Source organism: Pipistrellus kuhlii, unplaced genomic scaffold, assembly GCF_014108245.1.
Source record: "Pipistrellus kuhlii isolate mPipKuh1 unplaced genomic scaffold, mPipKuh1.p scaffold_m20_p_5, whole genome shotgun sequence".
NCBI classification, from domain to species: Eukaryota; Metazoa; Chordata; class Mammalia; order Chiroptera; family Vespertilionidae; genus Pipistrellus; species Pipistrellus kuhlii.
This window is the reverse complement of record NW_023425551.1, coordinates 30,948,294-31,011,300: the sequence shown is the minus strand read 5'-3', so window position 1 is coordinate 31,011,300 and position 63,007 is coordinate 30,948,294. Positions and strand designations below refer to the sequence as shown.

Here is a 63,007-nt window from a genome sequence, read left to right as displayed (position 1 = left end):
TTTTTTAAAAACTTTCATTAAATGAACACAAAAAGAAATTGAAATGTGAATAATCATAATCTGTTAAAGTTATTGAATATGTAATTTAAAATCCTCCCATAAACAAAATCTCAGGCTGAGATTTTTCACAGGTGAATTAATTTAAACATTTAAGGAAGAAATAATACTAATCCTAAACTTTTTCAGGAAATAGAGAAGGGAGATCTTCACAACTTTTTAAAAGAGGGCAGTATAATCTTGATATCAAAACCTGACAAGAGCATCATAAGAAAATGCAGGCCAATTTTTCTCATGAACATAAATGCAAAAATTCTAAACAACATAATAGCAAATTGAGTCCACTTTCCTTTAAAAAGAGATAAATCGTGACCAAGTGGGGTTTGTTCCAAGAAAGCAGTTTTGGATTAACGATTAAAAAAAACAGAACATTAAATTCACCACATTAACAAATAGATGAGGAAAGTCACATTATCTCTATAGAAGCAGAAAAAGGATTTGACACTACTTATTACCCATTCAAGAAAATAAATGCAAACTCTCAGTTAACTAGAAGTACAACCAGGTTATTGAATTCAAACCAATCAAATCTGTGTCATGTGTCCCCAACCAAAGGTCATGACCTATAGCCACACTGGAGAGAAGACACTAATGTGTTTATCTGAACAATGCCTAAGAGTTGGAGGAGCCTCTTGGAAGGAACCTGGGTCCTTAAATGTCCAAGAGGAGCAGAGCTGCTCTGTTCACCTGGACCATTCACATCAGCATCATTCCGTTAGACACACCTAAACGTTTTATTCCTGCCCTACCTGGTTTGACTCAGTGGATAGAGTGTTGACCTGCAGACCAAAGGGTCCCTGGTTCGATTCCAGTCAAGGTCACATACCTGGGTTGCAGGCTCCTCCTCAGTCCAGGCCTTAGTGGAGGCATGTGCTAGAGGCAACCAATCGATGTATTTCTCTCACATTGATGTTTCTCTCTATCATTCCCTCTCTCTTCCACTCTCCCTAAAAATCAATGGAAAAATATCCTTAGGTGAGGACTAACAAAAAAAACAAACAAACAAAAAAGGGGGGGGGGGGAACACACACACACACAACATTTTGTTCCTTAAGCCACTGCTGACTGTGCTTTTTTGTTAAAACAGCTTGGGCTTATTCCTGTGAATCTAGAAATGGCGTGTAATGTGAAGTAGGAGAAATTTCACTTGTATACAGGAAGAACATTTGATGAACAAGGATGACCAAGCATGAAACATGTTTGCCCAAAGAGGTTATCGAGTGTTTATTCATGCAGCTCTTCCTGAGGAAGATTGGTGATGTGGGGCCAGCTTGCTCATTGGTTTAAATTCTGTTTTTTGCTAGAATAAAATTCATTGTGTTCTTTTTTGTGCACATCCCATTACCAAATTTTAGGGGCTTTAAAAATGTATGGAGTTATGTTGACTTGTGTGTTTGGTAGGTGGCTTAATCTATTTCCATTTATTACAATTGCTGATCTGTTTGAATTTATTTCTACATACTTCCTTTTGTTGCCCTTTTCTCTACTTTCCTACTTTCTATTAGATTTAAAAGATGCATTTCTACTTCTTATCCCCACATGTTTGGAAAGCTCCAGGTTGCATTTCTATTCTTCTAGGAGTCACTTTCCAGTTTTTGGCATGCATTAAACATGTTTCCGGCTGAGTCTAAAGTTACTCAGTATGTATTTCTCTTCTGAATATGTCTGCTCTAACCCACCAAAGCCCATTTTCACCACCCAATGAACAACCTCCAACCCTGCTCAAACTAATCTTCCTGTCTCTCTTAGAGCTTAGATTTTACCCCGTTTTAAACACATAAAAAGGTTTATTGATTGTTTACAATCAATATTTATTGAATGTACTTATTAAAAAAAACCACTATTGAGCAATTCTTGAGAATATCCTTGCAGAGACTTTAAGAGTTCAGCACAGAGTATGTGCTCAATATATAAAACCTATCCACCCTCCCAAAATAAACAGTTGTCTGTCTCTTTAGTGCTAGACATGAGTGCTCACAGGCATGGATTCCTCTGGGTTGGATCCATTTCATGCACAGTTGTCAACGCCTGACCCGTCCTGAGGTTAGTTTTGTGAATACTGTACTTGACTGTGTAGCAAGCCAAAGGGTGCAGGATTAATGTTCTCATTTCTGAGCTGTGAAGTGTTGAAACTGATCAGGAAATGAGGGCAGAATGTCCATCCTCTGGGAGAAGAATCAGCCAGTCTATGTTGCTGCTGCTCTTGGCTGCCGGTTGGAATGCAGCTGTTCAGGCAGCTGTTAAACTGTTTGCCCAACTTGAAAGAACACTGCCAAGTGGCAAATATTTTTCATAACAACGTTTCACTTTTGCTGAGAACAACAACTGTGCTCTTTATTGAGCTCCGGCAGTGTGCCCAGCAAGACGGACGTTACTCAGCAGGTTCACAGCCTAGGCTGAACGTGGCTGCTCTTTTCCTTTTTTTTTTTTTTTGTATTAACCGTGTATTTTATTTTCTGCTTTGACAGCAATGGCCTTGCTGACTATGAAGGGACTGCCCCCCCACAGGGTTGGCCAATTCCTAGAAATAGTAAACAAATTGCCCAAGAGCTTGCTTTTCCATGCACACCAACCATCCAGAGCCCACCCACACCCTCAGCCACATTCTTTTTTTTTTTTTTTAATTTGATGTGGGTGACATTACTCAACAAGAACATGTGTGGGTTACTAATGTACATAATCTGTATATAGGACTATGTGCCCACCACCCAAAGTCAAATCTTCTCCTGTCACCTCATATTAGGACCCCTCTCTTCCCCCACCCCCCTCCCTCTGGCAACCACCACACTGCTGATTGTGTTCATAAGTGTCAGTTTTATATCCCACAGATGAGTGAAATCATATAGTTCTTAGCTTTCTCTGTTTCATTTTTAATATTTATTGAAAGAACAAATATGCTCCCAAAGGAAGCCTCTACCAAAACATCTCTTCAGCTTGTTTGTTGAAAACAGCAGCACATTAACTTGAGAAAATATCTCTGAAAGGAAAACTAAAAATCCTAGAAATGTCAAAGGAAAAAGGAAGGTTTCAATATTTTAAACCTCTTAAATGTGGCCAGGAGTAGCTTTTACCCCTTCTCGTCTAGGACGGCGAATCCCTGCAGTCCGAATTCCATCCTGGGACATGCAGTTAATCTGTTGTTCAGTAGAATGTTGAAGCTAAGTACTTAGTAAGCAATTGTGTTGAATTTGACAGGCTGTGAATTAAGTGTGGTAAGATGTTCTCAACTATTTTACCTAATGGTAAAAACAGAGGGACAAATGTAAGCATTCATAATTAAAAAAACACATTCAAATGCATATGTTTGATTTTCTTTCAAACCGTAAAGTGCATGGATCATGATCATGTTAGACTAGAATCCCGGTGCACAAATTCGTGCATGGGATTGGGAGCGGGGGAGGGGAGGAAGAGGGGGGAGTGCATAGGAGGTTGGCTGACAGGGGGTGAGGAGAGGGACTGTGGGAGGTTGGCTGCTGTCCCCAAGAAGAGAGCCGGTCCTCGGCCCCCATGGGAAAGAGGCCGTTTTCGCAATCACCCACCCCCGGTTCCCTGTCCCAGCGGGGTTGTGAGAGGAGGTGATGGTTGCCAGGTCGGGCGTGGAAGGAACGGACACTGATGCCACCATCAGTGCCTCGCCACCTGCGGTTCCCCGCCTCCTCTCCTCCTTTCCTTGTTTCAAGCCAACACCGCAGCACGCAGGCAGCCCCTGGGAAGGGAGAGGATGGGAGCAAGACAAACCCTTGTGTCAAGGGCTGACTTTCAATAGATTGCAGTGAGGGAGCTGCTCTGCTACATAGGAAACCCCGACCCAGAAGCAGGTCTCTACGAATGGTTTAGCACTAAGGGCTGATGGGGCCACCAGGCGGGGGAGGGGCCATGGGGGGTTGGCTGTGGGAGTGCACTGAGTGTGCATCATAGCAACTGTTTGACTGGTTGTTCCAGTTGTTCTGGTCCACAGGTTGTAACAGCCGCTTAGGCACTTATATAGAGAGATAGTTCTCCATCTCAGTATATTCTCCCTGGTTAGAAGCTCATACTTCAAAGAAGACTTCTGGAGAACAGCTCTAGGCATGCAGAGGAATCCTGGACACACCTACATTTTGTTCCAATTGAGTGATATTATTTTAGAAGTCAGAAATAACCACCATTCATACCATTTAGTGTGTAATCCACACAGCCTTTCTGAAGACTACAGGGGCCAGACCAGGGGATGCATTTCCATTTGCTAAACCTCCATAGTGAACGCTGGAGCAGAGAGGTTTCTGAAGGTACACCGGGCTGAACAAAGCCATGGTCAATGGAGATTCCAACCTACATTTCCTCTACTGCTTACTAAACTGTAACTTCATCATAAGTGACAGCTACTTTTTCAAACTGCAAAAGCATGCATTTCCACAAAATTGACATGATTTCTTGAATAATGATGGTCAAAGTCCCACAAACTGGGTAATGATTCTGGAGGGAGTCAGCCACAAGCTTTGTGCTCTTCTTTTTCACAGGGAATCAGCAGGCACGAACCATGGATGAAATTTACAAGATCGCTTCCACAGAGAGGATCCAGATGTTGGAGAAAGAACTGGCTGTGCAGTTGACTGAACTGAAGTCTCAGATAGCAGAACAGGGGACTCTTCTGGGAACAGCTCATCGAGCTTACAGGTAAATAGTGGTGCCACAAAGCCATAGTCTTCAGGGCATTTAACCCCCACTATCACCCCATAATCTCCATTAGCCCCCCTTTTACGTGGACAACTGGCATTACCACAAGCTCAGACTGCTGTCCTTAAGGTTTTCCTGTATACTAGACTTGTCAAGGCTTTTAGAGGCAATGTCCTACCAAAGAAAATGGGAAAGTGCTCTTATATTTCATAAATACCATTGTCTTAACGTCCTCGAAGCTATTATACAAAATTTCATCTTCCTTAAAACGTTTCCATGGGGACCGATAGATCTATAAACATTAACCTACATACTACTGCCTACACTGCCCCTCAGGTCTCCATATAATGTCTCACGTGTGCTCTAGAACTGCCTGCCATGGCTCCCTGGCCAATGTTTGCAAAGTGCCATCCCAAGAAAGTGATAATGCATCTAAGTTGCTGTGCCCTGCTGTGCCCAAAGCTCCCAAGTCTTGGGCATATTTTACACCACATGGGGAGCACTCCTCTCTTCCTGACCCAGCTCCTCCCACCCCCACTCCCCACCCCATCACTAACCACCCTCCACCCCCAAGTGCTGCTTGTGCCCCCATGAGTCGCAGCTCACAGTGCAACTAACCCTCTCACGACGTGGCTTGCAGCAGTTCCCTAGGTTTAAAGAATTTTTAAAAGTTTGGTTAAAACAATTTCCAAACTATTTCATGTTTGATACTTAAGGGCTATTTTCACCTCCAGATATCTGAGCAAAAACCTAAAATTAAGAACATTTTGTTTAAATTATAAAATAATGGTTTGATCTGTCAACTAGGGCAGCGTTTTTCAACCGCTGTCCCGCGGCACACTAGTGTGCCGCGAGATGTTGCCTGGTGTGCCATAGGTGCAGACAAGGCAAGAATTTTATAATTTTTCACTATTTTGTTTACTTAATATTTCATAATAAAGTAATTATAAAATACTTTCTTTGTGTTTATTTGATTCCTATTCAAGAGAATTACTTTATATATAGTCAATATAGGCACAGAATTAAATTTTTTAACATTTTCTAATGGTGGTGTGCCTCGTGATTTTTTTCATGAAACAAGTGTGCCTTTGCCCAAAAAAGGTTGAAAAACACTGAACTAGGGTGAGATCTAGGCCTGAAACGCAGTGGTGTTGTTAGGGATTACGTTACTGGGAGAAATTTAGGCGGGAGAACAAAGACTCCCCACCTTTGTGCCTGTCTGCACTCAGGGGTTGGAAATAGGGGTAGAAGGAAAGGCTGTTGTGTGGGAAGAAGGAGAGAGAAACTGGCCTGGGAAAGGTTTAGTGCCTGAGGCATAGAGCAGAGAGATTCTGACTAAGACAGAAGCATGTGGCCTTCACTTGTCCCCAACAACCCAGTGTGATATAACATATTTATTTGAAAGAGTTGTGAGAAGTTACAGATCAGTCAGAGCCTATAACCTGATCTATTGCAGCTTCTATAGTTATGGCTCCTGCTGCATGAATCTTTCTGCAGCTCCGTGCCAATGCCGAAGGACATTTCTTACTATAGAAGAGAATGAGAACTGGCCCTAAAGAAAACTTTGCAGGTGAGTAGGAGAGTGGGCTGCTTCCATACAACAGGTTAGATTTTGCTGACTTGTGGGAAACTCTTCAGGAAAAGTTTATTTTTGCCAACAAAGAGCTGATGTTACTTTAGACAGAGGACAAAGCTCCTGCATCAGATCCGGCCTCTACTTCTCTGGGGGTACCTGATTTTTGTGATGGTTCCTTGATTTGTAATGTTAAACTTTGTCATTTGGAAACGTGGGTATAACAGCATAATGTGTTGCGTAAAAACTGTCTGAAACGGCAAGCTATTCTGTTATAAACACTGATAGTTTTGTTTCCTTCTTTCCCTTTGTCTGCTCTGTGGCCCGGGTTTCAGATGGCAGAGTCAAAGCCCCTTGTTATTCAAGCAGATGTCCTGCAGAGGGAGCTAGAGACCTGCCTAACAAGAGAGTACACGCCTGGAAATTTACCTTTGCTTCTCTTGCAGGTAAAAGTCCATTTGCAATTTGAAAAGGAGATCTGGAATTGAGTAGACATGGGTGAACAAAGCTGGCTTTCTGGTGTATCCAGAATTTTCCCTATGTGTGGTTTGCAGACGTTGGCTAGTACAAGCGCTCCTCTTTAACTGTTTCCCTGGGCTGATATTATGAGGCAATACAACATGGACTATGACAGTTTCAGTCCCCAGCAGGCTGTTCGCTAACCTACAGAAGATATTTCTGGAACTCTGCTTTAGGAAAATAACTCATAGTATGGGGTAAACCATTTTCCATGAAGATTATTATTGTAACATTATACTAATAAAAGTGGGGAAATGCCCACATGTATAATAACAGGAGAAAGAGTTAAGGAAAGCAGTGTGGTACTTGATAGAATATAGTTTTTCTTTATTATTAAGTTGTGACCCCTCTGATGTCTCCACTGAATGCCCCAGGTGTTCAATGAGGATTCTTCACACATCTGGTTGGCACTTGAACATTTCCTAGCCAAGTATGAACTCTGAAAACTGTTCCGTTTACAATCCCTAATCAGTTATTCATTGCACAGCCTCGTGGAGTTTCTTCCTTTGTATCCACAGCTTAATAGCAGAAAACTGAAAGAGATCTCTATGCAGATTTCTGGGACCTTTTCTCTGCCTAACTTCCTCTTCTCCGGTGCTCCCCCTGCAAATTCCAGCTGACTCAGCTTCCCAAGCTTTCATTTCTCACTTCTTAACTCAGAGAAAGCGTTGTGCTGTGCTTAGGATTCCTTTTCCTTCCCGAGCAGAAATCCAAGGTCACTGCAGGGCTTATCTCATTGTTTCTCTCAAGAACCGCAGTCCTGCATTGCTTGTTTCCCATGTCAGAGAGCAGTTGCCTTGTATATTTTATCCTATTTTCTAGTTGTTTATGATGAAAGGGTATGTCTGTCCTACTTATTCCATCATAGCTAGTATTATTTTTATTCTTAGAAATAAACATGAAAAAAAAAAAGAGTTGGCTGATTTAACTACTTTTAATTATAAATAAAATTTCTGGTGGAAGGTTAAAAGCTATAATTTTACCTGGAATGTACTTTGTATTTTAGACCCATAACTTCTGTTTTTAAGACATTTTGAGCTCAGCTTTAGGCAAATTTACAGGCTTTTATGTTACTGATAAACTTGTTCATGAACTGATAAATGAAACTATAATCTGTTGGATTGGCAACAGGTCATGTAGATTGAGAAATGCCTACTTGCTGTATTTAAATATGAATGGTATCTTGAGCTAAGTTTTTAAATTTTATGATCTGCATGTAGAAAAATTTCTCTTTCCAAAATAAACTGAAACCTATTTTTTAAAATATGTTTAATTGATTTTTACAGAGAGGAAGGGAGAAGGATAGAGAGTTAGAAACATTGATGAGAGAGAAACATCGATCAGTTGCCTCCTGCACACCTTCTACTGGGGATGTGCCCGCAACCAAGGTATATACCCTTGACTGGAATCAAACTGGAGACCTTTCAGTCTGCAGGTCAATGTTCAATCCACTAAGCCAAACCAGTTAGGGCTAAAACAGATTTTCTTATGTTAGCGTTCTCAAGATTTAATTTGGTCTTTCTATTATAATTGTATTTTGTGTTAATTTTTATTGGTTTTGTTCAAGCATTATACAGAGAGAATTACCCAGCTGGCCCTGAGTAAATATTTACACATGCTTAGGTGGAAGAGATTTTGTCAGCACAGTAAGATCATGGAGCAACTTTATCCTCTTTATAAGGTAGGAAATCCATGAATCGAACCTATGGGCTATTTTTCATATGAAACAAAATGGCTTGTCAATGCATTTTCATTAAGTATAGTCATCATGCCTGTACCTCAAATCTCTAGACTTATTCATCTATATAATTGCAAATTTGTACCCTTTGCCTACCATCTCCCCATTCCCTGCCTCCATCCCCAGTAACCACTGTTCTACTCTTCTATGAGTTCAACTTTTTTTTGTTTAGATTCCACATATAAGTGAGATCATACAGTGTTTGTTTTTCTCTGTTGTTGCAAATATTAGGGTTTCCTTTTTCATGGTTGAATAATCTGCATGGTTGAATAATACCTTTGAGATACTGATTTTGTTTTGTTTTTTTTGTTTTGTTTTTTTGAGGAATCTCCATACTGTTTTCCATAATAGCTGTACCAATTTACATTCACACCCACAGTGTAACTTGTCAATTTTTTAAAAATCATGGCTAAAGATGGGAAAGGAACTGATGGATGCCTGTTCTGCTTATGGCAGATGATAATGGTTCCTATTTTTATAAATAAGATCTGAAAGAACTTTATATAATAGAATATGAATTTTTCTTCATAAACTTATGCTCCTCTACTCTAGGGAAAAGGCTAATAAGCCAACTCCAGTTACCAAATATCCTTACGCACTGACTGTGTACTGGAGTTTCCCTCCTTCAAAGCCCTGAGAATGTGACCACAGCCCTTGTCATTCAAATTCAGAAAATGAAAGAGCCCCTTATTTGGCCTCCAAACTGTATTACCCTGTGCTCAGAAGCAAATGACACCAGAGAATAAGCTCAAAAATAACAAAGGTCTGTCTTTGCATCTCTCTTAAACAGAAACAAGTGGCCTACATTATGCAGGAGTACAGCGATGCCCTTCAGAGAGCTGATAGATTGTCTGTCGCACGAGAAAACTTTCTTCTGGGAAAAAGCAATCCTCCTAACTTAGTGACGCAGGAAGACCTGACTGTCTATACAAAGTGGTTAGTGTGTCACCTGCACTCGCTCAAGACTATTCACCACTACCTGCAGGTACATGAAGCATGGTCATGTGATGATGCAGTGCTCTCCCGGGATGGCCAGCGCAGGGTTTGGTCACATCTGTCACCTAACTTTGGATTGTCAGTTTTTGTATTTGACCTTCTCTACAAATGACAGGAAAATAATGGGTCACTAGTTCTTTTTTTTTTGAAATCTTTTTCTTTTGGGACCACTAAATGAGCTTTGTCTCTGTTGTACTATTTCATATTCACTCTGAAGTTCTTGTTTTCATCACCTTGTTTAGTTTTTATGCTCTTCATTGTAAATTTACTTTTTATTCAGTAATATCTAATGAGGGCCTAATATATGCCATGTACATGTCCTGGAACATGTAGAGAAAATAATAGTTTTTGTTGAAAAGGAATTGGACCCCAGGATGTTAGTAAAATAGACAAGAGAATAGCCAACTGAAATAGAATGTGATTTGAAAAATAGAATAAATATAAGTACAAGGTAAAGAGAGTCACAGAAGAGAGTCCCTATTCCAGGGTAGAAGCATCAAAAAGGAGTGACATGATTACACCCTCTAAATCTTTTCCTATTCCTCTACATTAGTGGTTCTCAACCTTTCTAATGCCATGACCCTCTAATACAGTTCCTCATGTTGTGGGGGCCCCCAATCATAAAATTATTTTAGTTGCTACTTCATAACTGTAATTTTGCTACTGTTATGAATCATAATGTAAATATCTGTGTTTTCCGATGGTCTTAGGTGACCCCTGTGAAAGGGTCGTTCGACCCCCAATGGGATCGCGACCCACAGGTTGAGAACCGCTGTTCTACACCTTATCTCAATGATACCATCAACTACAGAGTACTCAGACCAGAAACCTGACCATCACTTTGACGTTATTTCTTCCCAAGCAATCACTGTGGGGTCTACCTCTGAATTATCTCTCCCCAGTCACATGGTATAATAATGATCTGCTCATAAGTCTGGCTCCCCCACTGGAGTGTGAACTCTTTGAGGTTAGCCCAGGCCTTATTCATTTTTGTGTCCCTACCACCTCACACAGTATCTTGTCCATTATGGGTGCTTGATCAATGTAGAACTGCCTAGAGGTTAAGGTCACTTAGAGCTGGTGATAGCATGGGACCTCCCAGCTCTAGATTTTGCCTCTAATTTGGGCAGGTTACTGAGGCCCACCTCCACCTCCCTGTCCTCTGTCAAAGCGAAATGCTGCTCCTGAACCAAAATCTGGGAGCTTCTGTGAGAACTGAGTTGACATGCAGTCTCTTGGTTGTGCCCTCCTATAGGCCCTCCAGTATCTGCCCATCTCCAACGTGCTGAGTGTGGCTGCTGACGAAGTCTCTGAGGCTGGTCAGGAAAATGAAAAGGTCCACGCCAATGACACCAATCCTGACATCCAAGGGTCTGCATCTCCAGGCCCTAAGGATACCAGCGTTTCTGGTAAGAAATTAGTCTCCTTTCCCTGAGAGTAATGTGGAGGAAAGGAGACTGTGATTTTCCACGTGTGCTGTTCAGGTGCTGTTTTGTCAAATGATCTTGCTTGAAAATTTTCTATATACCAAAAAGTTATATCACCTCAATAAATAAGTGTTAACTTGTGGAAATAAAAATAACAAACACTTCTTTTAGACATTATTGTCTCCACCTTTATAACTAGCAAAGTAAGAGAGGGGGAGAAAAAAGTAATGAACTTGAAATCAGGAGTACTGAGCTCTAGATCTGTTTCTTCTGTGGTCTCATTGTGGGCCTGCAAGTTTAGGTCATTTCCTCTCCTTTGCCCTCAATTTACTCATCTCCAAAATAAACCTTTCATATTATGTGAAGTTTAAGATGTCTTTCATTTTTAAGGTTACATGATTTTAAAAGACTTTCCTTATTTGAATCAGGAAATCTTGCCCTTGCCTTGTATTCCAGATGGCTACGAAACCTGATCAGGGTTCTGTGAGTGATGTTTTGCTTTAGAGTATAGATAGACCTGGTGCTTCCAGAGAAGCAGCTAACCCACTGGGGAATCAGAGTTGGCGTGTCAAAGGAGGAGAGTCCAAACCGGGCACTTGTAGAGATGAGAAGGAGTAAGCAGGTGAAAGGAGGTGAAGACTTCCACCTTCTTCTAATTTTTTGGTTAACTCAGAAATCATACTCTTCATTTCCCATGAAGGCCCATAGGTAGTTCTGCTCCCACCTAGTCATTCCCAGAGGCTCTAATCTGCAGGCTGTGAGAGGGGAGGAGGAGCCTGGCTAGCTCATCTAGAAAGCCAGAACAGGGGATTGTCAAAGAGCCCTGCCCAGTGGGGTGCACTCTGTAAACTGTGGCAGAGAAGGGCAAGGAGCAGAGCGGCCTTCCCCACCGCTGAGGAGGCCCTGCCTCCAGCTACCTCAAAGGACCCTCTCCTTGGTCTTCCTGTCTGGTGTTCATTGGTCTTAATAGTACTGATTTTGGATTTTTTTTTTTTCCAGAGCCAATGAGATCTGATGATGCATTTGTCCTGCCCCAACACACAACAGAAACAGAAGAACTGAAACCTCAGCTCAGGCTCCTGCTCTCTCATTTCAGTATCTCATATGACCTAGAGGAGCTGAGGGGTGCTGCTAAGGAGACAGAACTGTTTTCCTTGGTACTTGATGGACTCTTTCTTAATTTGAATATTGGTATCCATGAAAGACAACACTAGCATTTGCCACGAAATTGCTGCCACAATTGTTTTTAGAGTGATGAAATATAATAGTAATAGGTGAGATTTAGATTAGCAGTTTAACTTGCTCTCAATAAGAGTAATGGCACCCTTGACGAACCAACCCGGACGGTTTGTAGGGTTTATTTTTCTGCAGAATTTAAAGTAAAAGGTAGGTTCTGGTCCATAGTAGATGATATAAATGTAGCCAAGATTTGACAAATTTGCATGGTGGAGTTGTCTAATGTCTAAAAGCCTGCAATCTCAGAGTGTGTTGCAAGAACTTTCCTATTGGCAAAATGCTTTATATTCAATAAAAAGAAAAAGTTTGTACCCCAGCCCTAGTCTAGCACCGTGTCATTGAACTTCCTACACTGAGGGATAAGATTGATATCTGGTCTTTTGAGTATATTAACCACTAGTCACAGGTAGCCATTGAGTACTTGAAATGTGGGTAGCATAAATGAGGAACTAAATTTTAGATTTTATTTAATTTTAATATATTTACATTTAAATGTTGAACAGCAGCACATGGCTAGGAGCAGCCATATTAGACAGCACAGCCTGGGAGGCACCAGCATTAACTGGATGAATCTTTAGCTCTGTGACTCATTGAACTTGCTCAGTTATTCCTACACCTTTATTGAGGCCCTAGTATGTGCTAGCACTGTGGTAGATTCTTTGTGTGTGAGGGGGGATGGGAGGGTAATGAAATATACATAGCATATGATTTTAACCATTTCTGAGTGTATAGTTCAGTGCCATTAAGTACATTCACATTGTTGTGTAACCATCACCATACGGTAGGTTCTTGAGATTCAAGAAGCTTATCGTGTAGTGAGGAAATCATGATACACTGTGGCCAGTGCAATGATGAAGGCACCACCACAGGCTCGGTGGGCCTTGGCCCACTCTGGAGAAGGGAGGAAGAAGGACTGGCATTTTGGCAATAAGAAATTATGTTACAGCAAGCACTGGCAGCCTCAGTCTGAAAGTGAGATGTGCAGGGTTTGGCTGAGGTGCCTGTAAGAATTTTATCAAGTTATAGTATCTGCACCTTTTTCTCTAGCAGCATCCTGGTCAGGCTCAGGCTAGTCCTGAGATTTTCTAGTTTACAGATGGCAATAGAAATAGTGAATATATTTTCAAATCTAGACACCTTTTGCGGTCTGCCTCAAAATACATACAAAGAAATATATTACATCCATCCCCAATCTTTGAAATAGATATTCAGAACAAAGAAAACACACACACAATTATAGTAATGAGCTGACTGAATACATGTGCCTCCTATATATATATATATATATATATATATATATATATATATATATATATATGGTCCTGCTATTGTCATGAGTCATGTTTTATCAATTAGTTTCAAAGACAGTAGCTATCTTTGAAATTGCCTACAATCTAACATACCCATCCCCGCCTCAGTTTCTACTCTCTCCTTAATTCTGTTTAGGTTTCCCAAAAATTTCAAAGCATCTTCAAGAGCAGCAGAGAATGCAAATGTTTCCCGACTATGATCTTGGGACAGCTAACGCAGAGAACTTGGGTTTGGTAGGACCTGGGATGGCTATGAAAAAGAGAGCAAACTGGATTTCCTTTATAAAGGTAAGTAGACCTTGGCGATGGTGACCTGCCTGTCAGTGATGTCAACAGTGTTGCCAAGTACCCTCCAAGCAGGCCAGGCAACCTGGCAGCACCAGGTCATCAGGTCCCTGTTGTCCCCTCTCCTCATTCCCTCAGAAAATTGTCCCTACGACATAGGGTCAGTGCTTTTGTCTCCTCAGGAGAGACAGCTCAGAGAATCTGGTCTTGTGCGCCAGGATCCCCCAGCTCCCTCCTGCCTCGGGTCTAGGGTGAAGCTAGCCACTCTGCTCTGCCTTCTCTGGAAGTTCCCCCTACCCTACCTCTCCCTGTTGGATAGCCTCCCTTCTTGTTGTTAGTCATCTTGCCTACTTGGCTACCACAAAGAATAACACTTGAGGGTATAATTAATTTGTGTAAATCCAGCTTTTTAAGCCAAAACTATTGACTAACTACATACTGTGTGTCAGCCATGGGCCTGGGTGCTGGAGATACACAATTCATAAACAATAAACAAGTTAGCAGATTAACTGAAATGATTTTAGGTAATGATAAGTACAGTCCATTCTTGTTATTTGGGGTAATTATGTTCTATAAAGTTGCCACAAATATTATAGAATTAAAACTGAACTATTGCTCATAGGGAAAATACAAGGGTAGGTTCATCAACTGATCAAGATATAACCTTATTTTACGTGCAGTTTTGTTTAAAGACACTGTTTAATATGTGTTGTTGAATCATTAACATTGAACTCGTGGCCAGCAACACTATAACTCATGCCTGAACGAAGCTTACCAAAGCTCACGTTTCTTCTATAAGACGTATCACTGCCTCCTACACCTAGGAACGCAGAGCTTCAGTACTGTGCTTGGGAGCTATTTTAAACAGAGCAGTCACCAACAAAAAGCAAAAAAGTATAAAAATGGGGCACTAAATAGACCACAAAATGACACTTATTATTTATAGTTTAAGGGCTGAAATAAGAAGAAAGAATATTGCCTTGTTTGACCTCAGATGGAAATGTGGAGTTGGGCAACTCAAATTTTCACCCTTCTGTGCACATCCCTGAAGGAGCAGGAAAGCTCTGCTGGTATTAACTTTGAGGGTTAAAATAAAATTTAATGAGTAGGCAAGTTTGCAAACATGAAGCCCATGAATAATGAGGAGTTGAACCTCATTATTCATGTATTATGCATTCATGTATTATGTATTGATATATTATGAAGGAAGGAAACATCTTAAGTGATAAAGATAGATGTAAGAAAAGGGGAGAAATCATTACTTCTTAGTCTGGGGCTTGAGCAAAGTGGTTGGTGTAGGGCCATGGTTGGCAAACTGTTGCTCGCGAGCCACATGCAACTCTTTGGCCCCTTGAGTGTGGCTCTTCCACAAAATATCACGGCCTGGGCAAGTCTATATTGAAGAAGTGGCATTAGAAGAAGTTTAAGTTTAAAAAATTTGACTCTCAAAAGAAATTTCAATCGTTGTACTGTTGATATTTGGCTCTGTTGACTAATGAGTTTGCCGACCACTGGTGTAGGGGAAGCCATACCTTTTGTTTTAGATTGTTATACAGGCCAACTAAGTATAGGTATCAAGGAGATAGTTAGATATAACTGGCTGGAACTTAAAACTAGATATAAATTTAGAGAGTTATCCACACATTGGTTTACTTATGTAGCCATAGAACTAATTTTTTAAAATATAGCTCATTAACATGAAAGTTGAAATTTTACATGTGGAGTCACAAGAAGTCTTTGTGAGTGGACTTCTCTTGACCCATAAATCAAGTAAAATGCCCAACACTGATGGATATGGGTCCCTCCTGTTCGTGGATGGTGCTCTGCCATCCCAGATGGAGCTACTACACCTCAGAGGCATGCACCAACAGTCTCCCTCCGCAGACTGGGGAGCCCACACAGACCCTTTCCAAGACTTCACACGCTCTAGGAAACTTTCTAGCGCTGAGGCCAGGTTCCTACTCAGAAGGTCCTTGAATCTCTCTGCTTGAAACTTTCATAGAGAACCATTGTGTCGTGTTGTAACTTTATGTGAACATGTTTATACACTAGATTAAGCCAAAATGTGATCCTTGGCAAAAGAAGCTTTTGACCAAACTAAAAGAACAGAGAAGAATAGATGTATTAATGCAACTCCAAGCAAAGTTTTTGAAGGTAAGAAAATAATTGTGTTCCCTTAATAGATAAAATTCTTACTAAAATTGTTCTCAGGAAAACTGAATTTTCTTTCCCTTTTAAAAATGTTAGCCATGAATTTACTGTGAAGGCTTTGTTTGGATCTTCATATCTAATTACCAAACTTTTATAATCTGTTAGCTTTCAGTAGAGAGTAACAGTTGTTAAAAGAGTGGGATCATAGTCCAACTTTAGATTCTGTGTGATATTGGTCTAGTCATATAACCTCCTCGAGCTTTAGTTTCTTCATCCGTGAAACAAAACTATTAGACTAAATTATTCCATTTTTTTTATTGTGTGAAAAACACTTAACAGAAAATTTATCATCTTAAGCATTCTATAGTTCAGTAGTATTTAGTATACTCACATTGTTGCAAAACATTTGTAGAATTTTTATTATTATTTTGTAAAACTGAACATCTGTACCTCCTATTAAACTAACTCTGGTATAGCCATACGATGGGATAGCAGTCAGTTATAAAAAGAAACAAACTAGTGATATGCCCAAAAACATGGATGAATCGTTAAAGAACTATAATCCTATAAAGACTGTATGAGTTCATTTACACAACACTCTTGGAATGTCAAAAGTATAGAAATGGAGAACAGATTCATGAATTCTACAGGTTAAGGAGAGATGATGGGGAAGGGAAAGGAGTGTAACTTCAAAAGAGTAATAGGAGAGATTCTTGTGGTGATGAGTCTGTTCTATATTTTGTTTGTATCAATGTCAATATCGAGGTTGTGATACTGTACAGTACTGTAATTTTGCAAGATGTTAATATTTTATTTTTCTACCTTCCGACGAGGAGAACGAACATTTATTCAGCACCTGCTACATGCCAGGCATTTTTGCAGCAATCTTGGGAGAGACATCCATAGTGATCTTGTTAGGTTGACTTGTCCTGCTTTGCGTTAAAAAGCCAGGACTCCAGCAGGGATGCAAGCCCAGGGCTGTGACCTTACAAAGCCTGTGCTTTCCTCAGACTACCCAGCTGCTTCCTCCTCATCCACCTCCTGGCAGCTTTCTAACTGCAGACAGTTTGTACCCCAAACAGATAGGTGTTTCATTGGTGCTTAGGGGGTTGTAACTATAATATGTGCTCTTATGTGTATTTGAATACTCATTTAAATGTGCTCTTAGGTGTATTTGAATATGTGTATTTGAATACTTACGGTGCTCTTATGTGTATTTGAATACTCATTTAAATGTGCTCTTATGTGTATTTGAATACTTACGGTGCTGAATGGATGAATATACCTAAGGGAATCATGATTTTTTTAAATTGAATCAAGTCTCACCTGGAGCTTCTTTCTTATTCATGTGTACATGACCAAATTCTTGTGAGAAGAAGGGAATAACCCTTCTCCCAACTATTCCTTCTCCTCTGTGTTCTCAAGATTTCCAGCCCTGAGCGAGTAACGCAAGTGCTCCAAGATCACGCTGCAAAGACAGTCACGCTGGCTCCATCTTATCCCACTTCTGTGGCTTCCCAGGGTTTGCATCAGTTCAACTATGACCGAATCTGGGAGAATATTTATAGTAACACCAACCTCTACCAGGTACCACAGGGGGAAATAACCAATAGGCCTTTCTGTGCAACTCACCATCTGTGCGTAGACCTTCGAAATTTATTCCTCCTTCAAAAGGTTTTTCTCATTAGAACCAACCCTGTGAGGACTGCTTTCTGTCTAAATACTCACAATATTTATCAACCATCCAACTCATTTGGTGTTTAGCTGGGTTTGAAGAAAGCGAGGGTTAAAGGAAGTGGTGGTGAAGAGAGGGAAGTAGGAGCACATTCGAGGAGGGAAGTATGAACAACAGTGCAGAGGACAGACTATACGTGGAGTGATCAAGTTTGGTGGAGTGGAAGACTCATGTGGAAATAGAGTGAAGAGAAGATTTTTAGTTGGGGGGAGAGGGCAGGTTGTAGTAGATGCACATAAGTTCCATAAGGAATGTGTGCAATATTATACACAAAGCTATATATTTTTTTAGGAAGATTAATATGGCAGCCCGGCGTTAATTGGACTGAAAGAGGGAGAAATTGAAGGCAGGGAGCTAGTTAGGTAGCTACTACATGGGATAGGCATGAATTTTGGCAAGGAAAGGGAGTTTCTACATGAACCCAGCATATATTTGTCTTTACAATTGTACTATAGCATTTTGAAGCTATAATCTGCTATTGTTTGTTACTCTGTAAGAGAAGAGTCTTGTTTCATTTGCTTGTTTAAGTTGAGAAAACTCAGCGTGTTTATTTATGCTCTGAAGGGAAGGAGCAGTAGAGAAGAAGAGATGGGAGATATGAAAAAGTAAATTTGAGACACAGATGATCCTGGGGAAAAGTGGGGGAAAGAGTAGGGTGGGGAAAAAACACAAGTGGAGGAGTGATTTTGAGAAAGGGACAATGGCATCACTTCCCTTGAGGTGAATGAGGTACATAGAATTATTCAGGAGCTTGTGGATGACCTGCTGCCTTGGAGAGTGAGAAGGAGAGGGAGAGGAAGAGGAAGATGTTCGGGTTAGTGAGTTAGAAGGGGATCATAGTGTGTGAGCAGGTTTCAATGTGGGAAAAGTCACCAATGAGAGGAAAGCATAAGGATGATCATATAGCTAAGAGGGCCCAGCTGACATAAGAGGACACGAATTTGCAGTGAGCCCACTCTGCACAATAATTCTATTACTTTTGTCCCTGAAGACAACTGTAGAGTGAATATAAATGACACAAAGTCGGAAGCATAGAGAAGTTTAGTAAAATTCTAGAAAGAGAAGCACTGTCATGGTCCACCATCCCAGGCTGTTTATGAGAGAAAGAGAAACCTGAAATGGGTTTAGTGAGTTACAGACTGTCTGGAAGCAAACACAGAGGCGCGCGTGCACACACACAGACACACACACACACACACACACACACACACACACACCACAACTTCTACAACTTCTTAATCTGCTTAGACGAGGATCTATAAAAGCTAATGAAACATTAGCCGCACAGATCAGGACCAGATGCTACATCACAGCACTGCTCTCCCTGGTCCCTGTTTTCCCAGATAGTGCGTGCACCCATCAGGGACGCTTTTCCCTCAGCTAGCATCCTGCCAGAGTGGAGAAAACAGCCAGATTATCCCTATCCTCCTGTCATTTCACCATCAGGTATGTGCCACAGTTCAGGAAGACCTTGTACTAACAAGGAGACACCTAACAACATCTGGCTCTTCTACTTCTTGAACCAAACTGAGGGGGAAGAGGGTTGGAAGGAGGGAATGGGGGTGGGGTGGGGGTAAAGAGCAAAAGCAGACTCAGCCCAGGTATCTCTGGGTAACACCTCTGCCCCCTGGCATCCTGGACAGACTGTTTCTTGATGCCAACGTAAACTTCCTTTATCTGGGAAGCTCTGGATTCACATCTGAGGGTCTTCATCACATATCTGTTTTTCTCCTTGGCTGAGAGGACATGGAGAATTAAACTCCTGTTGGCTCAATGAGGGGGAAGGGAGGTGAATGTGAGGGAGAGGCGGGAGGCAATGGAAGATGGAGTCAGAGAAGAGGAGCTTCATGTTTGAAATCATGGAAAAGTGCTGAGGTCCAGGCTGTGGTCGGACAGAGTGGTGGCAGTGCCGAGGGGTACTGAGGGGACAAAGGAGGTTACCTCTGTGGGGTCACTGTGTCCGTGGAAAGCGAAAGGTGCATAGTGAGAGCAGGATGTGATGGCTCAGGTAACTGTCGAAAGGCAGAAAGCACTAAGTTAGAGCAACAGTGTGAGGAGCTCAGCCATATAGTGGCAAGAACTTCTTATTCTCTGCGACTGTTTCCCTCCCTTTGCAGAGAAATGGAAAGCCAGGGTATTAATAAAAGGCAACCTGTGCTTTCACCAAATGTGTTTTGAATTCAGTTGTCCAAATGTTTAAAAAGGAGAAAGAAAGAAAACCACTTCCCCTGGCTATTTACTGAGTTATAAATGTTGCCCTTGGAATTGACCAAAGGAAAAAACAATGTGAGCGCTGTGTTTTCAAGTTGGTTCATGGCAACTAAAGAGATGTAGCATACCTATAGGTTCTACAAGTGGAGCAAGAGGGGAGACTTGTACACACACAAATTACCATACTTACTAGTGTCTGCAAGTTTTCCCCCAGTTTCTCATTCATTCATTCATTCATTCAGTGATCATTACATAATGTTAGCTTTGTGTCATGAATTGTGTTGGGCTCTGGAAACGGAACATGCAAATAAATGAGTGAACCAACAAGAAAATCTGCATCTCTAACTTGTGGGTGCCATGAAGAAATCCACGGAGAAGAGGGCAATGGGGCGGAGAGGAAGATGTGCCAAGATCTTTCAGAGTCAGGGGTATCTGAGCTGAAATTTGATGAATGAGAAGGAGTTAGCCTTGCAAACAGGCTGCAGAGGGGCTTCCAAGCAGGGAACAGAAAATAACACAGCACCCTGGCTGGTTTGGCTCAGTGGATAGAGCATCAGCCTGGGGACTGAAAGGTCCTGGGTTTCATTCTGGTCAAGGGCACATACCCATGTTGTGGGCTTGATCCCCTATAGGAGGTGTGCAAGAGGCAGCCAATCAATGATTATCTCTCATCATTAAAGTGTTTATCTATTCCTCTCCTTCTCTGAAATCAATAAAAATATACACGGAGTGGCCAGATTATTATGATCTCTGAATGCATAATAACCTGGCCACTCAGTGTATATCCTATATAATAAAATACTAATATGCAAATTGTCCCCTCGACCAGGAGTTCAACCAGCAGGCAGACTGGCCAACTGCCCATGTCCCCTCTCCCTGGCCAGGCTGGCCGAACCCCACCCATGCACAAATTCAAACACCGGGCCTCTGTTGCACTGGGTAGTGCTGCATAGATGGCAAGTAGTGGCATCGGCGGGATTGGGCCAGTTGCCTGCAGCCGGGCCAGTTGCCTGCATTCTCGGGAAGGGGGGGGGGGGGGTGTGTGTGGAAGTAGGCTAATAGCCTCTTTAAGGGCGTGACCCAGAAGTTTCATAAAATACTTCCCATTGGCAGTTACATGTCCCCACTTCCTTGCCCATTCCTGAAACAAAAGATGCCGAGGTTTTGCGCTTGGCAAAGCCAGACCAGATCTCACATACACACACACACACACACACACACACACACACACACACACACACACACACACACACACACACACACACACACACACACACTGTATGGCCAGATTATTATGTGTTCAGATCATAATAATCTGGCCACTCGGTGTATTTTAAGAAAATAACACATGTTTTAAGGAAGCAAATTCTAAGGCAATAACCGATAGTTTTCTCTTCACTTCGCATTTTCCTGAGGATGTTACTTGGTGGCCTCCTCAAGAATTACTTCCGCTTTGGCAGGGTCACTCTGTAGAGTATGAGAGCACCAGTGGTCACATGCTGCACTCTGAATGTTGAATGCTAGTCAGAGGAGGTGAGGCTTAAGTAAAAGGTGGCACCTGGGAGGGGTCACAGGAATGGGGTATGAATTTTAAAGCTCTGTTGCTATTTTGCAAGCACGTAGCAGTCAAGTACGAATTTTAGCATCTGTATGCTGGTGCGCATCCTGATTCTGAAGTTGTCAAGTGACAACCAATCCCTCATGAAAAATAACTTTCTTAAGGGACGTCTGCATGAAGGAAAGCAAACCTCATAGGACTGTCCATTTTGACAGTTCTATGTCCTACTTGGGAGACCCTAAGCACTAATTGTGGTGCAACTTCAGAATAGTTTCTGATCAATTCTCAGTGAAAACTGTTCACCAAAACCTTCCTTTAGGGAATTTTTAAAAATAAAAATAAATGTTTTATTTTAGAATAGTTTTAGGTTTGCAGAAAAGTTGCAAAGATAGGACAAAGAGTTCCCAGGTGTTCCTTTACCCCCTTTCTCCTATTATTGGCATCTTATATTACTACTAGAGGCCAGTGCACAAAAATGAGTGCACTCGGGGGGTGGGGGAGTGTCCCTCAGCCCAGCCTGCACCCCCTCACGATCCAGGACCCCTCGGGTAGGGTCCCGAGGCCTGCCCTGAGATCAGGGCCTATCAGAACTTCCCTTCCCCTGGCTGCAGGCAACTGGCCCACCCCACCGATGCCACTGCTTGCCAACTGTGCAGCACTATCCCCACTCCCCTGCCACCGCTGGCCTTCCTCTGCAGGTGACAGGCTGGCGCGCAATGGCTTGGCTGGCCAGGGCCTCCTTCTTTCTTTGCTGGTGGGGGGGGGGGGGTCCAGTCTTGCAAGGGGCCATCTGCCGATCTGATCTCCCCTAACTGCTGGCCTGCCTACCTGATCACCCCTAACTACTGGTCTGCCTACCTGATCATCCCTAACTGCTGGCCTGCCTACCTGATCACCCCTAACTACTGGTCTGCCTACCTGATCATCCCTAACTGCTGATCTGCCTATCTGATCAGGCCTATCCACTCTACCTACCTGCCTGCCTGATTGGCCCTAACTGCTTGCTTGGGGGTGGAGTCAGCCCAGCAAGGGGCCGTGGTGGTCTGGTCTCTGGTAGTTCCAGTCGTGACACCTGTGGCCTTTTATTTTATAGGATGGTACATTTGTCACACCTATGGAGCCAACATTGGTACATTACTATTAGCTAAACTCGACTTTTATTGGAATTCACTGTTTTCTCCATCAATGTCCTTTTTGTCCTCCGGGATCCTATCCAGGGTACCACACTGCACATAATTGTCACGTCTCCCCAGTCTCCTCAGGTCTGAGCCAGTTCCTCAGTTTTTCCGTGTTTATCATGACCCTCACAGTCTTTAGGAGTACTGGCTAGGCCACCTGTAGAATGTTCCTTAATTTGAGTTTGTCTGATTTTTTTCTCTGAGGTTATAGGTTTGGGGGAAGAACACGCCCAGAGGTGAAGTGCCCCTCTTGTCACATCACATCAGGGGCAGACACTGTCAACTCGACATCTCTGGGGATGTCAATCTTGATCACGTGGTTTTCCAGTTTTGTCCACTGTAGAGTTACTATTTTTCTCTTCAAGTAGTTTTTTTAAAATGAATTTTAAACTAGAGAAATAATAAATAAATGTCAAATAATTTTTCTCCATATAAAAATTGACTTCACTGAAAAGTTAATGCTTTAACTTTAATAGGGACTCAAATATTCCACTTCCTCAGAAGTAAACATTGTTATTGCTCTGAGCCTTTTCAATACATTTACATCCATATATATGTCCCCATAAAAAACAGAGAGAGTATGCCCTGGCTGGTGTTGCTCAGTGGTAGAACATAAGCCGGTGCTCTGAAGGATCATAGGCTCGTTTCCCATTCAAGGACACATACCTGGGTTGCAGGTTTCCTCAGGGGAGAGTGTAGGAGGCAACCAGAGGCTGTGTCTCTCTCACATCGATGTTTCTCTTTCTCTTTCTCTCTCTCCCCCGCCTCCCTTCCTCCCTCCCTTCCACTCCCTGAAAATCAATGGGGAAAATATCCTTGTGTAAGGACTAAAAAAATAAAATAAATATATAGTACAATCCAGTTTTCTATATCAACCTTCTGTCATACTCTATGGATATCTTTCTGTAACTTGCTTTTGCCACCCAACAATATGTTTTAGAGACCTGTCTCTCCTGTTCTTTAAATGCTGCATTATATTTTGTTGTATTCTACAGATCACATACTGGCTCCCTATAGATCCTTGTTGCCCTTTTCCCCTTTATTAGAAACCCTGCCTACTAAACTTTATTATACATGCCTCCTGTCTAACGTGTGTTTTATTAGAACAAATATTTAGAAATGGATTTTCTGATTCACAGAATGTGCACTTCAAAATTATTATAGGTCCTGTCAATGTGGTATACCATGTTCCCTAGCCAGCAACTTATGAGAGAACCTGTTTCCCACATCCATTTTAACCCAATGTTTATCTAAACATTAATAATGTTTGTGATGTTTCGCCGGGACTGGTTTGGCTCAATGGATAGAGCGTCAGCTTGGGGACTGAAGGGTCCCGGGTTCGATTCCAGTCAAGGGCATGTACCTTGGTTGTGGGCATATCCCCAGTAGGGGATGTGCAAGAGGCAGCTGATCGATGACTTTCTCTCATCGATGTTTCTAACTCTCTATCTCTCTCCCTTCCTCTCTGTATAAAATCAATAAAAAATATATAAAAAATAATAATAATAATAAATAATGTTTGTGATGTTTTTATGACAGTTTGAACTGGCCATTATTTACCATTTGCACCAAAGACTAGCCACTCTTTTCTTAACCACAGTTCTAATTCCAGACTTGTGTAAAAATCTGGGTTTGGATGATGAAGAAAAAACTATCAAATTTACTTATAATTGTTCGTTGAAAATAATGTGTAACTAGAAAGAGAGAATTCTGGTCCAAATGAACTGCATTTTTTGGGTATTCTTTTTTTTAGGGGGGGAAAGTAAGTAAAATAATTTCATTATAGTCCTGACCAAAGGAAATGGCCCAGCCAGCTCTGTGTGAAGCCTCCCAAATCTGTAAATCTGTTAATCTGTTATATTGGGTTTCTTGTGTCCAATGTCATTCACCAAGAAAACACATTTACTAAAATGTTTATTTAGTGTACAAACATTAAATGCTATTGACCATTGTATTTCTAAAGATATGGTTTAAAACCGTGATTTTTCTTTAACTTTATGGAGCAGTGAGGTGGCAGAAAATACTACACTCTTTGCTTCTTCTTTTGCTTTTTTTTCTCTGGCCACACCAAGGAGGGAGGGGATGAGCACCGTTTCCCCATCTATGCTATGCTCCCCTCCACCTCCAGAGGCAATGTGATGCAATGGGTATGTGATGTGCTCTCACAGAAGCGGTGTTGTCCAAAAGTAGCTCCCATGTGCAGGAAGTTCAGGGAAACACAAAACAACATTTTCCTGGTTTCCCTCCTCAAATTTAATAGAACATTTAAAAACAAACACATTTTTTCATGACAATAGTGCTATGAATTTATCATAGTAAATTTGTGGCATATAGAAAAGTTTAAGAAAGAAAATAAAAAACCACCCATTATTTTACCACCTAAATATTATAAAACAGTGGTGTTAACATTTGGTGTATGGCCTTCTAGCCTTTTTATTCTGTGGATATACCACAAGTAAGCTGCAGAGACATTGAGGAGAGGAACACATAAAAGAATTGCTTTTCCTCTAAGTATTGCTTCCACTCCACTACCACTGCCCATTTCCCAGAAGAAAATGAGATTTGCAATCAGTGGTAATCTCAGAACTGTCAACATATGTGAACTCAACCATGCTGACAAATACCCAGTTATGAGATCGAGCAGATGTCGAAGGGTTTACCTACCCAGGAAGACAGGATGCGCACAGGTGGTGCTGACGTTCTGGTTTCTGGTCAGCTGCGCTGCCAATCTGCACTGTGGTCCAGTTCTCTTGGGGGATGCACTCATGGGCTCTGGCCTTTCCTGAGCAGTTTCCGTCTGTGGGCTGTGGTTGGTTCTGTTTTCCTGGAAGATGCTGGCCTTACTCACCCCAGCCTGCTGTGGCTCCTTCCTCTCTTCCTGGCAATCTGCTGGCCCAGCAGTACTTTTGTGGTTTGTTCAGTCTTTCCTTCAAGTTCTTTCACTGCAATTTATGTCACTTTCTGTTCTTTCCTATATAATTCTGGGTAATTTTAGGAACAGCTGAAATTGTCACCGAGCCATCAGAGCAAGGCTGCGGCTCTGAGCTGGCCCTCTGGAGCCACACACATTGGGCAATGCCGAACTGCAACACCAGAGTGCCATAGGCGGGAGGCAAAGGGCTTCCTTAGAACGCCTCTCACCCCACACCCCAAATCCTGAGTCAAATAGCAACTGTCAAAGTTCATCTCCTTTCTTGGAGTATGTGCTTTCCTACAGATGAAAAAACACACAACGGATATTCTCTTTGTATTGGGATAATGATCCTGAGTTTCTAGATTAAGGAATTGGAGTGTACCACAACCATTTCCAAGGACTTTTCCAGTCCTAGGGTTATAGGACGTTTACACAAAAATACACTGATGTGTACACTAACTTGGAACAGATAGAACCTTCTACCCACAGGCAGAATGGGAAGCCATTAGTGACAACCCATTAGACAGCTTTCTCTCTCCCCTGCTCTTGCTAATATGCCTGTCCAAAATGTTCTTCCCCCTGCCGGTCAGAAAGGCTGGTAGTTTATCTTTGGTGTATTGGGGATTGTGTTACTTAAGATTAGGTTGGCTGTTGGTCATAGTTAGACACAAAATAACAGAAGATTAAAGGATATGAAAAGTCTTACTCTCCCTCTGTAGGAAGTACAGAGCTGGTGTGACGACTTTGCTCCATGGTGTCCTCAGGGGCCCATGCTCCTTCTCTCCTGGAGTTCCAACTAATGTAACTTCCATACCAAAGATCAACCCCTGGTCTGAGATGACGCTTCAGCTGTCACATTCATGTGCTAAGCAGCAGGATGGAGATTAGGGGTGAGGAAGCTGCCATTTCAGAAAAATTGCCAGAAGCTGCCATGTGGCATTTTCACATTCATTCCATTGGTCAGAACTTAGTCACATAGCTACACCTAGCTGCAAGAGAGGCTTGGAAACGTCATCTTTATTTTATTTTTATTTTTTTAATATACTTTATTGATTTTTTAAAATTGATTATGGTCTCACATAATTGTCCTTATTCCCCCATTCCCATCCCAAACCCCTCCCTAGAACCTCTATGCCCCCTCCCTTAACCCCCGTTGTCCATGGCCACTGGCTAGGCCCATATGTATACACACAAGTCCTTTGGTTGATCTCTTTCCCTTACCCCCATCCTCCCTTACTTTCCCTCTGAGGTTTGAGAGTCTGATCGCTGGTTCTCTTTCTCTGGGTCTGTTTATGTTGTTCATTATTTCCTCTAGATATGTGAGATCATGTGATCCAAGAAATACCCTTGTAAGAACCTAAACTGCAACAAGCTATAATGGTTATGCTGAGAGGCAAATTGGAAATGTCATCTTTATCTGGGTGGCCATGTGCCAAGATAGATATTACATTACTGTGGGAAAAGAGGACAATGGATCTCGGGGAACAACCAGTAGTTTCTACCATTGCTGGAATTTTAAGTTCCCAAAATTAGAATATAAGTAACCCAAAGGGCAGGGGACCAGGGATATGTGCTTCCAACCTCAGCCATTGCCACTCGGTGTTCTCAAGGGGATGGGTGTCACTATGAAAGATCACAGCTTCTGGGAATGGGGTTGTGTCCAGAGACAGGCAGAGAGGGCCACTAAGAAAGGGGCTTCTCAGAGAGCCAGGGGCTGAACCATACACCAATATCACCTTCTTCCCAGTTTTCCTAGAGGCCCTGGGTGTATGACCTCATCCGCCTCGACATTAGGAAAGATGAATGTGGAAATAAGTGTACGAGGACTCTTTCCCCCTCCCCGAGTGGGAGTCTGTACTTGTTCTTCAATACATTTCCACCTTTCCTATAAAAAAGAAGTAAGTGTACACAATGAATTCTGTGATAGATCCTACAGGGTTGACTGGCTATTGTAACCCAAGGCAGGAGAGAACCAGCATGTACTGAGCACCTATAAGGTGCCAAGCACTAAGCTTTTATCCATCCTGTCATTTAATTCTCATAGCAACTTATTTTCCATTGTCATGCCATCTTACAAATGTGAAAATAGGATGAAGACTTTAATGTTTAAATCATACACTAGCTAAAAAGTAGAAAGAAAAGTTAATTCACTGATGTCTCTTAGCCTAGAGCAAGACTAGATTAGAGGTTCAAGGTTCCAAACATCTAGTAGAGAAGTGTATCAACTCATCATAATCATGAAGATTTACATGGAAAAGGGGGGTAGGGATGGCTGATATTTATTTATTTTTTATTTTATTTTATTTATTATCTGTGTACATATCTTACCATTGCCGCCCCCCATCCTCCCATTCATACCTCCCTCCCCAGAGCATTGTGTCCATTGGTTGTACTTATATGCATGTATACAAGTCCTTAGATTGATCTCTTATCTCCCCCAGATCTCCCTACTCTCCCTGCTGTAATTTGACAGTCTGCTTGTTGCTTTACTGTCTCTGTATCTATCTTTTGGTTCATCAGTTTATAATGTTCTTTATTATCCATAAATGAGTGAGGTCATGTGGTGTTTCTCTTTCATTGACTGGCTTATTTCACTCAGCATGATGTTCTCCAATTCCATCCAGGTTGCTGCAAATGATGAGAATTTCTTCTTTTTTATGGCAGCATAGTATTCCATTGTGTAGATGTACCAAAGTTTTTTGATCCAATCATATGCTGATGGGCACCTAGGCTGTTTCCAGGTTCTAGCTATTGTAGATTGTGCTGCTATGAATAGAGAGGTGCATATATCCTTTCTGATTGGTGTTTCTACTTTTTTGGAATATAATCCTAGGAGTGGGATTACTGGGTCAAATGGGAGTTCCATTTTCAGTTTTTTGAGGAAACTCCACATTGTTCTCCTCAGTGGTTGCACCAGTCTGCATTCCCACCAGCAGTGCACGAGGGTTCCTTTTTCTCCGCAACCTCGCCAACACTTGTTGTTTGTTGATTTGTTGATGTTGGCCACTCTGACAGGTGTGAGATGGTACCGCATTGTTGTTTTGATTTGCATCTCTTGGATAATTAGTGGCTTTGAGCATGTTTTTATGTGCCTTTTGGCCTTTCTTCCATCTTCTTTTGAAAATATTCTATTTAGGTCCATTGCCCATTTTTTAATTGGATCATTCATCTTCCTTTTATTTAGTTGTATAAGCTGTCTGTAGATGTTGGAGATTAAACCTTTATCAGTGGTAACATTTGCAAATATGTTCTCCCATACAGTGGGCTTTCTTGTTGTTTTGTTGATGGTTTCTTTTGCTGTAAAAAAGCTTTTTATTTGGATGTAGTCCCATTTGTTTATTTTCTCTTTAGCTTCCATTGCCCTAGGGGCAGTATCAGTGAAGAAGTTCTTTTGGCATATGTCTGAAATTTTGCTGCCTGTGGATGCCTCTAGTATTTTTATGGTTTCCCGTCTTAAGTTTAAGTTCTGTATCCATTTTGAGTTTATTTTTTGTGTATGGTGTAAGTTGGTGATCTAGTTTCATTCTTTTGCATGTATCTGTCCAATTTTCCCAACATCATTTATTGAAGAGACTGTCTTGACTCCATTGTATATTCGTGTGGATGGCTGATATTTAAGAGCTGTGAATAGTTTTGTAAAACAAAGACTATGTAATACTAAAATAATGACCCCTAATGTATTTTAGAAATAGATTTTCATGTCAGGTTGAAATGGATCAAAATGCTTTTCTACTTTTCATCTAAATGTGTCTTGGGGGTCATCAGACTTAATTTTGTGATGACTTAACTCTGAATCTGTTAATAACATTGCAAGTGTTTTTGTAATCACACTAATGCTACTTTTTTGACAGAATGAAAACATGAAGAAAGATGACCTTTTGATGGAACAAAATGAAAATTGCCCAAGCCACCTTCTCCGTCAGTGTGCTGGGGAGCCTGTCAAGCAGGAAATGGAGGCCGGGTAATGCTAAACCATTTCACTATTGACTCACGGAGATGAGTTAAACACTGTGGGGAACACTGAGTGACTGACTGACACGGAGGTTATATGTTAACTCTAAAATATTTGAAGCTGAAATAAAAACAAGACTGTGAAAGCAGGTAAACAGCTAAATTAGTGTTTCACTTTAGGACTGGGTTTTTAACAAGAGGGATTGTTAAGAGAAATGTCTTTTTATATTTATACATATAATTACTTTATTTTCAGTGCAATTTTTAAAGAGTAGCTTTTATGAAAATCCCTTAAGTTAAATAAAGTGACTTCAATTTGGTATACATGAGTTTTCCAGACCACTTTGAGATGAGAGACATTTATTCTATATTCCTTGCCTGCTACAGGTACAGCCACGCCAGGGCCCTGCACCTGCTGGGCCTGGATGATGGGACGGGGCCTAGTGATGAGGATCCTGTCTTAAGGAGAGGGGCCTACCTGTCCTTTCTGTACCTGCGCCACCTGCGAATCAGGGAGCTGCAGGTCCGTGGACGCAGGTTTTAGGCGTCCAAAATGCTTGGTTGTCTGGAAATGGGGCTTTCCTTCTGTTCCAGTAGCAACACATTTTTGCACTTTGCTCTGATTTGTTCATGAAATCGAGCCTTTCTGGGGGTGGTATGTTCCTTTTCCAGCAGTAGGATGGACCTGCCAATCTCTGGGGCCCATTTGAAGTTTTGCTCTAGGCGTGGCCGGCAAAGGCCCAAGTCCTGAGGCTGTCCTTTGTTTCAGCGCACCTGCTTAGGGATCCTGAACTACTTCAGATCTGTTGAGCGAACTCTGACCATCAACACTTCAGGCCTCACCTGGGTTGCAGGGAGCCTGGTCCCCACCATAGAAGAGAGTTCCTGGGTAAACATGGCAAAAGGAGGCTCGGGCACCTTGCAAGGCCTGGGAGCTCGCCACTATGTCTACGGGACACCTGCCGAGCACAAGGTAAAGTGTTCTGCCACAATGTTTTCTTCCTCAGTTATCCTGTCTCCCAAACCACCTTCTTCCGGGCACCTGTAGTCAGTTAACTTGATAGAGTAACAGGTGGGGGTGTCTTACAGAAAGGGCTTTTTAAAAATGTATGAAAAGGGAAATGGCTTTTTAACTGCAATAGAATGCTGGGCCCACTTGAGAGCAGGACACAGGCAGAGAGCACTCTTAAAGCGGCCCTCGTGGCACCATGGGAAGGAAGGCCTTTCAGCTGCTGGTTCGTGGACTCTATGGTAAACAGAGCACGAAGGGCCCTTTCTGTTACCCTTGCCCCGGGCCACGTGTCCTTACACAAAAGCTCTTATAAGGCCCTCCCTGGCATTGCTAGGGGTACCATTTTGCCTATGGTCTGTTTTCCAAGCCCTACATGAAAAAAAAAAAAATAGATTAAAAAACTAAGGTAGAAAATTTTTTTATTTAAAGAGCTGAACAATAAAGAATCTCTTATCCTTCCAAAAACCTCTTTTCCTCTTGGTGCTTTTATGCGCTCTTGAGTGTATTTTATGGTGTCTACAAAGTTCGTATTCAATCCCTTCCTTTGGGAGCAAAGTTGAAGATGCCTGTTTTCTTGGACTATTGTAGATATTCTTGCATTACTCTCATCTCAATCTCTAAAAAGTGTATTTTTGAAGGTAGGATTAAATATGAATTTTATCTTCTTAAAGACACTAGGTTGACAAATGTGGAAAATTAAATCTAGCTACCAAACCAAGTCATGTTCTGAGCTTGTATGAGCCCTGACTTATACTTGACATGTCTGTAAGGGTGTGAAATCTTACAATCCCCTGTCATTAATATACAGAGTCTATGATAGAACTTCCAAAATAAATATAACACAAGCCACACATATAATTTAAATTTTGCTAGTAGAACCATTAAAAAGTATAGACATTAAATTAATTTTATTTTTTAACATGAAATTAATTTTAATAATATTATCTATTTAACCCACTGTATCAAAAATAGTACCGTAACATATAATCAATATAAAGAAGTTATTGGGCCGAAACCGGTTTGGCTCAGTGGTAGAGCGTCAGTCTGCGGACTGAAAGGTCCCGGATTCGATTCCAGTCAAGGGCATGTACATTGGTTGCGGGCACATCCCCAGTAGAGGGTGTGCAAGAGGCAGCTGGTCGATGTTTCTCTCCCATCGACGTTTCTAGCTCTCTATTTCTCTCCTTTCCTCTCTGTAAAAAATCAATAAAATATATTTAAAAAAAAAGAAGTTATTGGTAAGATATACATTTTTTGTACTAAGTCTTCAAAATCTGGTGTGTACCTTATATGTACAGCACACTCAACTCAGACAAGCCACATTTAAAGTGCTCAATAGCCACATGTGGATAGAGATAGATATTACAATACATTACTATCTATACAATATCTGTATTACATTACTATCAGTACAATACCTCTTGTATTGAACAGTTCAGCTCTAGATATTGAAAAACATTTTCTTAGAAAAAAAAAAAGAAAAGTACTTTTTAAATTTTTTTCATCCAGTCACCTAGAGTCCAACTTTAACTCAGTATCTAGGAGAATCCTCTTTTTGGTCTCCTTTGTTAACAAATACTCCCCTCCCAGCCCCCTCACAATACACAGGCTTCACTTCATAGAAATGAAGGAGAAAAGGAGAGACAAATCCTATCCTGCCCTGTTGATGTAGGAGGAGCTTCTCAAGGGTAATGCAATATTTCTTTCCTGTGCTGTCATAAATGGTAGAAACAACTGCATCCATAGAAGCTGCCAGCAGCTACTGTTTTAGCATGAGAATCTCAAGAAAGTAACCTTTACAGAGTCTTTAATAGGGTCATATGGTTTGGTTGAACTCCATATGTGTGGCATTGTCAGTTTTTAAACTAGAATGTCCAGATATAACTATGTGCTTCTTCCCCATGTAGGGGATGGGAGGCACAGATGCTAATTTGTTGGGTTGGTCTCACCAGGCCCAGGGCCGAGGCAACTGGGAGCAAAATCACTGGGCTCACCAGTCCAGGGAGCTGACATTCATTCATCCACTCATTTATTCATTTCTCAAAGGTTCTGACCAATTAAAATGCTAGGCATAGGGGACACAAACAAAACTAGCATAAATCCCTGCCATTATGGGACTACTGAGTGGAAAGAGATAGACATTAAATAAATAACACATACAAAATGTCAGATGGCTTGCCACCAATGCTTCCTACATATCCTGGTCCCTTACAGTTGGGTGAGACCTAGTGGTGAGCTTTGGCCAGGGGGCTGTGAGCAGTAATGACATGTGTCATTTCCAGTCCAGAGCATTTAGGAACTAGTCTATGACCTTCCCGCTGTATTCCCCTGCTGCAGCCAATGGAAGGCATGTGTCAGACTACAAAATAGAAACATCCTGGATCCCGGGGTCACTGCTGGAATAGACCTATCTATTATAAAAGAAACTGCAGTAGTAGGATTTGCATGAGTGAGAAATTAAATTTAATTGTAGGCCATTGAGCGTTGGGGTTACTTATCAGAGAATAACCTAGCCTTTCTGGACTAACACAAATGGTGTTAGATGCTACAAAAAAATTTTGATAAGAAAAGGGGGATAGAGAGTGGTGGAGGTTGGTGATGGGATGTTCCAGTTATAAGTAGGGTGATCATGGAAGGTCTTCTTGAGATGGTATTATTTGAGTAAAGACCTGAAGAAATCAGGAAGCAGACCACATGGCTCACTGGGAGAGGAGTGCCAGGTAGTGGAGAGGACAGTGCAAAGGCCCCGAGGCAGAACAGTGCCTGGCAGTGTTGTAGAAATAGCGATGAGTTAAGAGCAGCAGAGTGAATGAGGCAGAAATTGGCAGAAAATAGGGTTAGAGAGATTGGAGTGGTAGGGAACAAGTAATGGACCACTGTGAGGACTTTGACTTTAACTTGGGATGAGAAGTGGAGCCCTTTGTGATTTTTGAGTAGAAGAGGGATATGGTTTCACTTACATTTTTAAAAAATACATTTTTATTGATTTCAGAGAGGAAGGAAGAGGGAGAAAGAGATAGAAACATCAATAATGAGAGATAATCATTGATCGTTGCCTCTTGCACATGCACCAGACTGGGGATCAAATCCACAATCTGAGCATATGCCCTGACCTGGAGTCAAACCATATCTCCTGGTTCCTAGGTCGACACTCAACCACTAAGCCATTCCCATTTATTGTAAGTATTTGACAGTACTTGAGAGTGGAAACAGAGACTAGTGATAAGGTTATTATATTTATCAATCCAGAGACAGTGTCTGAGAAGACAGCATGATGAGAAATAGTCAGATTCTGGATATATTTGAAGGTACTGCCAGTATGATTTCCAAGAAGAAGAGAGTGAAATGGGAGAGAAAAAGAGAAGTCAAAATCGATTCAAATGTTTTGGCCTGAGCATCTGGAAGTTTGGAGTTGCCACCATCTGAGATGTGGTTGGAGCAGGTTTGTTGGAAATACCAGGTGCTGTGGGGAGCCAATGGATGCCTAGGAGGCATAGCTTTTGACACTGACTGGCATAGAAAACGACCAATGAGAACCAAATAAGGGTGCTGTGGGGAGCCAATGGCTATCTAGAAGGTGGAGCTTTTGACACTGGCATAGGAACTGACCGATCAGAACCAAATTAGCCAGCAGAAGAGGGCAGTTGGGGGCAACATCAGGCCTACAGGGGAGGGCCATTGGGAGCGAGATCAAGCCTTCAGGGTAGTGCAGTTGGGGCAACCAGGCCAGCAGGGGAGGACAGTTAGGGGCAATCAGGCTGGCAAGGAAGGTCAGTTAGGGGTGATCAGGTTGGCAGGCAGAGGCAGTTAGGGACAATCAGGCAGGCAAGCAGGTGAGCAGTTAGGAGCCAGTGGTCCCAGATTGTGAGAGGGATGTCCAATTTCCAGTTTAGGCCCGATCCTTGGAATTGGGCCTAAAATGGCAGTTGGACATCCCACAAGGGGTCCCCAGTTGGAGAGGGTGCAGGCTGAGCTGAGGGAACCCCCCTCCATGCATGAATTTCATGCACCAGGCCTCTAGTCCTATATAATAAAAGGCTAATATGCAAATTGTCTCCTCAACCTGGAGTTCAACTGGGAGTTCAACTAGGGGGCAGGGCCAGCTGGCCAACCATCTGAGGCCCTACCCCCGGCCAGCCCCACTCCCAATCGCCCCCCCCCCCCATTGGGGGCAGGGCTAGCCCTCCAACTGCCCACATCTCCTCCCCACACCTGGCCAGATGGGCCCCAATAGGGGCCAGCTGGCTGGACCCCACCCATGCATGAATTCATATACCAGGCCTATAGTGTATAATGAAACTAATTTACCACAGGCTAATTGACAAAAACAAGAGTTAAATTAAGCACCTCATCAATGTTATAACAAAACAATGTCACTTGAAGACATGCTATATATATTTCACATACTAGGTATCTGATTAATGTTTGTTGGACATTAAGAGACTGGTTGTGAGCTCACAAAAAGACAATATACATAAAAATGTCTTGTCAAGTGAAAAATAAAAAACAATTGGTTATGATAATATTATACTCTATAAGTAATAAAAGATGTTTTAAGTATTTGAGATTATAGCCAATGGATTGAGTCATTCACCTAACAATTTTTTATGAAATTCTTAAATTATTATTAGCTGAAATTAATGCAAAGATGATTTAGGAAAAGGTGAGGTAGTCAGCAAAATAGTGTCTGCATTATCAGAACCTGAAATTCATATTAACCAACAGAGTGAAAAGAATGAAGAATGAATGCTGGGCCGCTGCTTTTGCTATAGTTACTGTACTCAAATAGTTATCTTGACTCGAATAGTTATTTTGCAGACTTAAAACCTTATGAATCATTCCAAAGACCAGTTTACTTCTTGCCCAAACAGGTAATTATTGTCTTCCCCTTCCTGCCACTCCTCTAAGCATAATATTGAAGAATCAAATTTTCTTGACCACTGAAACTTTATAAGAAGGGTCCTTGACATGGCCAAGTAAGAAATTGAAGTCAAAAGGAAATATGATAACAACTGAGTCATAATCCTGTATGAAATAATTGGGCCATCTGGTCTTCAAGGTGTCTCTCCCTGGGCATAAGCATACATTTAAAAGACAGGAATTGCGGGAGGGAAGGAGAAGGAACATGCATGTCCATAAAAGGCTTGAGCAATGAGATAGGGTGAGGAGAGCAGAAAAGAAGACCATTTAAATAGGTGATAGTCAGTGTTTTAACACGTTTTGCTTTCCATCAGCTTCAGTACTTAATACAGTAGTCATTTCTTCACATCTTATAAAATTTCCCTGAAAAGAATTTGGGAAAGGTCTTTTCCAGTGAAGTGGATAAAGGAGAGCTCATTTCACATAACAAATGATAGGTGCTAAATGCCAACAGAAGCCAACATGATAGTTTATAAATCTAAACAAGCTGTTTAATTTTTGTATGTAGCATGTTATTTCACAGCATTTTTTGTGTTTTCATTGGTGCCTATCATTCTATAAAAAACAGAACTTTGGCCCTAATCTGTTTGGCTCAGTGGATAGAGCATCAGCCTGCAGACTGAAAGCTCCCAGGTTCAATTCCGTTCAAGGGCATGTGCCTTGGTTGTTGGTACATCCCCAGTGTGGAGGTGTGCAGGAGGCAGCTGATCGATGTTTCTAACTCTCTATCCCTCTCCTTCTCTGTAAAATATCAATAAAATATATTTGTTTAAAAATACTTTGACTTTTGGAACTCCTAGCCAAAGTAAGTTCCAAATTTTTTAAAAGTTTCATATCTATAGACTAGCCAAAAACAAAGTAAACAAAAATAACAACCTACTAGAGGAATGCTTAACTATGAAATATCCTTTTAATGGAACATGAACCACAGCTCCCCTGGGGGCCACCATCTTGAAATGGCAAAGGCCAACCCCTCCCTTTGAATTAGCCAATCTCAAAAGGCTATGCACCTGAGCTCCAATCAAGAGTGAGGGACAGGTCATATGCATCAAGATTAAAAGGCCGAGCAGACTGCCTGCTCAGTGCGCACGTGTTTCCAGACCATGTGCTGCGCATCCTCCTGCAGGAGGAAAGATACTTGCCTTACTGCTTGGCTCTTGAATATGTTTTGTGTTCTACCAGGACCCCTGAATTTGGAGGATCACCTTATTTCTTACAGTATACCGTATTTTCTGGCGTATAAGACGACCCCCTAATATATATATATATATATATATATATATATATATATATATATATATATTTTACAGTTAAAACTAGGTCTATATTCACTGTATAAGACTACCCCCCACTTCCGAGGCAACACCAGTTGTTTTTTTAATAGACTGCCTCTCTGAATCAGGCCAATCTGAGCAGGCTTTTTACTAAAACACAGTGTACATGTTCTGTACCCAAAGCTACACTGTGTTCTAGTAAAAAGCCCTCTCATATTGGCCAGAGTCAGAGAGGCGGTCTATTAAAAAAAGAACTGGTGTTGCCTCGGAAATGGGGGGTAGTCTTATACAGCGAATATAGGCCTAAACCTATGTTTTAACTGTAAAATTAGGGGGTCGTCTTATACGCCAGAAAATACGGTACATTAAAAGTACAAATTAGAATTATGAGGTGATAGACTAAAATAAATCTATATGCCAAAAATATTAAAAACCATTCATCTATTCATCCATTCTCTTATTTACATACTAGAGGCCTGATGCATGAAATTCATACAAGGGCCTTGGCCCCAGCTCCTGCCCATCACCACTGTGGCCAAGGGCCTCTGCCTCCTCTACCTCAGCCCTTGCACATTTAGGCTTTGTCTGGAAGGAAGGACACCGGGAAGGATGTCCAGTCTAATTAGCATATTACATTTTTATTATATAGATTTTTTAAGTAACCTTATGTGTTAGACTCTGTGCTAAACACTAAAGATACAATAATAAACAAAATTAGACATGTTCCTTAACCTCATATACTTATAATTCAGTGGGTGATACAAATATTAGTCAATAGTCACACAAATAAATGTGAAACAGCAACCTCAGTAAATGCCTCAAAACTTGGAGGAAGCCAGGAGGAGGTCCCTGTGAAAGTGATGATGTGCTGAGGTTGGAAGATGAAGGCTTTAACCAGGAAAAAGGAGAGAGAGACCTTTCCATGGATGGGGATAGGCTGTGCAAAGGACCTGTGGCCAAAGGGAGGAAGCACCCAACAGAATCCAAAAGAAGACACAAGTGGCTGGGTGACCACGATCCATGTGGAAAACAAAGCAAAATAAAACTAGCACAAGGTTCCTAAACCTCATCACTATTGACATTTTGGTAATTGATAACTTTGTTATGGGAGTTTGTCCTAAATATTCTAGGATGTTAAGCGGCATTCCTGGCCTCCAACCCCTAGATATCAGTAGGACTTCCCCTCAATTGTGACAGCCAAAAATGTCTCCAGGCATGGTCAAATGTCCTCTGGGGAACAAAATCACATTTGGCTGAGAACTACTGGAGAGAGATAGACTATGTAAGCCCTGTTCGGGCATCTTGCTTTATTCTGTGAGCAATAGGGTACCTTTTAAGGATATTAAAAGGAAGGAGAAGGGACAGTTAAAACTACATTTCTCAAAGATCCTCTGCCAGCAGTGAGTAAAATGGAGGGGAGGGAAAGCCAGAGGGATGTGGATAGAACAATTAGAGGCTAAACCAGTTTAGACGCTCCTAGACTAATCCTAGTGAAAGATAATAACAGCTTGGACAGGGTGGTGGGCGGTGGGATTGAGAGAAGTAGATGGATTTGAGAGATAGGAAGTAAAATCAACAGAACTCGGGTCTAAATTGGACATGCAGGGTGAGGCAGAAAGACACATCAGGAATGATTCATGCTAGAGGAAGTGGATGGGTGGTGCTACTTACGAAAATGGAGATGCTGGAGATGGCCTAGGTTTGTGGGGGAATCACACAATTTGATCATGTTGACTTTGAGGGGCCTTTGAGATGCCCAGGAACAGATGCCAAGAAAGTAATTGGATCTGTGGGTCTAGAGTAGGGGTGTCGAACTCAATCAGAGAAGGGGCCAAAATCTAAAATCCAGCCTAAATTGCGGGCCGAATGGTTTACTGAACAGTCATAAACTGTCATTGTGATGGAAACGCAGCGGAGTGCAGTGATGACAGCGCGGTGCGGGCCACATTGCAAGGCCTGGCGGGACGGATTTGGCCCTCTAGGAAGTCTGGGCTGGAGATATAAATTGAGGAGCAAATGGTCTAAGCAAGGTTATCTCGGCTATCAAAGTGTAATGTGTCTTGAGGAAGGAGTATGGGAGGGAAAGATGAGATCCTAGGACTAGGGCTTGAGTCTGGCCACTATTTAAAGCCATGATAGAGAAAAATACACCTCAAGCACCAGAAAAAGATGGCTGGAAGTTGGTGAGATCAAGGAAAATGTGAAATCCTGGGAGGCCAGGAAGAGCGTGAGTCAAAAAGCACGAAGTATTAAATTGTGTCAGATGCTCCTGAGAGGTTGTGTAAGCTAAAAAGAGAGCCTGCTGGATGTGCAGAAAAGGTCATTGTGGTAAAAGGGTTAGGGGGGCTTGATAGAGAAAGGGCCCAGAAGGGAATGGGTGAGGAGTTAGGAGGTACAGGAATGGAAACAATGAGTACAGATAATATCTTAGGAGGTTGGACCATGAGGAGGAAAGTCATAAGGTGGAACCTGGGGAAGGGTGTGAGGGTTTAAAATGAGAGGGACATGAGCATGTTTGAGTGTCAATTGGAAAATATCTGGTTAAGTGGAGTTGGATATCCAAGAAGGAGAAGGGATGCCTCAGAGGTGGGAGGGTTGGGAAGGAAAAGGCCTTGGAGAAGGGGCGGAGAATCATCCACTACAGTGCAGGAAGAAGTAGGAGAGGAGGGAGGGAGTGTACAGTGTGTGTGTGTGTGTGTGTGTGTGTGTGTGTGTGTGTGTAGATGTGGAGGGAGATTCAGGGAGGCTGGGCATGGGGGAGAGGAGTGAATTCAGAGGCTTGAGAAGAATGGAATAGTTTGAAGTTATGAGTATTATCATTAGAATGAATCTCAGAAAGTATCAGGTTTTCAGTCATCTAAGAATAATAAAATTATGATGGGAATACTCAAATTACTTATAATGTTATTTTCCTAAGGCCATCATAACAATGCACTACAAAGTGGGTGGCTCACAATTTACTCCCTCACAATTCTAGAGGTGACCAGCCTCAAGACACCAGGGTCAGCCCCTGAGGAGGCCCAGGAGAAGTTCCTTCCTCGGCTCTTTTGGCTCCTGGGAGTTGGCAGCAATCCTTGGGGTCCCTGGCATTCCATGGCCTGTACATGCGTCACTAAAACCTCTGCCTCTGTCTTCATATGGCCTTCTCCCCTATGCAGCTGTCTCCAAAGTTTGGTCCTTTTATAAGGACACTAGTCATTGGATGAGGGTGCATCCTAATCCAGCATGACCTCATCTTGCGTACATCTGCAAGGACTCTACTCCCAAATAAGGTGACATTCACGGGTTTCAGATAGAGATGCATTTTGGAGGGACAATATTCAATCCAGTATATTACTAAGGTATGAGATTATATTAATGCATTTTAGAAGTATTTAGAAGATTAAAACAAAGATATCTTGCTGAAACCAGTTTGTTTCAGTGGATAGAGCATTGGTCTGCAGACTGAAGGGTCCCAGGTTCAATTCGGTCAAGGGCATGTACATTGGTTGTGGGCACATCCCCTGTATGGGGTGTACAGGAGGCAGCTGGTCGATGTTTCTCCCTCATCAATGTTTCTAGCTTTCTATCCCTCTCCCTTCCTCTCTGTAAAAGGATCAATAAAATATATATTTTTTAAAAACCAAAGATATCTTTAGCAGCTAACATTTATAGATCTCTCGTGCCTCCTAGGCACATTGTCATATACTCCTGACAACATCTCTACTGTTCCCATGTTATAGTTGAGGAAACAGAGGTTAAGGGTAGATGAATGACTTAATCAAGGTGAGATTCAGGCATTGTGGACTCAGGCATTGTGACTTCAGAGACCACCTTTAAAGCTCAGCTGGCTCTGTTGCCTTTTTCCAGGTAACCCTAAATTAACCAGAACACTTCCTCAGCTATTTATCTACTTCAGAAACTTCCCTTTTCCGCCAACATACTTTGCTAATATCTTTTTCTCTACATACAGCTCTTTATTCTTCAGCGTGTCTACAGCTCTGTGCATGGGAGAAGACATCTATTGTTTGCCATTCAGGCTGGAAAAATATAGCTCTCCCTTTTCCGCTAACTTCCAGGCTTGGCTTTGTTTCCGCAGGTCCATGGCACCCAATTCATGGAGTTCTCAGAAGTGGAGAACCAGGATGACTACTATAGCACTGAAGCCGGCTACGTCCACACCCAGGACCAGCAAGGGGTGCATGTCATGTATGACAAGGCCTTGAGTGACCTGAAGGAACTGGAGACAGAACTGCTGCTGGTGGCCAGCCATTACATTGAGAAAGAAAAAGGTCAGAAATCCGATCTGAAAAAATCAACCAGCCAACCAAACAAAAAACACTAAGGACTTCATCTAACAACCCCATCTCAAAATATAAATGCAATAGTTCAATAAGCACATACACCTTCCCTACACACACCCGCACTGGAAAAGGTAGGGCTCTGTGTCAGCCTAAGTGCCCCTTTTGTTGGAGACTGACTACTCTCTCGGGACCTGGTTATAATTGTTACTGTTGTTCGGACTCATTCCCCAGTGACATTTCTGCATCACCCAACAGGTGCAGAGAATGTCATGCAGGGTTCTGAGAGAAGCAAAGGAAGCCATGAAATCAATTATTTTTCCCCCCTAAATAACAAAAAGGAAAAAAAAAATGTGATTGACCTTGGGAAACTGCAGTTAGAAGCAGGGACATCCCCGGGTTCATGACAGAAAACCACTAGATGCAAGAAGCTCTGGCTCAGAAAATGCCAGACAAGCCCCAGAGGGAGAAACCATTACTCGGGTAATCAAATAACCCTTAGTCTGGCACTACTCAAATGCATCCAATTTCAGAATAGGCACGGTAAAAATATTTCTTTTAAAATAATATGGCAGCATTAGCATTACATTTGAAAAGAACTTACAAGTTTCTAGATATATTCCAATACCTAAAGGAAAGATAGCAAAGGTTTGTGCTATTTTGTAATATTAAAGACCATTCATATTCACATTGTTATAAAATCCTGCTTGAGGACTGTCTGACAATTAACCTTTCAGATCCTAGGCAGAATTAATTCACTATTGGCTTGAACTCTCTGTCCTATCTTTGCCAAAGACCATCTGGGATCTGACTCGGGAAGCAGCAACGACATCCAACATTCCAGGGCATTCAATTTCAGCTCTTTATCTTTACTGGTTATCCTACATATGAATGCATCATTTTTGTCGATAATAGTTTATAATACTATGCAACTATTTCCAGCTGCTAAGAATTTAATTGGATTGAAACATGTAGTAGTCATTTAGCCCCATGAGAATCTTTTAGCTGAGCTAGTTGGTACACAGTCATTCATGGTGATGATTTCCGTGATTTCCCAACTGCTGCTAGGAAAGTCTTTCTCGTGTGTTGAGTAGCCATCATATACTTGATAATTATTGAATTCAAACTTTAGCCCCTGAAAAGCTCTTACTTTTAAATATTTCATTCTGAAATTGATCACTTAAAAATTTAAAGCAATAATAATGCTGATAATGAAAACTAACATGAATATATTGGACAAATATTTCTGATGAATAATGACAATAATTACATTTATTTATGTAGGTTAATGATTAATGTAATTAAAGAATATCTTAGAAATTTCTCTGAAATTTTTGACTTGGCTAACATCAGCTGAAATAGCAGGTGGAATTGGGTTTGTTTTTAAACCATCAGGAACCTGGTTTTAGAAAAGAAAAAAAAATGATGTTTTGCCTTTAAATGACAGGTTTGAGAATATTTTAGTAAAGATTTTTATGTTAATTAAATTTGATTATATTTCCAAAATTAGTTTTTAAAACTGAAATTGTAAAGTAAAAACAAGAAGCCCTGTTGACTAAGTCAACAAGTATGAACTTTGGGCTTTGTCTTTGCGGATGGCTCTTTCTTGATTTAGAAACCAGTTGCCATTCAGCTTTCTTTCCTAAAATGCAGCTGGTAATCCGAGGGCGCATTTCTAACGGGAACAGCTTCATGGAGGGAGGTCTGGTTCTGGTCACTGTCATCACTTCTCTTCCAGGTCACAAAGAGGGCAGCAAGTCAAACGCTGGCCAGGTCTGGGGATGGGCCCATGCAGGAGTGGACAGATTTGCTGTGCTGTGCGATCTGTGGACTTGGCAGGCAGCCCTTCTAGAAAACAAGCGCCAGGTATTCTTGCCTAGAAAACAAACTTTGGTTAAATAAAAATTCTTTAAAAAAAATTATATATATATATTCCATTGATTTTTACAGAGAGGAAGGGAAAGGGATAGAGAGTTTGAAACATTGATGAGAGAGAAACCTTGATCTGCTGCCTCCTGTACACCCCCTATGGGGGATGTGCCCTCAACCAAAGTATATGCCCCTGACTGGAATCGAACCTGGGACCCTTCAGTCCACAGGTCGATGCTCTATCCACTGAGCCAAACCGGTTAAGGCAAATAAAAATTATTGTAAAACTCAATATTTTTTAAAAACTCATTGGGTCTTTCCTGGCTCCCTTTTAAGTGAGAATGAAAGACGACTCCATTCATATTCCTTGTCTGTCAGGACAGCCCTCAGTCTACCAAACAAAGACACACTGACGATCTTTGTGGCCTTCAGAAGTGTATGCCCCATGTGGATGCATGAGAGCAGGTGGTTAAGGTGTGCTGAGTGAAACAAGTTACAGTGTAAATTTAAAGCAATAAGACAGTGAGCTACTGAATCATCATCCTGTTGTTAATGGTTCAAATTTCAGCAATAAATTAAACACTGCTCCTCAGCATGTATTATTGCCCTTTTGATCATCTCTAACTGTGGGGAGTTTATTCATCAAACAGTAAGTATTTACTCTGTTCCAGGTACTGTTCTAGGCACTGGGAACATATAAATACAAGGGAATATTTTTAAGGAATTTGTAGCCTTTAAACATTGATCTGATCTCTAAGCAAAATTATAATCCGGTGGCATATGCAAGAGCCTTGGGGACCCCAGTGGAGGGGGCATCTGCCATGTGGAGGCGGGGAGGGGGGGGGGGGTGCGCTGCCAGAGTAAACGAAACGTTCCCACGTCTTCCCGGAGGGATAGGTATTTAATCTGGTTACTAACAGGTGCGTCAGATATTGTCTGTCAGAGAAGGAAAGATCCTTAAGCAGAGGAAACATTTGCAATGTTAGGGCTGGTATCAAATGGGGGAGGCGTGAGTCTGGAGAGTGGCGAGAAGACTGCTAAGGCTTGGAGCAGAGGCTGCTGGGAAACAAGGTGAACCTGTGTTTTGGGTGCAGTCTGGGAAGGGCCTGCTAGTCCAGGCTTCATTTAGACTTTATCTTATAAGCAGAGAAAGCCGCTGGTGAGTTCTGCAGGGGAGAAATACGGTCACAGCTCTGTTTCCATGGCGTAGCTGTGTGTGAGGTGTCAGTGCGGAGGAATGGCCGGAATAGAAGTTCCTGGGGAAGGAAGTGCAGCCATTGTAGCAGGTGCCTGAGCATCAGGAGGAGACCCACGCTGAGGGTGTCACCGTGGGAACAGGAAGGAGGAGCAGGCCTGAGAGCTCTTTGGGGAAGAGGCGAGGGCAGGATGCTGGAGTGAGAGAGTAAGGATGGGACTGAAATGACTTCCTCAGGGCTGGGGAGGCGCCTGTCCATTGGCACAGACAGCCGAGGCAGGGGCAGGAGGGAGGGGGGAATAACACTGAGTCTAGGGTGCAAGGTCTGAGAGAGAGGGTTCTGGAGCCGGGTGTGGGTGTTTGGTGGGTGCCCTCATTTGGAAACTCAGGAGCAGGTCTGAGCTGAGGTCGGAATGTGTAAGTCGGACCACAGGAATGAGTCGAAATGACTAGAAAGAGCCAGAGATGTCTGAAGTGGGCCCCTGGGTAACACCTTCAAGGGTAAGGTCATGGCATAAGAACCCCTGAGAGGAACCAAGAGTAGCCAAAGAGGCTGGAGAGAAACGGGAGGAATAGCGTTATGCAAGTCAATGGAAAGAATGTGTCTTCGTTAGGAGAAGATAGCTACCAGTGTGGCCTGCAGTGAGACACCAGAAAGACGGCCCCCGAAAGCCGGGCGGTGGGCCAGCCACAGGGGGTCACGCCAGCTTTGCAGGCTCTCCGAAGAGTTACGGGATGGGAGCCAGGATACAGTATGATGTGGTCAGACGTGGGGAAGTGGAAATGTTTTCTTTGAATTGTTTCTTTAGTTTACCACTTCATCTACTCTCTGGCTTACCATTTCATCTACTCTCTGGTGTGTTACTCATGGAGATGTAAATCACCCAATTTAAAAAAAAACAAAAAAAAACCAACAACTAGCTGAGCTTAAAGGGCGAAAACCCTGGGCATTGAGAGCGGTTCCTCTTTTTGAAGATAACTGGCCTTTACCGAGTCTGCATCTGCAACCTTGATCAGCCAGTCAGAACCAGCAGATCAACTGAGTAAATGAGGGATTTAGACTCACAGTGTAGTAACCGGAAAGGCTGCATTGATTGTATAGAAGACAGACTCCTCAAACGCGACAAGTGTATTCGTCCAGACAGGAGTTTTAAAGAAATCATTTTAACTTAAAACAATCACTGCTGATTCCTCTCTACCCTGAGAATAAGTTCCTCAGGGAAACAGAGTTGTTTGTGCCAAAACTGTCACAGGGGCCTTCTAAGTCAGAAAGTCTGTCGGAGGAGCCTATTGTGAGCGGTAAACCAGACTTTTCTTGGGATGCGGCTGGTTTCTTCAGCATCGGCTCTGCTGCCACGTTTCCTCAGCTGGTTTTGATTGTTAAATTACTGGAATCGCTAGAATGTTAAGAATTGCTCAAACACATTGTGTTGTCTTAAATCCTTAAAGTGACCATATTATGTATAAATGCTCATGAAATTAGAGCTGGTGCGAATTTAGGTTGATTAAGGGACTCTTAGAGAAGCCGGATATCAGTGGTGCCAGCTCCTGAGTGACATATGTACAGTCAACTGCTTATTCTCTCCACAGCCACCAGAGGACACATTTTCAGTTGGATTTGTGTTTGGAACACTTTAAAAAAATAATAATCTGTTGACTGGCTGCATCTAGCATTGGTTTTCTGTTTTGCACTTTCATTTGACCTGAAATACTATATTTATTTATTTTTATAGAAAAAAGTTTGAGTTAGAATATATAGATAGCCCTGGCCAGTTTGACTCAGTGGGTAGAGCACACACTGAAGCGTCTTGGGTTCAATTCCCAGCAAGGGCACATACCTGAGGTGCAGGCTCAATCCACGGCCCCAGCTGGGGTGCATGAGGGAGGCAACCAATCAATGTGTCTCTCTCACATCAATGTTTCTCACTTTCTCTGTCCCTCCCCCTCCCTTCCCCTCTCTCTAAAAAAATCAATGGAAACATATCCCTCAGGTGAGGATTAACAAATAATAATAAATAACAACGATATAAACAAAGTAAGTCTTGAGATTATTCGTTTTGGCTACTTTTCTATTTTCTCCAATATTCTATGCCTACCATCAGTATGTACCTAAGAGTGAGTCCTTGACACACACAGGTGACATTTGACAGGCTAGGCAGACTTCTTAGACAAATGCCAGCCCAGAGTTTAAGTGGAAATGGGCCAGTTAGCAAACAGATAACAGAGAGAACCTGTGAGGTGGAACGATCACGGTCCTTCCCCTGTAGGGAAAACATTCATGATAAAAGTATGCAAGCATCCATCTGAGAACATCTCAGGATTGAAGCCAAAGCTTGAGAAGGCCTTACCAGTTTAAAAAGAGAGCCATGTGCTCCTTCTCAGCAATTAGGGTTGCAGGTAAAATATGACACTATTTGGGATATATTTAACTGAAAAAAATATTCATTGTTTATCAGAAATTAAAATGTAACTAGATAGTCTGCATCCTTATTTGCTAAATCTGTCAGTCCTATGAGTAACAAAAATAAGTGTGGCAATTTAGCTCCTGCTGAGAATTGAACCCAAGACCCTTTAGTCTGCAACCTGGTATCACTCGATTTGGAATCACCGGCAAGAAAGGTGGAAGGCAAAAAAGGAAGGGGAGAAATAGGGAACATCTGTAATAGAATCAATAATTTAAAAAATTTTAAATAAATATAAAAGAACCTCCCCTTAAACTTCTCCTGCCAAATTACCAAACAATTGGGCTCTTTGTACAAAAACAGGTCAGGGCAATTACAAATGCAACAAACTAGCTCCTGGGATTGCCCTGGCCCAGCAAAATGGTCCAGGTTAGTCCAGAATGATTTAGAGAAGTGATTGTTTCATTCCTAATCTCCCCCTAAGCTATCCCAAGTGGTGCCCTTCTTACACCAACTAGTCACTCCTTCTGCTTTGTCTTCTGCTACTTCATAATTGAAAGCAACTCCAGAGTAGAACTCTAGGGACAAAATAAGATAATTTAGACTTCCCTGCAGGGCCAGGGCATCTGAATACAGGAGGCAACAGCACAGAAGGCAAATGGGGGGGTAACGGAACAGCCAGGAATGTCTCCATGTTGCCAAACCTTCCTTCGTTTCAACTCTGAGATCTTGGAGTGACTCCATGGAGCATTCTGTCCGGAGCTCTCAGCCTCCTTTGGTGGACCCGGAGTCCCGTAGGCGTTCCTGCAAACCGTATGCTATCTAAAGTGCCCAGGCTCTCCCTTCTTGAGCCTTAGCATTGTGACCCTCAGTTACTGAACATCTATTAAAAAGGCATTGATTCCTACTTTCTTATTAATCTTCAAATGTCCACCTCCCTCGGGAGCCTCGGAAGCCAGGATTAGCAACCTTCTCTGTTCTTTCTGGTTTTGGCATTCCTAGTTACGGATACCACACAGTGAGAGGGGCTCCTCATCTCCTTTTAGGAAATTCCTTCTTATTTTTATTTTTATTATTTTATTTTTTTTAAGAAGAGGCTGACTGCAGGCCTGAAACCACCAGGAGAATCAGCACCCAGGGAAGCAAAGCCTGCTCTTTCTCCAACGCACCTCCCAGGGGGCAGGCTGTCGGGCTGGTAGACATTGCAGCCTCGGCAGTTCACTCCCTGCTGTCCATTCGGTGCCCACCCTGGGGAAGCCCATGTCTTTGGTGATAGAGCTTCCACAGGAGCTGAGGCCTCTCAGGGGAGGGAACCTCTCTGAGGGGAGCTGGTCCCAGATGACTTTCCGAAGGGACAGCTTGAGTGGAGACTCTGGGGAAGGATATATTAGATTCCTTTGGCCAAGGAAAGGCATTCATTCCATTGTCAGGCCAGTGGGGAGAATAGTACAGAAGCTTCCAGTCCGAGCCGATTTACCCATCAGGCCATATAGACTGGGTGTTTAGGATCTAATTGCTTTTTAGGGAACATTGAAATTGTTTGAGATCTAAGAAAAAAACACACACAATAACACATGGGTTACTCCAAAATAAGAAAAGAAAATAGACGTCAATAAATGCTTCATTACATGTCTGTAAAATGTGAAAACTTGGTCAATTGAGCACTTATGAACTTCTCATTACATCCAAAAACACTTTATGGATCAGCCTTTCTCACTTCATAAGAATTCCCCAGATACACACTGTCCAGAAATCATAGCCAGTCATTAATTAAATGTGTTGCTCATAGGCAAGTATTTTGAAGAGCAAAATAATACATGCCACTTAACATTTTTGCATAAAAAGAAATTTTATTTGGGATGTGAGGCCATCTTAACATATTTGTTATAATGTGGGACAAGGTCTCCAAAAGTGAGAGCATCTAAGGCCAATGAAGGTTTTAAAACAACTCTAAAATAATAAGTACGTTGTTCAGAACTACTTCCTTACCTTGCCCTTAGGTTCCTGTTTGGGATTCCAGCCCAGTGAACTCTGAAGAGCTTTTACTGATTAGCACCATGACTAATTACACACAAATAGAATTTACATGCAGAACAGAAATTCCTTCAGCCCACAAACAAATGTGAAAGCAAAATCAAGAGTATCTGGTCTGGCTGGCATGGCTCAGTGGTTGAGCATTGACCTATGAACCAGGAGGTCACAATTCGATTCCTGGTTAGGGTACATGCCCAGGTTTCGGGCTCCATCTCCAGTGTGGGGTGTGCAGGAAGCAGCCATTTAATGATTCTCTCTCATCATTGATGTTCTCTCTCTCCCTCTCCCTTCCTTTCTGAAATCAATAAAAATATACTTTAAAAAGAAAAAAAAAAAAAAAAAAGAGCATCTGAATTCCCACAGGAAGAACCCTCTTCAACTGTTCGTGTGTGGGAGCTCTCTTTGGTTTCTAGAGAAGCTGTGAACTTCACCAGGAAAGGAGCTAGCTCTCCGGATGCCTTTGGGAGTTCTGTACCCGGGCCCCTCCTGGTCTGGGAGAAATGGCTTTGCAATCCCTCAGCCTTCCATTCTACCACACTCCCATCATCCCTACACAGGTGAACTTTGGGAAGACTATTGAAGAGAGAGGTCAGAAATGGGGCTGAGGCTGTAGAACTGGGGAGGAGGCCGCCTGCCTACATACTAGAGCATTTGATGATGGAGTGAAAGGGGGAGAGGAGTGGGACTGTGAAGAAAGGCATGGAAGATAAATATACCTGATGAAGTGACCCTGAATGCAGTGGGATCAGAGCTTACCATTATCAGAGGTGATATTCTTCACTATAGAGTCTCCCCCATCCCCGCTCCGTTTTATCTGCGGAGAGCAGGGAAACAGGGACCGAGGCACAGCGAGTATTCTCTCCCTCGCCCTCCCTTACCTCCCTGTGGGTGTATGCACTGCTCTGCGTGGCATGGGTGTTGCCACTGCCTGCACCAACCCTGTACCCAGAGATTCAGCACTGTCTCCGGTGGGTGCCCGGGGACTCCCCAACACATGGAGTGCAGGTGCCTCACCTCTCTGGGCTGGGCCCTAGGACTGGGCCCTGACTCTCAACTTCATTTGCAGCTTCTGGACTGTTACTTTGAAGCCTACCAGCACACGCTGGACCCCGAGGAGAGGTTCGCCTTGGCACAGGTGATCACTGACGTCATGTACAGGGGCCCCCGGTTTGATCTCAGCCACCCTTACTTCATTAAGGCCTACCGAGAGGAGTGCGCCTGCCTGAGGCTTCACCTGCAGCTGCTGCGGGGCATCCTCAACCAGCACGTGAGTACCGCATCCTGGAAAGCGTCACGCGTGTCCTTGGCCAAGGTGGCTCGGTTGGTTGGAGCGTGACCAATGCACCGAAGGGTCCTGGGTTCGATTCCTAGTCAGGGTATATATTCAGATTACCAGGTTAATCCCTGGTTGGGGTGCCCCGCAGCGTTCTTTGCCAAAGCCTCTGGACATACTCTTGCCTACTTTGGCAAGAAGGCAACGAATTGATGTTTCTCTCTCCCTATCCCTTCCTCTCTTTCTAAAATCAATCTAAAAGTAATAAAAAGTGAACTAGGACATGTGAGAAGGGGATGGAAAACATGGCCAGAACTGAAGAAAGTGCTTTCCTTTCACTGTGGGCCCAGAATCTGGGTTTTCTAGGGCAGCATGTGCAGCGTGTTCATGTGTAAGCTTATTTGCAATGTTGAATTCCAAGCATAGCTACAGTCTTTTTTTAAAAAAAACAAAACAAAACAAAACAAAAAAAAAACAACAAAAACACATTTTTTTTTTTTTATTCCAGAAAGAAGAAGGGAGAGGGAGAGAGAGACAGAAACATCAACAATGAGAGAGATAATCATTGATGGGCTGCCTCCTGGAAGCCTCCTACTGGGGATTGAACCTGTAACCCAGGCAAGTGCCCTGGACTGGAATCAAACCTGCGACCCTTCAGTCCGCAGGCAGACACGCTATCCACTGAGCCAAACCAGCTAGGGCATACCTACAGTCTTAAAGGGAGGTTCCTAACCCAAATACATTTACTAGTCCACAAGGAATGGAAAACCTGTTTTCATTAGATGATAAGAGTTTATTGGTAATGGAAGAAGGACTAAACCTACCCCTGTAAAAGGCATTGAGTATACAACCATGTTTATTCTTTTTAATGTTGTGACTATTTTTAGGACTAAAAGGGACAATCACAGTGTATGGCCTCTGGGGGGCGCTGTGGCAGGAAGTAAAGGGGAGGTAGGGATTGAACCAGTCCACTTTCCTTAGGCCTCGTTAGCATGTTTTCCTTGTACTCAGTTATCTGACAAAAAGAATTTCTCTTGGCTTCTTAAGGTTGTCGGGAGTTGGTTGCCTTGCTTCCCCTGGCTGACCCTGGGCTGGGACTGAGAGACCAGCATGTTCCTATATGAGTGCATCCTAAATCCTGTCTGAGTGAAAACTGGTCAAATAATGAAGAGATGCAAAGCGCTGATGTTTTCCCCGTGCCAAGGCTCAGAACTCACGTCCATGGGAAAGTTTAACTTTTCTAATTTTAACGTCTATGCTACATTTCTAGATCGAGCGGCAGCGGGAGTATGTCCAGAGGCTTTGGCAAGAAGGCCGTCCAGATGACAGCAATAACTTTGGACTCCCCCTTAACATAATTTGCAAAGAACGCATTTCCATCAACAATAGCTGGTAAGCTGGTGTTGTCTTCAGACGTTTGACTTTTAATCCCCTAGATAACTTAAGAGGATGATGTTAAGTCTGAACACGGTTGCAAAAAGCACCTCTCAGAGAAGTAGCTATAAAAGCCACAGAAGAGGAACTCCCTCGCACCCTCAGTATCACTTGCTTTAAGTAATAAAGAATAGGAGGCTCAAATGTAAACTTATACCACTGGGTGCAGAATCTTCACTTCCTTGAGAAGACCTAAAAATAAAAATAAAAAGGCAGTTGCTCTTGGAATGCCATTGGAAGATATAATCAGAGGTTGCACATAGCTGACAAACATGAACCTTGATATCCTTAAAAGTTTCTCAAAAAGGAATTTCTTTTTTTCTAGCAAGTGTCACCAAAAAGATCTCTGCAGACTCACCTTGAGGTCCCGTACCCCTTGAAGGCGCAAGTTAAATCTCCTGAGACCACTCAGAGAGGATACATACTTTAAACCCCCCTTGATAGGTAGTATGACCTCTCCTACCCTTTCACCCTCCTTCTACCTTCTCTCCCCCCCCCCCCCCCCCCCACCCCCGCCATTTCCTTCCAGCCTTGGAGGGTAGAGAAGGAACTGGGAAGTGGTTGACAAACCCCAATTTGGTCTATGTAATTTGAGATCACAGTTTCTCTGTTGCCTTCAAATGGGTGGGAATGTTGTTCAGCTCCTCTCAAGCCCCACAATCTTTGTTGAGCACTTACACAGAGTAGGCAGTGCGCTGGGAGGGCACTAGTGTGCTCACAGATGTGTCCCTGTGCCCTGTGAAGTGGACAGTGTGGTGGAATAGGCAGAGTCTCGGGGGGAAATTGCCACATGGCTGTGGGATCATCTGGGGGACGAGTAGGGTGCCAGGAGACTTCATAGGTGAGATTCAACCTTGTCTCTTGAGAAAGAGTCCTTGGGGTCCCAGGCACAAGACTACATTTCCTCCACAGACATTTCTCAGGACTGATTTCTTCACGGTGATAAGTTTCAGACACCAGCTGTGTGTGTGAAACTTTCTGTGGCAAGACTCTTCTGTTTCAAAGGTGGTTTTTGGCAGAACATTCTAGGCCTATATGGAAACTAAGTCTTGTCAGAAGAGTCTCAGAAATCAGTGTTATTTGCTTGTTAAGATTCCTTTTCATCCTGAAGGTTGTATTTTTTAAGATCCAGGACTAAGAGGAATCCATTTGCATAGATTTAAAAAGTATTTCTATTCTGTTGTTCCATGTACAAATACAAAGGCCCTTGATTTGTGTTACATCCTCCTTTTAAAAGAAATACCCACAGACAAGCCTTTTATCAATTCCAGCCTCACTCATTTATACAACATAGCATCCTCATGCAGACAGGAATGATTCCAGTAGTACACAAAGAATTTAAAAATTGTTTCTGTCCATTCACATTTTGGGGGGAGGGAGGGGAAGGAGATAAAGACTCAAGAAAAATAAAAACTAACCATGAAAATCATTTGTTTAATATTTAGTCACTTTTAAGTTACTGTGTTTTCAAATATATTTTTAAGTGTTTTTATTGATTTCAGAGAGAGGATGGGTTGAGGGAGAGAGAAATAGAAAAACCGATGAGAGAGAAACGTAGATGACTTCTGCACAGCCCCTACTGGGGATGGACCCTGTAACCAGGACATGTGCCCTGACTGGGAACTGAACTGTGATCTCCTGGTTTATAGATTGACCTCAACCACTGGGCCATGCCAGCCAGGCTGGCTGGGCTGCTTTCAAATATTTGACTAAATGTTGATTACTGAAATGTTGACAGGTTTGCTGTATGTATTTTAAGAATCTTACTCTTCTTTCACGTTTAGAATAAACTCATATCTTCCAAGTTTACTTCATTTGAAAGTAAAGCACATGTTATATAATCTAAAGGGTTCGCTGAACGGCCTATGAAGCCCCTTCAAATTCCTGTTTGTTGTTTTTTAAATGTCCTGGTTTAAAGGAGCTGTTTTACTGGTGTTTAACATTATAAAATTCAAAAGTTTTTGGAAACGGATTAAGTTCTTCATTATGTAAAATTGTCATTGGTTGCTCCTCTTTTAAAGCCCGGCACTGAAAAACACGTATCTGCTGGAGTTCCACCCTTCCCTGGGCCTGGCAGCGCTCCTCCCCAGGGCCCTGGAGCACCTCTTCCAGGAGGCCCGCCGCCTCTGCCGGCCTGCATCCCCCAGCGGCCTGGCCCTGCTGGAGCGGCGGCTGCTACAGCGGGCCCTGGACCTGTGGCTCGCCACGGCCCCCCGGAGTCCTGGTACAGCGCACAGCTCCAGAAAGATGTAGGTTCTCGGAAAGGGGGAAGGGGGGTCCTTGGCCAAGAGAATGTTTCCTCCCAGATGTTACTACTTAGCTTTGTTTTTCTGTTTGGCTCCATTCCTCCCCTATTTGGCCAGTGACAGCTCATAATCCTAGGCCTTGCCAACATTTTTATGTGATTTGGGAGGTGGGGGGAGAGGGGGTCAAAGTTTATAGTTTATCAGGACGCTGCTACAATGAAATTAAAAGGGAGATGTATATAGGTATGTGGGAAGTGTTTTCTGATTTATTATTTATGTTTTAACACTATACATTTTTAATTAAAAATTATATGTTTTCTTTCCACAAAGACTCTTTCTAAAATTCACTTCTTTTGTCCTGAGCTGAGGCCTGGTAGAGGAGAGCGAGGACTGAATGTGGATTCAGGGACTTGGACTCAAGTTCAGCTTTGTCATTAAGGTGCTGTGTGACTTTGACTAGGTGTCTTAGCCTCTCTGAGCCTCACTTTCCTATTTTGGAACATTATGTTTCTGTATTTGAAGGGGAGTGGTGGTAGGTGAGCTTGATGATCGATCTCTAAAGGCCCTTCCAGCTCTAATGATCTATAGTTGAAGCTGTGGACCGATGATTTACTTGGTGTTTGCAGTTGGATTTTAATTCTTTTATTTTTGGTTAAGGCTATCACAGTTGAGCCTGGGTTTTCAGCTTGGCTTTACTTTATGTGGGCACTTGCTGTATATGAAAGAACTTTCAAAGGCCCCAGATGCCAAAAATATCTGTTTTACATGTCTGGCCCAGGCTTCTATTCCCTCCTACCCAAACTAAAATTTTATTTTATTTTAAATTAATGTTAAGTTGATAAAAATAAATTATTTCCTATGTGCATGTTAAATTATAATCATACACTTCATACAATGCTATCTCCTATTTTTTGCAGTTAACATATTATGTATCTTTCTATATTACTAACCAGTCTTTATACGCATTTTTATAACTCCATAATTCTCTAAGTGATGAATAATAACTCACCTAACTATTTGCCTATTTATGGGCATAAAAATAAGTGTCTAACTTTTCAATAGTATTAAAAATGTTATAAAGTACATATATCTCTGTGCTTATAGATTTTTCCATATTTTGAGCTAATTCTCTTTGATAAATTTTTGGAAATGAAATTGCTGAAACAAAATTTAAGTCTTTGGCTAACATATTACAGTTTGCTTGTCAAGAGTTGTGCCAATTGCAGTGGTGAACACAAAATACAATATAGATGATGTATTATAGAATTTTACTCTTGAAACCTGTATAATTTTATTAAGCAATGTCACCCCAATAAATTCAATAAAAATTGACACAAAAAAAAGTGTTGTGCCAAGTTACAATACCATCAATAATGTTTAAGAGCACCAGTTCTGCTACATTGTATAATATTAGGTGTAAGCATAGAATGTTCCAATATGTATATATACTAGAGGCCTAGTGCATGAAATTCGTGCTGGGGGTGTGTGTCCCTCAGCTCAGTCTGCACCCTCTCCAATTTGGGACCCCTCCAGGGAGCAGCTGTCATCCCTCTCACAATCTGGGACTGCTGGCTCCTAACTGCTCATCCGTGTGTGAATTTTCTATTCTTTCCCTTTGTTTATTTATCTCTTTGAATTCTAATGTTATTCCTATCCACTCACATGAATTCTTCTTAGTAAAAATTTTAATCCTTTCATCCATCATGTTTTCTGCAAATATTTCTCCATTTGCCTTTTTATTTTTAACAGAAACTTATTTTCATATAGTTGATCTTTCTCCTAAATCCAGAAAGCAAATCTTCCCCTAAATTTTTCATAATTCTTATTTTATTCTAATTTCTTAAGATTTTCATTTTATTTAAAAAATATTTAGTATTCTACCTGTTGTTTGTGTGGTGTGAGGTATGGCTCAAAATTAAATTTCTCCCTCGAATTACCACTCATGTATTCTCCTATAATTTATTGAGTATTCTTTTCATTTTGTATTGTGGTACCAGAGTTTTTTGTTGTTGTTAACCCTCACTCAAATATGTATATATTTATAGAGAGTAGAAGCAAAAGAGGGAGGGAGGAGAGAAAAATTGATATGAGAGAGACATATTAATTGATTGGCTCCTGCAATTCCGAACCCCCCAAACTGGGGCTGGGGATTGATTGAACCGGAAGCCAGGCATTGAACCGATGACCCTTTGGTTCATAGGCTGACACTCTAACCATTGACTCTCACCTGCCAGGACATGGTACCAGATTTTTTAAATGTATTTTAAATTCTCTTATAAATCATAGTAAATATCTGAGGTACTTATCTAGGATCCAAGTTTTAATAATTATTACTTTTGAAATGTGTTCAAATTTGGATCTAGAAATGATAAATATTCAAATTAAACTTTTGTATTAGGCCAGAAAAGAGGGCACATGTCCTCAGAGGACATGTAGGAATTAGTTTAATAACTGATCACTTTTGGAATACTTCAAGAGTCTAGAAATTGCATCCTTGAGTGGACAAGGCTTTTGGTGGATAAATGGACGGATGAGGGAGTTTGTACACACTCAGGGAGCCAAACTTAGAAAGACCGGTCAAGGTCCTGAAACTTGGTCCTTGTGGGAGTGACATATTAGCGAGTAGCAAAGGTATCAGAGTAGGTGATTGACCACAACAGGAGGACATTAAAAAACAATGGGATTGTTTCACAAGCTGCCCAGGGTTGGTTCTGAATGGAGGAGCGCTGTAAAGGCAGGTTATCAGATGGATGTGGCTCAGTGGTTGAGCTTCCACCTATGAAGCAGGTCAAGGTTCTATTCCCGGTCAGAGCACATGCCCTGAGTGTGAGTTTGATCACCAGGGGGGGGCATGCAGAGGGCAGGCAATCAATGATCCTCTCTCGTCATTGATGTTTCTATCTCTCTCCCTCTCCTTGCCTCTCTGAAATCAATATATATAAAGTATATTTAAAAAATAAAGGTGGTTTAGTGTTCTGTAAAAAGGCTGAGCTTGGGATTAAGGAGCCTGAACTTACTGTTGGTGTCGGTGTGACACTCAGAAAGTTTCAGTGTTGCTTCAGATCCCTCACAGATCAAATGGAAATCATGGCATCTGTGATGCCCACTTCAGGGGGATCTTGTGAAAATAAATGAGTTACTGTTGGTTAAAATACTTGGAATTTTTGAAAGGCAATCAGAGGGGCTTATAAGAAATTATTATTATTATTGGTCATAAAATACTTGACAGATATCAGGACTTCTATTTCTCTTCAGGTCATCTTTGTCATTTCTATTCTTTATTTTGGCCTAAAACATTTATAATAATGATAACGAATACGATGTTCCAGGCATTTTTACAGCTACTTACTCACTTAAACTTCTTAACAATCCTTCTAGATAATTACTTACTATCTATCAGTGCCTATTTTGTACTGTTATTGTCCCCACTTTACAGATGAGGAAACTAAGAGACTGCACAATAGAGTAAATTGCCCCAAACCTCACAGATTTTAAGTGGCAGAGACAGGATTTGAGCCCAGAGAATCTGAATCCAGAATCTGTGCTACTAGTAGCATTTTTCTTAGTAAGTGATATTTCTTTTCTTTTTTAATACATTTAAAAATACTTTGTTTTCTCTCAGCTGCTTTCAGCGAAGGTGATGGGCGATCCCTTTCTTGTGGAGGAGATAGGCCTGCTTGCACTTAAGTCTGCGGCAGCCAAAGGACAGAACCAAGGCCGAGATGCTCGTGTGCTGCTCCTGGAGACGTTTTCCAAACTTCTGGAACTTGTGACCCTCCGCCACCGGCTGATAGAAATGAGCCTGGAGAGCGCACACTTAGCTGGGTCAGACGGGGGACTGAGGATCTAGGAGGGGGATGACAGACAGTGGGGCTTCCTGCCTACAAGCCTTGCCCTCTCTGTGCCCACAGAACTTTCTAAATTGTGGAAACTTTCTAAATTGCTGAAATGGTCACCTGGCTTGCTCCTTCTCTCACCCAGCCCTTCCTACGTGCCTCCCTGACCACTTAGCTAACCTAGATCCTAGCACCTGGCCTTCCTCTCCATTCAGCACATTGCCTTGTAATAAGATGCTTCGTATTGGCTTATTGGTTTTCCTGCTAGTGGAAGTTCCCTGAATACAAAAACGCTATGTATATGGTTCTCCATGGTACCTCATCACCTGAAGTCAGGTCTGCCCTACACCAGCACTCTAAATATTGACTGGATATTTCTCTTGAGTGTAATGAAGTTGAATAGCAGAGCAGAGACAGTAGAGGGCTAGACAAAGGAGAGGCAGTGACACCATTCCAGCCTTGAAAGATGTGGAGAGTTCCAAAGGAAGACAATGAACCTTGTATTGAGGGCAATCTAGGTGACCTGGTGGGGACTCTGAGGACAGAAACTAGCTTTCAGGAAATGAGAGTTAAGAAAGTACCAAGCACATCTCCTCCTACTTTACTTCTATTTTCAACTGTCATAGCAGAGGGCAGCCATAAGACCTTTGTGACTCATTCACTTCCTGCCCTTCTTCTGTTACTTTTAGTTTGCCTTTTGCTTTTGTGCTTATTCTGATGTTTTGGTTTTCTTACCACTTAGCTTCCTTTCAGGAGAAAATAAATAGTAAATGTTGTTGGCTCTTTCCCCCCCATTTTAGTCTCTATAAGAAAATGGCGTCGGAGATGGGCTTTGAAGAGTTCCATTTGCATCTGAGGCCTGTTCACTTTGAATTTGCAACACACAAGGACAAGGTGGATCATCCACCTCCCGTCTTTATCACCTCTCTGCTGGAAAACAGTGATTGTGTAGACAGGTGAGCCTTAAGAGGGTCAAAGTAAAAATAAGGTAATGGTATTGTAGAATGAACGACTAGTGAAAAATAATTCCTCCCACCACTGGACAAGCGAACACATTTGTATTTCAAATTGTATTATATTCTGTCTGTTCTAATGCCATTTATTTTCTTTCTCCCCTTTTCTTAATAAGAGGGGAAATAAGGTCTCAGTCAGGGGGAATAATTTGATTTAAAAACATCACATAACTTGGAAGAATCAGATCAGAGAGTTCAAATGAGATGGAATCACGGGCTCAGGCAGCTACCCGGGTTGACAGTGTTGCTTCTGGGTAGAAAGGGGTGTGAGGGTTGGTCTCATGGGGGCAAGAGCCATGGATTAGAAGTCCAGGTCCCTTCTCTCACTTACCCTGAGACCAGGAAGAAGTCAGTCAGGTGTTTTTGAGCACCATTTCCTCAAAATTCTAATACATTGTACAAATCTAACATGTATGGCAATAACTTAGGTTCTTCTGTTGGTCAATAAAAGAAGCTGACTGAAACCAGTGGAATCTCTATTTCATGCCCATTGGCAGAAAGAAAACCTACCACTAACAGATCATGAATCCATCCAGTTAGAGAAAGGAATCTTTTTCCCCCTCAGAAAGTCCACCTTTGATGTATGCTGAGAAGAATGTTTGTCTTTTTTTTCCTCCCCCCTAGTCTGTCCTCCCTCTGAGGGCTCTTGTTCTATCCTTGGAGATTTCTGGTCCTGGCCCCATCCACCCCAAGGAAGGCAAGGATGACTCCAAGGAGGGAAAGTCACCTTGTTTTTGCTGATGTGGATCCCTGCTCAAAATATAACTTGGATATGTTAGTATATTAATACGTTAAGAGACTCCTCTCCCTCAGAGAGAGCATGGGTAGAATGGATGGGTTAGGATGATAGAATACAGTGTCTCAGAATTTCTCAATCTTGGCACTATTGAAATTTGGGGCAGGGTGACTCTTTCTTGTAGGGGGCTGTGTATCAGAGCTTGTTTAGCAGCATCCCTGACCACTGCCTACCAGATGCTAGTAATACCTCTCCTTCCCATTTGTGACAATCAAAAGTGTCTTCAGGCTGAAACCGGTTTGGCTCAGTGGATAGAGCATCAGCCTGCGGACTCAAGGGACCAGGGTTCAATTCCAGTCAAGGGCATGTACTCTGGTTGCGGGCACATCCCCGGTAGGGGGTGTGCAAGAGGCGACTGATCAATGTTTCTCTCTCGTCGATGTTTCTGACTTTCTATCCCTCTCCCTTCCTCTCTGTAAAAAATCAATAAAATATATGTATTTTTTAAAAAGTGTCTCCAGATATTGCCAAATGTCCCCTGCTCTATTCTGTCACACTAGCTAAACCAAAAAAGAGAATTTATTGTTAGGGTACAGAGAGATCTCATAGAAGCTGAAGGCAGGAGGTATAATTGAGCTTCAGGCAAGGCTTAGTCTCCAACCTAGAGCTAAGCTATTCTCTGTCTCTTCGAGGGCCTCCTGCTGGAGCTGACCTTTTACACTGCCGTGACATAGGGCCTATTTTGTTCAGTCACAATCAACCAAATGGCACAGGTTGCCCAAGTGCTCTGTGTCCTGGCCAAGCAGTGATTGGTCCTCCCAGTGATGACCCAGAGATTCTGCAAGATCTGGGGAGCCTTCTGAATTCCTAGAGAATGGTTTACGCATCCAAGGAATTTGTGTCTGGAGTTTGCATTTGTTTTAAACATGTTCATTTCTTAAAGTTGCCACTTTGGAGTTCTGCCGTGACAACATAGACCAAACATAAGTATAGTGACTGACATTTTAAAAAGTACATTCATGCATATTATTCCACTTAATATTTATCATAGCCATATATGAGATAAGTGATACCCCATTTACATACAGTCATAGGTAAAGAAACCAAAAGTCATAGATATTAAATTACATAATAGAGTCTCATAGTTATGGACAAAGGATCATGTCCCAAGGCAGAACTGTGGTTACAAAGAATATTAGATGGCGGTTAGGGCCATGGGAGAGAGTTTGAACTGGACAACTTTTAGGGAGTGGACAAGGGGGTCTGAGTCCGTGAGGGGCCAGAGTAGATGAGACTGTGGGGAGGAAGACACTTCCCTCCATCTACCCTGTCAGGTTCTTTCTGCTGGTCTAATAGTCAAATCCACATGAGACAGGTTAGCAAGAGAAAATGATCCAACTTAATTATATATGTTCATATGGGAACCCCATATATTGTAGCTGAGAGGTTCATTCGGGGGAAGGAAAAATGAAGCAATAACTTTCTGAGCTAAGGAATGAGACAAGGCAGCTTTGAGGCTTCAGAGGGGAGTAAGGTCATTCGCAGGACAACAAGATCAGATGCTCAGAAGTTCCGTAATTAGACGTTTGCCCTGGCCTAGATATATAAGTCATAAAAAGTTATCTCTGGTAGATAACTCCTATTATGGACAAGGTCTTTAATTTAAATTCTTTAAGGGAGAGGTAAAAGTTTCTGGGAGCCAGCAGAGTTTCAATTGCCTTTGGCTCAAAACAATCCACATGCCAGAGTGGGGAGGTCAAGAAGGCACGAGGAAAAAACAGGAGGAAAAACAGTGGTATGGTGATCAAGAGAAAATAATTTCAAATGCTCCAGGGTTGGATGGTCACCACAACAAAATTACAAGGAGATCAAGTCCAATAAGGACTGAAAAGACCCTGAGCCTTTCAGTCTTTGAGTGGGAATATCAATTTTTGCATAACATCTGCACTTGCTGTTCCTACTGATGGCCCAGAGCTGATCACAGGCCATTCTGTCCCATCAGAATGGGCATCTCTTGGCCAATGGCACGGCACAATGACTGACACAGTGACATGTTTCTTCTTGCAGATATTCTCCTACTACTCTTGTCTTGGCCATCTCTGAGGTGGATGATAACCAAGTGGGCAAATTTAGTTTTTATACGAAGGAAGCCATCCTTAAGGTAAATTATTTTAATTATTAAAAAAAAAAAAAAAGGAAACTAAAGGAAAATTAAGCATTTTTCTCCTGTCTTTCTTTAAAAGTCATAATGTTTAATCCCTATAAGGTTGAGTCTCTTATATAAGAAAAGCTCCCAACTTCATAAGCAATGATGAAGGCCTTGCCCATTTGATGTGCACATTGGCCTGGATGGAACTATAGAGACTGCAGCACCCTTTGTAGTAACTTCTATTAGATGTTAAAAAGAAGCACTTGCAGTGAGCCACTTTTGTATCAAGCTTTTGAAAATATACACTAGTGATCGGAGCTTTTATCTGACCTTTTAAATCTGGTGCTGTTTTTTCCCATCACTCGGATAGCTTTCTTTACTTATATGTATGTATGTATGTGCAGGCTTCAATTCGTGTGTGCATTTTTTAAACATAAATCTAATCTTGGCAGTTTTACAAGAGCCTTCCCCTGCGCATGGTCGCTCACTCATTAGAGCCTGCTCATCCTTTTCTGACATTTGGGGAAATCAAGCTTCGGGGCTGCCTTCCTGGTCGAAATACTGCTTAAGGAGACAAAGATTCAGTCTTGTGACTAAGGAACAAGGATCTCAGCTCATCCTGCAGCTTGACACTAGAGGCCCAGTGCACAAAATTCGTGCACTTGAGGGGAGGTGTCCCTCAGCCTGGCCTGTACCCTCTTGCAGTCCGGGAGCCCTTGGGGAATGTCCCACTGACAGCTTAAGCAGATAGTCGGACATCCTTAGCACTGCCACAGAGGCAGGAATAGCTCCCATTACCACTGCTGTGCTCACCAGTCCTGAGCCCAGCTTCTCTTCTGGCTGCATGGCGCTCCCCCAGTGGGAATGCACTGACAACCAGGGGGCAGCTCCTGCACTGAAAGTCTGCCCACTGGTGGTCAGTGCACATCATAGTGATCAGTTGTTCAGCTATTCAGTCAATTTTCCTTTTATTATATAGGATGTTGAACAAGTGGTGATCTCAACCCTCAACTTTACCTTTTCCTTTTTTTAAAGAATTTATTTTTGTTGTCGAAAATATTACATATGGCCCCCTTTTTTCTTTTCCCATTGACCCTCCTCTATCTAATACCCCCCTCAGACCCTCAACACACTATTGTCTATATTTTATGTGTTATGCATATATGCATATAAATTCTTTGGTTAATCTCTCCACACTCCTTCCCTCCTTCTCTCCAACCCCACCTTCCCTCTGAGATTCCGCAGTCTGTTCCATGCTTCTATTTATTTGGATCTATTTTGTTCATCAGTTTATTTTGTTCACTAGATTCCATTTATGAGTGAGACCATGTGATACTTGTCTTTCTCTGACCGGCTTATTAACCTTTTTCTTTGTGAGAGAATTCCTAATACCTTTCATATTTTCTTTTTATAGCTCTTGTTCCATTCGGGAGTTGAAAACATGCAAGTGACTCTTGCATGTCAAGCTGCTCAGAAGAATGCTTTGATGGTGGCTGTCCAGCATGCATTCTACTATCACACTCCCCGAGGAGGCTGTCCTGCTGAGGTCAAGGTCAGCCTCTAAGATAGCGGAGCCTGAGGCATGCTACCATGACTCACCAGCTAACCTCAGGCTGTCCCTTCCTTGCATACTTCCCTCCTTACCTTTACCTCTACCTCTCCTTCCTCCCTTCTTTCTCTTCTCCCCCTTTCTCTTCCCTTTCTACCATTTTCCCTTCTTTCCTGTATTTTTATCTTCTTTTCTTCCCGCCTTCCTTTTATTTCTTCTTTTCTAAAGTAACTCAACACATGATCAAATCTTTACTTGATCTTTTACCTTTTTATGCTAATAATTTTTTT

The 63,007-nt window shown here is 42.2% G+C and overlaps 1 protein-coding gene across 1 annotated transcript; it reads left to right on the top strand.

Annotated features, from left to right (window-relative positions):
- Positions 1–4,576: 4,576 nt before the first annotated feature.
- Positions 4,577–62,786, top strand: LOC118705554. Its single transcript, XM_045572902.1, is given in 20 exon segments — positions 4,577–4,713; positions 8,429–8,486; positions 9,334–9,528; positions 10,795–10,948; positions 13,649–13,800; positions 15,850–15,951; positions 17,374–17,535; positions 29,396–29,505; positions 29,883–30,018; positions 30,265–30,468; positions 40,780–40,972; positions 42,720–42,847; positions 49,548–49,748; positions 51,025–51,146; positions 53,210–53,397; positions 53,400–53,437; positions 57,057–57,259; positions 58,071–58,226; positions 61,087–61,180; positions 62,583–62,786. Coding segments are annotated over 20 exon segments (2,883 nt in total). The 3' UTR covers positions 62,733–62,786.
- The last annotated feature ends 221 nt before the right edge of the window (positions 62,787–63,007 follow it).